Below are 55,872 nucleotides of genomic sequence, written 5' to 3'. Positions count from 1 at the left end.
GTAATGAAAGATTCAATTCAAACCATTTCGTGTACCAGATGGAACAAAGTATGGCCAAGACTTTGTTCTATACAAACAGAAGTATGACGTATATCTGGGAAAAGGAAAGGTGTGTGGAAATGAAACCATGAACAGAGAAGATAAGAAATCTGCAAAGGTGACAAGGATTGAGAAGAAAGCTGAAGTAACAACAAAGAAGCAAGTGGCTGAATTAGCAAAAAGAAGTAAATCTCCTAAGAAGCATGAGAAATTGACCAAAAAGAACTATCAGTCTTTGAGAATCAAACAAGATACTCAAACATTCAAATCTGATGGTTCTCAAGGATCATCAAGCAGTGAGAAGACAAGAAGAAAATATGCACATTCTAGAAATAAACCAACAGAACTCACTGGTGATGAGAATTTTCTATTAAAACATGGATATGAACCATATGGTTTCCTTTGGAAACCTAAGACTGAGAGTAAGGTTGAGCAAGTTGCTGATGTGAGAGACTACTCTGAGAAGAAGGACTATGTGATAAAGGAGTATGCCACTGACTCAGCTGAATACCAGTGTCCAACCTCACTTGTTAAAACTCCAAGAGAGTGTGGTTATGAAACTGATAATTCAGACAACTTAGAATTGACTCATGAAGATCCTAAACCAACAACACTCACTTCCCAAGCTGTGTCTGAAACTGAATCTGATGAGCTGCAAGTTGATAAGGCTTGCACTTCATCACTCAACTAATCAAACTTTCTTTGTATGTGCAGGAACAGTCCACTCCTCTAAATGACATATGGTATATGGATAGTGGTTGTTCTAGGCACATGACTTGTGACAAGAGATCTCTTGTCAATTATGAAGAAAAGTATGAAGGTCCAGTAGCTTTTGGGAGTGATGAGAATGGTGGAAAGATTGTTGGAAAAGGAATCTTAACAAATGAAAAAGTCTCATTTGATAATGTATTTCATGTTGAAGGTCTTCAGTACAATCTGCTGAGTATATCACAAATGTGTGATAAGGGTTACAAAGTCAGTTTTGATGATTCACACTGTTTAATTTTAAAACCTGAGTTTGTAATTCCACCTAAAATGATTATGATGATGGCACCAAGAAATGGTAACTTGTATGAATTGAATATGAAAGAAGCTATTTCAAGAGGAGGTGCATGTTTTGTTTCCAAAGCCACTGAAAATGAGTCAAAATTGTGGCATAGGAAACTGTGTCATGTGAACTTGAAGAACATGAATAGACTTGTCAAAGGTGAGCATGTCATAGGCTTACCTACAAGAGAATTCAAGTTGGAAGATCATTGTGATTCATGTCAAAAGGGAAAACAACACAAATATACTCATAAGTCAAAACTCATCAATTCAATTGATCAAGTACTTGAATTACTTCACATGGATCTCTTTGGTCCTGTGAGTGTACCAAGTATTGGGAAGAAAAGATATTGTCTGGTGATCATTGATGACTATTAAAGATACACTTGGGTTTATTTCCTAAGTACCAAGGATGAGACTGCAGAGTTGATTAAAGGTTGTGTAACAATGATTGAGAACAAGTTGAATAAGACAGTCAAGATGATGAGAAGTGACAATAGCACTGAGTTCAAGAATGGAGTTATGCAAGAATTCTGTGAAGCAAAAGGAATACAACAACAATTCTCAGCTCCTAGAACTCCTGAACAAAATGGTGTTGCAGAAAGAAGAAATAAAACTTTGATTGAAGATGCAAGAACCATATTAGCATATGCTAATCTGCCTGTCACTTTTTGGGCTGAAGCTATAAATACAGCCTGCTATGTTCAGAACAGGGTACTTGTGAACAAAAGGAATAACAAAACTCCTTATGAAATATTTCACAACCATTAGCCTTACATCAAGTTTTTCAAGCCCTTTGGATGCAAATGTTTTCTGTTAAATACAAGGGACTATCTGAACAAGTTTCAAACAAAATCCCTAGATTGCTTCTTTGTGGGATATTCTACACACTCAAAAGCCTGCAGAGTTTATGTGAAAGATCACTTGAGTGTTATAGAATCATCTGACATCATCTTTAATGAGAATCAATTCAATACAGTTAATGGTGCAGCATGGCTGTTTGATCATGAGAAGTTAATAAGGTCTTTCAAGATTTATCCTGAAGACTTTGATGAATCTTTCTACAAGACCAATGAAATTGAAGAGAAAAAGAAGAAATCATTGGACTTGGAAGAATTATGGAAGAAAGTTGCTAGAAAAGAAAAGGAGTATACTTTTGTGAAGAATCTCTCATATGACAATGGTCAACATGATCGAGAAAATAATCACAATCCTGAACATGATCATACTAAGAACAATCAAGAAAATCAAGATGTACAGGATGATCAAATTCAGAATGAGAGTGACACAAGCAACCAAGCAAGTGGAGAAGAAGTTGCATCTACAACAAGATTTCAAGATCTATTTCAAAGATTGAACTTAGAAAACAATGGTGCATCTACTTCAGGACAACATAATGATGATGCACCAGAATTTCATGATGCAGAAGCTGATTTAATCATTAAAGAACCAGAGTTCAATGAAATAAATCTTGACACAAATTTGTCTACAGATACGATTGTACAAACTCCTTATGTGGAAAAGAATCATCCGTCTGAAAACATCATTGGTGATTTGCATGAAAGAGTTACAAGAAGTCATTCTGAAATTGCAAACATTTGTCTTTACTCTTGTTTTCTGTCCCAAATAGAACCAAAGAACATAGCACAAGCATTAAAAGATAATAGTTGGGTGGAAGCAATGCAAGAGGAATTGGCACAATTTAGAGACATGCATGTGTGGGATCTTGTTTATAAGCCATTTGACAGATATGCAATTGGAACCAAATGGGTTTTTAGAAACAAAAGGGATGAAAGGGGTTTGGTGATTAAGAATAAAGCTAGACTTGTAGCACTGGGATGTCTTCAAGAAGAAGGAATAGACTTTGAGGAAGTCATTGCACCGGTTGCAAGACTTGAAGCTATCAGGATTTTTCTTGCATATGCTGCCTCAAAGAACATTAGAGTGTTCCAGCTTGATGTTAAGTCTGCATTTCTAAATGGAAAGATTGATGAAGAGGTGTATGTTGCTCAACCTCCAGGTTTTGAGGATCCAATGTATCCAAACAGGGTGTATAAGTTAAACAAAGCCCTTTATGGATTGCATCAGGCTCCTAGAGCATGGTATGATGAGCTGTCAAGTCATCTTCTTGAACATGGTTTCAAAAGAGGAGCCATTGACAAGACACTCTTATAGAAAAGAAAGGGATCAGACTTGCTTATGTTACAAGTATATGTGGATGATATCATCTTTGGTTCTACAAATGAACAAATGTGTATAGAGTTTGAAGGGGTAATGAAGTCCAAATACAACATGAGTTCTATGGGATAAATAAACTTCTTTCTAGGACTGCAAGTTCAACAGAAGGCTGAGGGGATTTACATTCATCAAAACAAATATGTGCAGGACATCTTGAACAAGTTCAACTGTCAAGAGTACAAGACTGCTTCAATTCCAATGGACACCAAAGAAAAGATGATTGCAGATGAAAGGGGGAGCCTATAGATGAACATGAATATAGAGCCAAAATTGGATCTCTGATGTATCTGACTGCAACAAGACCAGATATCATGTTTGCTGTATGTGTGTGTGCAAGATTCAATCAAGTCCAGAAGTCTCCCACATGAATGCTGTTAAAAGAATATTCAGATATTTGAAGGGAAGACCAGACTTAGGGATTTGGTATCCAAAGAACCAAGCTTTTGATCTGATTGCATATACAGACAGTGATTATGATGGCTGCAACATGAGCAGAAAGTCAACCTCAGGAGGATGTTAATTTTTGGGTGAAAGGCTAGTGTCATGGCAATGTAAAAAGCAGACTACAGTCTCAATCTCTACTGCAGAAGCTGAATATGTTGCTGCATCCGCCTGCTGTGCACAAGTTCTATGGATTCAAAATCAGATGCTGGACTATGGTTTGAATTTCTTGAACACCCCTATTCTTATTGACAATACTGCTGCATATTTTAATGTTAAAAATCCAGTTCAACATTCCAAAACTAAGCACATTGAAATCAGACATCATTTCGTCAGAGACTGCAGTGAAAAAGGTTTGATTGAAATGCAAAGAGTTGATACAAGTGACAATTTGGCTGACCTTTTCACCAAACCACTTGAAAGAACCAGGTTCAACTTTCTTCTGAAAGCCCTGGGAATGATCAACTCTGATGAAATCTGATTAAGGATGTGTGCCTGGTTATGTGTCTCTCTGTGATAAGTGATTTTTTTGTTTTACACATATTGAATGTTTAGTGAATATGCTTGATTATGTTACTTAAGTATGATATTTGAATATGCTACTGAATATGTTAATTGTTATGTGCTTTAACTGTGTATGAATGCAAAATTTGACATGTTTGATCTGATTGATAAGTTTGCATAATTATCAGTTGATGTGCATTTGTGATGTCAGGATAAGAGTTCTTGTTATGAATTACTTGTTGATGTAAACTTATCTGATATCATTGCTTAATTGCTTGAATATGTGCTTTATCTGATCTTTTGATGTTATTAAGATAAGTTAGAATTTGATTGTCTACTTGTCTTGATGATTTCATGTTTGATTAAGATTTGAATATGTTACAACTGTTTATGTCAAAATGTATTTATGTCAAAATTAAGTGATGAAATGAAGATTTTCCAATGAATTTTAAATAAATACTCTATTTTGATCAAAACATGAGCATGTTGTTAATGGTGCAGAGATATGATAAGATTATTCAGTTCAAGCTTTAAAAGAAGCTCAAAAGAAGGATTTTTTTAGGAAAAGTCTCAAGTAGTTGTTTTTGCTGAAAATTATGTCATTTTCCCAGTTGTAAGGACATGCACCCGTGTATGTTTGGTCCTTAAATCTCTACAGATTCAAAGGATAGCCATTGACCTGAAAACTGAATGCTTTTGGGGCAATAATAACTTGCGTCTTACTCCTTCACTTAAAACTATGTCAATAGCTCTAACTTTGAAAGGACATATATTCACATGTATGTTTGGTCCAATTGACCACTTCTGGTCAAACATGATAGCCATTTACCTAACAATGAAGAGATATTGGGGTGATTGAATATTGAACTGTTAATTTGGGAAATGATAGTACATTGACTACTTAGCTGATCATATGGAATTAATAGGCTAAAAAGACCTTAGTATAGTCATTAACATGTATGGTTGCTTTCCCATGATGTAAAATCTAAGGTGATATAAACATAATGAATATGCTAATCTTTATGTGGAGATACATAGTTGTCTTTGCATGTCTCAAGATAAATCTCTCCAAATGATAGGCAGAAAAGTGATTACCCAGTCATACACGAGTCTGTTGTTATTTGGTCAACCAAAAATGAAACATCTTTAAATGTGACAAGGAACATGGTTTAAGAAAATTTGAGAAAATATCAAAAAACAAGGGGAAGAATGAATAAATCAACCAGAAGTTGATAAGTGTTTTTAAATATTTTATCAAACAAGAGGGTTACAACAAGAACTACAAAGATGTTGACAAAATCTGTCTCATCTTGAATGAAAGGCATGTTACTAACTGTAAGTCCAACGTTCAACCTCTATATATGTTTGAATCTCAAAAAATACAAAAATACAATAAGTTATGTCATACAAAAACAAGTTTTTGACCAAATACAGGAGGTTGGAGTCAAATTGGGGTGATCTGGGGAAAGCCAAATAAGCTTTGAGAAGAGATATGAGGCATCATAGCACAGTGTTGACCATTAATGCATTATGCGTAAATTGAACCTTAATCATATCACCAAAGAAATGAAATTTATGCTAAGTTTATACCTGCTGTTAACCTATCCATGTTGTCATAATAATGTTGAGAGTGAAGTATTGAGATAGCTACTTAGTCAATATGATCCCATTCTTGAGATCTTTTCAGAAAATGGAAGAAACTGTTTTGAAGAGAAATATAACTGAAATTTGATCTCTAAATGCACCATTTGCTCTTAAACTATGATCTGAAAAGAAAAATATATTTTGACAAAGTGGTTTAAGTCAAAAAGTGTTGCATTTTGCCTAAAATAGGTTGAATATGTAAGTTCGGGTAAGGTTTGATGCCTTATAACCTTCCCGGGCACAAACTGTTTGAATATGTATTTTCGGGTAAGGTTTAATGATTTACAACCTTTCCGGGTACAAAACAGTTGATTATATGTGAATATGTTGTTTCGGGTAAGGTTTGATATTTTTCAACCTTTCCGAGTAAGCTTAGTCATTTTTGACTAACTTTATGATTTTCGGGCATGCTTTGAAGTGTTTACACTTTCCGGGTAGAGTACACTGTTGTACTTATTTCCCGAACAAGCTTGAAGTCTTGAGATGATTATGTGTTGTTATAGCTAACTTTTAACAAGAAATTCTTTTTTCGGGCAAGCTATGCATGTTATATGCTGATTGTGATTCCAAGCGAACTTTATGAATTTAGTCAAGTACATCAAGTAAGCTTTGTGATTTGTGTGAATATGTTGTTAGGAAAGGTTTGTTAATCTTTCCGGGCATGCTTAGATATCACTATTTAAGTTTGTCATTTTTCGGGTATGGTTTGGCATGCTGAAATCCCTCGGGTAAGGGCATACCTGATGATTGAATGTGTTTATCCTAGCAAGCTTAGTGCTAACATAGGATTTTCGGGCAAGCTCTTTGAAATTTTAGACTATAGCACACTTAAATGTTTATGTGTTTTAATTTCATTCTGAGCATGCTCTGTGATATGTGTGTTTATGATTTCTTTGAAATTACAAGTGTTTTCGGGCAAACTTTGTTTTCCGGGCACACTTTATATTTCGGGTACACTTTTGTTCCCTCAATATACTTGGTAATTTCAAAACTTAACTTTCTGAGTACACTGTCTTTTAGAATTCCTTTTCCGGGCACACTTTGTACTATATGAAGGTTATTCGGATATACTTTGCATTAGAAGGTGTTCGGGAACACTATTCTCTTGAATGGTTGCTCGGGCACACTATGTTTTCAAGTATGCTTGATTGAATATGTTAGTTAGTATGATAAAATTGATTATGATTCTTATTAGGGTTTATGCTAGATAAGTTTTAATTTGAAATTGGGAAATCTATATGGGTGTCTTGATTGATTCCTAGTAAGGATGTTTATTTGATGATTATACTTGATTATTTGCCTTGTGATTAATTTATCAAGAAATCTAGTATTTCGGGTAAGCTTTCTTCATTATGTCTTAACTTTAAATTAATTTGCTTGATCGAGCAAGGTTTATAAATAGAAGAATTCGGGCAAACTTTGTATATTCAAAAATGAAAATTTTCCAAGCAAAGTTTGACCGGGTAAACTTTGTAAGTGGATGTATACCGAGTAGACTTTGAAAAGAATAATTCCAAGTAAGGTTTTATTAACTTAAAAGATAAATATTGTTTTTAATATCAAGTGGATAATGTTACTGTATGACAGCTAATAATTCACAAAAAGACAAAGAGCATTTAAAACTCACTTACAAAAGGTATATAAGAGGGAGTTAGGCAAAATTTTCAACATTATTTTTCCATCTCTCTCCTTCCACTGCAAACTGCTTACTCTCAAAGAAACCCAAACCGACTTATCACATTCTATTATTCCTAACCCTAACTTGAATTAGCCCTCTAATTCCGACTCGGTAAGCAACATTAATGTGTTTTTTTTCGACCACGATTAGACTATAATGGGCTTTGATTATGTATATGATTACTAACACTCTGTTTATGTGTTTAGGTTATAAATTTGTCGAAGAACGTGTTCTTGATGATTTTCTCTTTTTCTTTCTTCTTCATTTTTATACCTTGAAATTATCCAAAAGTACTGAACTTTATGACTAATTTCACTTTGAATATGTTTGTTTATGTGTCTCAGATATGGCAGATGATGAACCCAAGTATGTCTTTGAACCAAAACATAATATGTGTGCACTTCTACAAGTGACACCTGACAATGAGCCGATGGCGAGGATGATAACATGGATGGCACGGTCAAATGTCAGTTTTGCGTTCACCGAAATCCCTGTCATATACAGAAATCATTCTTTGGATTTCTGGAGATCTGCTGAACTGGTTGAGGACATAAATGGTAAAAGAATCGAGGCAACCGTGGCTAGACAAGAGATACATATTGCAGAGAGAATGATAAGAAGATGTCTCCAGTTGAATGATGGTGATCACAACTCAATAAACTTCAGCACACCCCACCTAATGAAAATATTTAAAGAGACAATGGGTTATCAAGGAAATGTTCATGATGGACAGTTTCAGAAGGGCATGTTTCCTATGTTATACAGATTTCTTATTCACCATGTTATACATGGATTTGCTCCAAGGAAGGGATCGTGGACCTTGATGAGTCACGACTTGGCAAATGCCACAGTTGGGATTATATATGATATGCCCTTCAATTTCTCTAAGATGATATTTGAAGGATTAGTAGGAAATCTGAAGAAGCCTGAAAGAAAAAGATTTTTACAATATCCAAGATTCCTACAGATAATCTTCAATAGTGAGCTTCAAGATCTACCCACTGTTGGAACTACACACCAACTGCAAGACCCTGACACATATAGAAGAATCAAAAATCCAGGTGTCTCAAATACATACAACTCAAATGTTCCATTTGAGATATGTCATGGTTATTGGACCATGACTTGCAAGTGATGCCAGTACCTGAGTTAAGCTCAGAGGAGGAAGAAGGAGAGGATGACAGTGATGATGATGAAAACTCTGATGATGGAGATGGTAATGGAGATGAAGGAGGAGACGAAGTGAATATTGAAGTTGTTGCACCTATTCAGGGGGAGCAACTTGAGCACATTGAACAGCCAATTATTCCATCACCACCACAAACTCCACCACACCAGATCACTCACACACAACCACAAATCCTAACCTTAAGCCAACCAGAAACATCTACACATACATCCCCACCACCACAACCAGAAACCTTAAACCAAGACCAACCTGATTATGAACATTTCACCACATCACCACCTACAACACCACCAACTGATAGTAACCTTCTGACCTTATTAAAAGAAAATGCTGAACTGAGAAGAAGGAATGAGGAAGTAACTGAGGAAAATGTTATGTTGTAGAAAAGACTAGCAGAAGCAAATTTGAGAATTCAAACCCTGGAGCAGGAGGTCAAGAAGACCTCAGCTGCCCCAAAACAGGGGGAGAATGAATCTAGGCCAACTGTCTCAAATGTGAATGTTGAAGAGACTGTAGCAGTTGTTGAGACTGCAGACAGTTTAAAGCTGATTATGAGTATGTATGATGATGGAGAGGAAAGCAGTGATGAAAGGAGGATTGATGATGATGAATATGAAGGAGATATGTCTGAGGGTGCAGAACAAGACTATGATTACATTAATGAAAGAAGTGATGAAGAGACTGTTGAGAAAGTAAATGAAATTGAAAAGATAAATGTTGAAGAGCAGGTTGAAACAGAGGAAAGGATTGAGGAAATAAATACAGAAGAGAATGTGGCTATCACTGATATGGCTACTGATATTCCTACTGATATTGCTACTGATGTCTTGACTGACATACTTACAGTAGTAGACACTGAAGTAATGAATGATGAAGATACTGCTACTGAGGAGATTGTGCTCACTGAACCATAAAATGAACAAGCAGAATGCTCCAAGACATCAGTTACAGAAAGTGAAGAAGATTTAAAGAAAAGGCTGGAAAAGGGAAAAGCCACAGTTACAGAAGAAGAGCCTATTAAGGCATATCCAGAAAATGATATTTTCTTTAGAGAAGATGATGAAGCTGCTGCTGCTGCTCTAAGGGAACAAGAAAACATTTTGAGAGAAACAAGGGACAGAGAAATACTGGCCCAAACTATGGACCCTGTAGAGTTGGCAGAGCAGGAAAACTTGATCAATCAAGCCAAATTTGCAAGGGAATTCATTGAAGAAGTGGCTGATCAAGAAGTGATAGAGGCCTTGATTGAGTTGAGAAGAGATGAGGAAGTTGATAACTCCCTAGCTATGGTGGTCAGCATGTTTCAAACTGAAAGTCAACAAGAAACAAAGTCAAATGAGATTGCTGAACCAGTAAATCTGAATACTGATATGATGGCTGAAGAAGAAATTGGTGAGTCCATGGCCTCAATGGCTGCACAGAAATGGGCTCAACAGATCAAAGATGACATTAGACAAAATCCTGATGAATGGGAGTATGTGGATGATCCTATGTATGGAAAGAAGTATTCAAGGAAAAGGGATCGACCAGAAACATTCATGTCAGATGAAGGTACTGAGTATGTAAAGAAAGGGAGATGGGATGAAAAGAGCAAATACTATGTTGAGACTCCTGATAATGATAATGAGAATGATGATAGCCCAATCAGAGCAATTCCTTTGCAGACTTTAAGGCCAGATGAACATGTGCAAGGAGTGCCAAATGTATCAATCCCTGAGAATCCACTTTCTGATGAACCACAGATTGATGCAATGAATGATCTAACTGAAGGTGAGGATGAGTCTGAAGACTCTGATGATGACCCTGAGAATGATCAGGAAATGAATGTGAAAGCTACTAATGTTGTGTCCCCTCAAGTCACAATGACTGAGGAACAAAGGACAAACATTGAGTTGAGTATGAGGGAGGCTAAAAAGAAAAATCCTTTGGTTGTAAAACTGAGAACATATGGCATAAGTTTTGATTCACTGGCTGATCTTGATGATGATCAGTTGCAGATGAGACTTGACAAAGAGAGAGATGCCCTGAAGGAAAAGATGGAAGAGAAAAATAGGGAAAGTCAGAAATTCAGGGAATATCTCAGGAGGCACAATCATTCAGAAAAAGATCTGTCTAACCTAAACTTTGACAAACTACAAGATCTGTATAACAGAGAGGAGAAGGTGATTGAGAAGTGTGTAAAAGAAAATTAGAAACTTGAAAAGATGGAAAATTTGAAGAAAAAGTTTGGAGGAATGTGTGGATACCTGTTGGAAAGAGGTATGAAGCCTGAGATTGTTGAATATTTATCCAGAGAATCAGTGTTGGACCAATACAACAAACTGAAAAGAAAAGAAAAATTGAAAAGGGTCCAAGCTGAGAGCTCTACTAAACAGGCTGAACCAACTGATGAACCTCAAGCAAAGAAGAGAAGAATCCAAACGTTGAGGGAGAAACAAAAGAAACAGGCTGAAAAGGAAAAACCAGATGAAATGCCTACTGTTGAAACACCCATCCTAGAGGAACCTAAGCCTGAACCTGAGGATGAACCATTTATTCCTTGGGAAAATGAAGAAATGATAAACATTCTAAGAAACATAATGATAAATCAGAGAGGAATGACTGAAGCAGACTTCAATGTCTTGGAAAAAGAGGATCTGAAATACCTCTTTTATATACAAAAGGCTGAATGGGAAAAGGCTTTAAGAGAATGAGAGAACCCAAAATACTACGTTGATGGTAGGTTTGTACCTGCTGGATTGGCAAGAACTCCTGGAATGGAAAAGATGTTAAGAGAACTTAAAGCAGCAGGACATGATGTTGTTGAATTAGCTAACCTTCCTACTGAAATGGTAGAGGCTGTCTATGTAAAAGTTTTCAACTTGGGACCTCAAAAGCCCAAGAAGTTTGTTCCCTTCAGATCTCCTAATCCAAGAAGATATCCAAGAAGTGGAAGAGGTGAAGGTGGAAGAGGTGAATCTAGTAGTTCAGCACAACAAAGAACAACAAGACCACAATCAAATGTGGATCTTTCAAGAGAACTATATTATGATTTTGTTTGTGAATGTTTTAGAGTAATCATGGAAAGTAGGCAATTGAGAGAGATAATTGTGAGGAGTGACTTCTATGAGTACACTCAAGAGCAACTGGAAAGGATGGTTAATCTTAATTTGTATGATTACAGAGACAGATTCAGGACTGCTGGAAGGCAGATGAACGATTTGACAAAATTTCTGCTAAATGAAGCTAAGAATGGATTCAAGTTCCTAAAAGAAAAGAGAACCTGGAGAAAAGTCCAATTTCACAAGTCAAAGAGGACTGGAAAGCTGAGAAGAATGGACATTGCTGAAAGAGATTATTCAATGAAGGTCAAAGACAAGAATCCATTGTCAAATCTGAATACTTGTATAAGTCTTGGAAGAAGAATGACACGCCCCAATTATACAGTGCAAAGAAATGGTGTTATTACAGAAGTTGAATACAAAGAAAGTAATGACCATTATTTGCTGAGGAACTCTGATGGCAAAATACTGGGGATTATCAAGAAGGATGAAGACTTAAACTGCCTGCATGATGAAGATCTAATGGATATAAGGGACTTGGTGATACCAGAAAGTCACACTCACTACCGAGCCCTTAAGATCTTTAAAAATGAAAGCTGCATCAGTCATAAACAACAGAAAGCAAGTAGCCTACAATGCATGGAAAAGACAGAATTCCTAGATTAGGCTTTGTTTTGTAATGTATTCGGACAACTTTCTGATTATGTAATTTGCTTATGTTATTTGCATATGTAATTTTGATTTTTGATTTGATGTGTATTTTTGCTAAGTGTAAGTAACCATAGAAATGTTTTGGGTCAGCTGAGGTGTTCCAATCTAGGGGGGAGATTGTTGAGTCAAGAAATTGACCTAAGGGGGAGATTGTTGAGTCAAATATTTGACCTAAATGAAGTACATGGAAGATTGGAATCTTCTCAACCTCCTCTGATTTCGCTAAGTAATGGATCCGAGCACACCTTAGACATCCGAGCAAGCTTTTACTTAGCCGGGTACGATATTTTGCCTACCAGGCAAGGTTTACTTCAAGTAGTCTTCTTTAGTGGATATCCGAGCAGGGTTTGCAAATTAGTGCATTGCCGGGTAAGGTACACTAGTTTATGTAAATCCGGGCAAGGTTCACTTTATCAAGCAAGTCTGTTCTTCAGAACCAAGTATTTTACTCTTCCGAGTAAGGTTTGGTTGACCAAGTCCAAGAAGTCAAGTGATTGGAAGTCCGGGCAAGGTATTCATTAATAAGTATAATCCAAGTATGCTTGATAATCTAAAGGAATATCTCTAAGTAATATCGGGCAAGGTTCAGCTCAAGCAAGGAACAGTACTCCCGAGTACACTTTGTTAATAAGTTATTTTATAGCAAAGAGCTGAAATGGATCATTGAAGAACAAGGTTGCTCGTAAGGAGTTGTCGGGCAAAGTCTGGCAAAGTCAAGAAGACTGAAGTCTACTCGATGAGTATTTTACTTGGTGAAATACTCTTCAAGCAAAGTCTACTCGGAAACTGATCCCGAGCACACTTCTATGTTACCAAGTTATGAAGGATGGCAGAGTACACAACGTACTCGGAAAATGAAGATTTATGAAAAGCCTACCCGGAAGACTTGTTTTACACTTAGTTTATTTTGAATATATAATTTGAATATGTATGATTGTATTTAGGGTTTCTAGAAGGAATGACAGCTGTCCTAGGTTGGCAGGCTTATAAATAGAATGTTTAGGGCACGCCGCCAAGACAGAGAGAGGACACGGATTTTGAGCCTTTACGCTTTTCGGATAAGAAAGAATATTTCTTGAGGTGACGGCTGTCCTAGGATTCCTAGAACCCTAAATCGATTATCCACTTTGTATGATGAAAATTATATAGAAGGAAATCTTTTGAGTGAATCCTGTGTATGCTTTCTACCTTTGATTATTCTTTGCAACCGTATGTTTGTTATTGATTCCGCCTTTAACAAACAGATATCTTTCTAAATATAGAAACCTGTCATTAACTCTCTTGTCAACACATTAATCTGTGTGAGTTATGATATGATTAATTAAGATCCAGCTGAAGTCGAGGGGGCCTGACATTATTTTTCCTAACTATACCAATGGGCAGACACGAGGCGAAAGGTATCCAACTAATTGTCAAGAAAATTTCCAACATACTGAATCCTAATAAGGACCTTATAGGTTTACAGACTCGATTGAGAGACATGCAATATGGAGGTGGTGGTATGATTACAGTCCCACCATCTTCCCATGAAGACTTGAAGCACTTGAAGATTCCTCTCCACGAAATAATTCGGGCAACAAATAACTTTTCTAAAGATAACATCATCGCGAAAGGTGGGTTTGGGATTGTGTACCGAGGCGAATCTGAAAAGCTTGGCAAGGTTGCTGTAAAGAAATTAGATCGTAGGCACAACCAAGGAGACCGTGAATTCATGATGGAGATTGCATTGCTTTCAGCTTATAAACATGAAAACCTTGTATCTCTTGTTGGGTATTGCGACCAAGATGAGCACAAGATACTTGTTTTGAAGTATGAAATGAACGGAAGTCTTGACAAACACATACCTAGTAAGGATCTAACCTGGATTCAACGTCTTCGGATTTGTTTAGATGCTGCCAATGGGTTGAAGTACTTACATGAAGGTGTTGGAGTTCAACATAGAATACTTCACCGTGACGTCAAGAGCTACAACCTCTTATTGGATGAGACCTGGAAGGCCAAGATTTCAGATCTTGGTTTGTCCAGATTAGCTCTTGCAAATGTGCCATATAGTGTCATTGTTTTTAGTACTGTTTGTGGCACAATGGGGTATATTGATCCACGGTACCAAGCTGATAAAACTTACACCCAAAAATCTGATGTTTACTCTTTCGGGGTTGTACTGTTTGAAGTTTTGTGTAGTAAATTAGTAGATGGTGAGGGGTTACATTTTACAGCCCAACTGGCCCAAACCGATGACCGGTTTAGACGGTTTCGAACCGAACCATATACACACCTGAAAGAAACTCACACATGACATATTATCAAAGAGCTAGACCATGAATTCACTTCACAAATATATATTTTATATAAAAAAGACAAGGAAAATTACGTATTTTATTGCACCAAACTTTTGAATTATACTAATTAGATAATACGACGAATAAACCACGACAGTTGAAGGACGAGTGGTTTAAATTAATAATCTGATTTTTGAATTAATTCTATGACAAGTGGGTGATTTTCTTTAATGGGGCAAGTGGTAATTTCTTGATAAACAAAAAAGAAATAGTTAATGAATAAGCTAAAGAAAACTTGTCCAGTTGTTTGTGTCGTTTGTTACAAAGATATAAGAATATTAAATTAATTGATTTTTTAATCTAACTCTAATAAGTACAAAATATTATAAAAAATGTTATATACGTAATTTGAAAACCCTGACCCATTGAAAAACGAGCGATCAATGGATTCAAACTACTTGTTTAATTCGATCTAAATCTTTACCTAAGCGTTTCATTATTTGTTGTATGTTTTCATTTTCTATGGATGTGTTCATCTCCGATGGTGTTGACTATTGAGGAAGACCTCACTACTGCCACCAAAAGCCGGCCTGGTCCGATCTCAACAATCAATGGCGTCTTCAAGCTCCACTTCTGCTTCTTCTAGTCATCAGTGGAATTACAATTACGATGTTTATATATCTTTTAGAGGTGAAGACACCAGAAAGACCTTCGTGGATCATCTGTACCCAGCACTTCACAAACGAGGAATCATAACTTACCTTGACACAGAAACACTTCAACATGGTGAACCGATTGATCAGGCACTCTTCAAAGCTATCCAAGAATTACGGATCACCATCATCGTGTTCTCGGAAAACTTTTCCGATTCTTCATGGTGCTTAGAAGAAGTTGGATTTGTCTTAGAATGTAAGAAAGTGACGGGGCAAATTGTTATGCCCATATTCTATCATGTTGAGCCCAATGAGGTGCGGCATCAAAAAGGTACATTCGCGGAAGGGATCGCTAGACATGAACAGAAGAATCCTATGAAAGTTCAATTTTGGAGAGAAGCACTAAAGGAAGCGGGCGGCCTTAAAGGATTGGACATAAGGCACATTGTCGACGGGTATTTACTTTATTACTTTCTTTAATTTAATTTTGATGTTTTAAATGTCTATACTCGAGAAAGCTTTAACTGTATTTACATTACGAAGAAATAAATAAATATGTAAATAATCTCAATCATTCAAATCTAAAATGAGTGGACTAGATTACTTCTTATCTTTACTTTTAATTTTAACCTAAGTGGACTAGATTATTGAAGAATGACCCAAACCCTTCTAGCAAAGATGAATTAATTTGTCATGCACGTTTATTTTATTTCTGCACATGTTAATTGTTTTTGAATAAGAGGCCATTGGCCCAGTCTGTTTCAAAGTCCTAGTCCTTAGGAAGTTTACGTTAGTTTCCTAAGACGAGTTCTAGGGTTCTTTTCTTTATATTGGAGTCTACGTGCTATGTATGTGATATCATTCAATTAATTCCAAAATCTTCATCTTTGAATTCCTTGTTTCAATTGTATTCTCTGACTTTAATCTGCTCTCCATACCAACATCTGTGGTATCAGAGCCAGGTTGAAGTGCCCTAATCTCTCATACTCATCGAAACCGTAATTCCCCATGGCTGATCAACCTAGTTCGAATTCTGCTATTCCGATTACGGTATTCAAAGGCGAAGGCTACGAGTACTGGAGCATAAGGGTGAAAACTATTTGAGATCCAGAGACTTATGGGAGCTGGTAGAAACTGGCATCGATGGAAAGGGGGATGTTCAAAATAAAAAAAAATACTCAAAGAAGAGATGCATTCGCTTTGGCCATAATTCAGCAGGCCGTACACGAGCAATTGTTCTCCCGTATTGCAGCCGCAAATACGTCAAAAGAAGCGTGGGAGACTCTCAGAATGGAGTTCCAAGGAGACACACAAGTTCAATCAATCAAACTTCAAGGTCTAAGACGTGACTTTAAGAACCTCTCAATGAAAGATGACGAACCAATAGGTGATTATTTTTCCAGAATTATGTGTATTGTTAGTCAAAGGCGGGCGTATGGTGAAGTCATTGAAGATCAGTCTATAGTTGAGAAAGTTTTACGTAGTCTAACCCCACGGTTCGATTATGTGGTGCCTTCAATAGAAGTTTCACACGACCTGTCAAAGTTAACCCCAGTTAAACTTATGGGGTCGCTTCAATCACATGAAGAAAGGTTGAACCGAAGGACTCCCGAGAAACAAAGCAAAACAGACGAACAAGCCCTGCAAGTGATGTTTGATTGGACTCAATCCGAGTCTGGATCAAGAGGAAGAGGCAGAAATTCCTCTCGAGGTCGAGGACGAGGACGAGGAAGAAACTTTAACAAAAATAAAGTTCCTCAATGCACCGTATGCATTAAATTCGGGCACCAAAAACGTGATTGTTGGTATAATGAAGAGCAGCATGTTAATGTGGCAAATGATGAAGATAACCTCACAGTCGAGAGTACCAAGGAAGAACCCCGATTATTCATGGCCATTGTTCCAGAACCACAACTGTCATTGATGACAAATACAACTACTACCGGTAACAAAACGTGTCTTTGGTTTCTTGATTCCGGTTGCTCTAATCATATGACAGGTCTCAAACATAGTTTTTCCAAGCTTGACGAATCATTTAAGTTAGTTGTTCATCTTGGTGACAAGAAAGAAATTCAAGTTTAAGGCAAAGGCACGGTCAAGATTGACATGCCGGATGGCAGCTACAAGCTACTAGGCGATGTTTACTTGGCTCCTGATCTAGAGTACAATCTCCTTAGTGTGGGTCAACTAATGAGGTAGGGGTACTCTCTCTTATTTGATGATGACCAATGTGTTGTCACATGCAAGGCTACCAAGTTTGTGCTCATGACGGTGAAACTTGCTAACAATAATATGTTTCTTGTTGATGCTTCAAAGTCGGATAATTCCAAATCTGCCAAATCCATAGCTGATCCTACCACCATCCAATGGCACTCAAGGTATGGTCACTATAACACCTCTGGGCTAAAACATCTGCACGACAAGGGTATGGTACTCGGTCTTCCAAGTATCAAACTCCTTGAATCGTGTGACGATTGTGTTGTCGGGAAACAATCGAGGGACTCATTCACTTCTAAATCATGGAGGGCCACTAAGAAGTGTGAACTTATCCGTACGGATTTATATGGCCATATGCAAGTTACAAGCTTGGGAGGTAGTCTTTACTACCTATTATTCATTGATGACTTAACACGTATGTGTTGGGTCTACTTCGTGACTAACAAGTTTGAAGCTTTCAGCAAGTTTAAAATATTCAAAGCTCTTATTGAAAACAAGAGTGGTAACTCAATCAAGGTCCTAAGAAGTGATAGAGGAGGTGAGTTTCTCTCCAATGAGTTTAATGCTTTCTGTGACTCACACGACATTAAACGAGAGCTCACTCCTCCTTACACTCCTCAACATAATGGAGTAGGTGACAAAAAGAATCGAACTATCATGGGTCTTACTAGAAGCATGCTTAAGCACAAAGGGTTACCTAATTATTTTTGGGCTGAAGGTGTAGCCACTGCGGTGTGTCTTATTAACATTGCTCCAACAAAAGCCGTAACTGATTGTACACCGTGGGGTGCGTGGAACAAATCAAGACCCTCGGTCCGTCACCTACGGATCTTTGGATGTGTTGCACACAGGTTGGTTCCGGCCCAGAACCGAAAGAAGCTTGATGACAGATCGGAGAAGTGCATATTCATTGGGTACTCTGGCCAATCTCATGGTTATAGACTCTACAAATCCTCTTACAAAAAAATCTTAACAAGCCGAGATGTGGTATTTAGCGAAGACTCTGGATGGGACTTCTCTAAGGATCCATCTACAAAACTCTATGATACAAACTACATTGACCCATTTCCTATTGATACCGAACCAACAAATATGCCCTCATCCGAGTCATTAGATCCTCCCTTATCTTACCCTCCACAATCACCCCAAAATCCTCATACTACTGCCTCAAACTCAGCCATTCCATCTGCCCAATCAGGGACCTCTCAACAAACCGAGCCTTCTAACATCACCACACCTTCTACACAAGCATCCCGCTCAAATACACCTAAAACCCCGTCCGAACCCATTCTGCCCAGAATACACTCTTTAAACCGAGTCTATGACCGTGCAGCTGAAGTTGAAGATCCCGTCTATGATGATTTGATTTTGATACCTTTCAGTTCGCTCTTACAGCTGCAGACCCGACTTGTTTCAAAGAAGCCGCTGATAAAGAAGTTTGGAAAAATGCTATGAAAGAAGAAATCAATGCCATTGAACGGAATGATACGTGGGATCTTGTTCACCTACCTGATGGAAAAAATCTGGTGGGCTTGAAATGGTTGTACAAAACGAAAATTGGGCCTAAAGGTGAAGTGTTAAAATATAAGGCTCGTTTGGTGGCCAAAGGGTACTCACAACAACATGGAATTGACTATCAAGAAACGTTTGCACCAGTTGCTAGATTTGAAACTATACGAGTTGTTCTATCGGTGGCAGCTCAATTGGGTTGGTTCATTCATCAACTAGACGTTAAGTCGGCATTCCTTAACGGTGACTTAAACGAAGAAATTTATGTTGAACAACCACAAGGGTTTGAAGTATCTGGTCAAGAAAAGAAAGTCTACGTTGAAGAAGGCTTTGTATGGCTTGAAACAAGCTCCTAGAGCTTGGTACTAAAAAATTGATGGATATTTCATCAAAAACGGGTATATTAGAAGCCAAAATGAACCAACCTTGTACGTAAAGAATGAAGAAGGTAATCGGCTGATGTATGTGTGCTTATATGTGGATGACATCATTTGCACGAGTCAATCTCCCAAACTGATTGTTGAATTTAAGAGTGGTATGAAAAAGGAATTTGAGATGACCGATCTTGGTCTCCTCAAATATTTCTTGGGCTTAGAAGTAAGACAAACCAGGCATGGTGTATTTCTGTCACAGGAAAAGTATGCTAAGAATCTCTTAAAGAAGTTTCATGTGGAAGAATGTAATTTGGAGAATACAACAATAAATGCCAATGATAAATTTCAAGTAAATGATGAGGCAGACAAGACGAATGAAACAGTTTATCAAAGCTTGGTAGGGGGATTGATATACTTAACTCACACAAGGCCCGACATCAGTCACGCAGTGAGTATAGTGTCACGGTTCATGCAAACACCCTCTAAAGTACACCTTGGAACAGCAAAACGAATTTTAAAGTATGTTTCTGGAACCGTGGGCTATGGTATTTGGTACAAGAAAGGAACCAAGGTTGAATTATGCGGTTTTTCGGACAACGATTGGGCAAGTTGTTTGGATGATATGAAGAGTATATCCGCATATGTTTTCTCTGTTGGAAGCGGGGCTGTTAGTTGGAGTTCTAAGAAGCAAACAACTGTGGCTTTATCGAGTACTGAGGCCGAATACATATCGGCCACTGTAGCGACGTGTCAAGCCATATGGCTAAGAAGGATGTTAGTTGATCTCGATCTACATCAGGGAGGAGCTACAACAATCTATTGTGACAATGTTTCAGCAATCAATCTGAGTAAGAATCCGGTTCTTAATGGTAGATCAAAACATATTGAATTAAAGCATCACTTTGTTCGAGATATGGTAGCACAAGATGTTGTGAAGTTAAAGTATTGCAACACAAACCAACAACTTGTTGATGTGCTGACTAAAGCTTTATCCAGAGAAAAGTTTGTGTATTTTCGGCATCAACTTGGAGTCATGGAGTTTGGCTCAAGGGAGGGTATTGAAGAATGACCCAAACCCTTCTAACAAAGATGAATTAATTTGTCATGCACGTTTATTTTATTTCTGCACATGTTAATTTTTTTTGAATAAGAGGCCATTGGCCCAGTCTGTTTCAAAGTCCTAGTCCTTAAGAAGTTTACGTTAGTTTCCTAAGACTAGTTCTAGGGTTCTTTTCTTTATATTGGAGTCTACGTGCTATGTATGTGATATCATTCAATTAATTCCAAAATCTTCATCTTTGAATTCCTTGTTTCAATTGTATTCTCTGACTTTAATCTGCTCTCCATACCAATTACTTCTTATCTTTACATTTTATTTTAACCTAACCCTTATTACTCTAGAACAATTAATATGACTTTAATTTAAGATAGTACTAACGTAATAATAGTTTATTCAAGTGTTTACATACTTAATTAATCTATTGTTCTCACGCTTAAAACCGACTTATGATGTTCGAAACTGTTTTTATATGACCGTAGCACTTAAAACTATCGTATAATCTTTGATATATTTGGTTCTCGATTACATAATCGCACCTGTGTGAATATGTGCATATGCTTATTTTCCTTACTATCCGAGTGCAGATATGAGGCAAAAGGTATACAACTAACTGTCAAGCATAAAAGGAGATTTACTTACAAAATTATAAATTAATGGATGGTGGTAAGAAGTTTCATCTACTTTTTCTGTTGTTGTTGTTGCTGCTGAGTTTTTGTCATTTATGTTCGTGTGGAAAACCCATAATTTAATTCACATATCTTTATATATTTTAGATGTGGATTCGGGTTATGATAATTCCAAGCAAATCAACACATCAGTGATATCTTCATTTTTGAAAACTCACCCTTCTAAATTGGCAAATCACGATGTGTTTTTGAGTTTTCGAGGAGAAGACACTGGTCGTAACTTTGTGTATCATCTATACTCAGCTCTTGAGGAACATGGGATTCTCACATATAAGAAAGACACGGAAAGCAATATCAATAGCACTCCATTACTTGATTCAGACACAATCAAGGCTATTGAAGAATCACGAATTTCCGTCGTGGTATTCTCCCAAAATTATGCAACCTCTTTCATATGCTTGGAAGAGCTTGTATATATAATGAAATGTATGAATGAGAGAGGACATGTAGTTATCCCCTTATTCTATCGTGTCGATCCACCAGATGTACACAACCAAAGAGCGCATTACGGGGAAGCATTTTTTAAACATGATTCATTGTATCCTTCCAAAGTTGACTTATGGAGAACAACACTAAAGGATGCTAGCAACCTTAGTGGCTGGGATATCTCGAGCCTTGCTGACAGGTAGATTTCTTTGCTACCTTTTTTTATAACTTTATTGCTTTAACTGTTTGTATTTTGTACTTTATAACTCAACTATAATTGTCTTACGATGATAATATATAAAAATGTTAGAACTAAGACCGTTTTTTAATTAAACAATACATATAGGGAATATAATCACAGTTCGACCCAAGAAATTAATAAAAGAGGCCTGGACTTTTAGCATTTCAAAACAAGACGTAGAGGGTGTTTGGGATTCCTTATTTTCATCAACTTATAACTTATAAACTTTTTGAAAAATTAATAAGGTGTATAGTTTGGCAAACAATAAGGCTTTATGTATTTTAACTTATGGAGAATGCAAAATAAAGAGGTTTTGAAATGTTATGAATATATAACTTATTAACTTAATGAGTTTGATTTATCTATTACAGTCCTCTAACCTTCAAATCACATTACACTCCTTTTTAAAAAGAGTGTCATTTTTTGTTTATTTTGGTTTTCCTCAATAGATAAGCTAATCCAATTTTTTTTTTTAAACTTCATTTAAAAATTTTAAAAGTTAATAAGTCTTTTTTCACTTAAATAAGCAATCCCAAACACACCCGACATAAGAAAACCAACAATCGAAAAACAGCAAATAAGGAAAATCGAGTGAGACTAGTTTTCAGCGGCCACTAAAAACATACAAAACTGCAATATAATAACTTCACATGTAAATTGATGGGTATATCTTAGTCGGAGGTTACCAACTATATTTTAATAGACGGCTAAATTCAGCAGATAAATTTAACTGTTTAGCAGCCTGCCAAGATATAACTGGCACCGTTAGCCAATATTGGCTAAGACATAGCCTCCACTCTACATGCAAATGTATTGATTTTATTGGTTTGCTTTGTGGATCAATGATTTTTTTTGTCGGCTATTTGTGGGCTAGCCCACTTGATAGAGATACCTGGTTTTTAGAGGAGATCCTAGGTTTAAACCTGATCAATAATGTAGTTTATATTTATTAGTGGACTAGAGTTATGAGTAATATTTACTCTTAGAATATATTTTTTTCCTTTTTGATTGGTTGATTTTTTTATTGATTTGTTTTAAAAAGTACAAAATGCTATTTGTTTTATTTTGGGCCACATATGGTGATTTTCCTTAAAAAATATATTATTATAATAAAATTGTAAATTTTAATGGTAAGTAATTTCGTTTCTAACTCAAACAAGAATTTATATAGGAGCTATGGGAGTATTAGAAGTAATGTAACTTTGTCGTTAGAATAAAAAGTTGTTGTTGACTGGAGTAGCTATTATAGCTCTTCACTTAAGAGATCTGTAATATATAAACAGAGATTTTCTTTTTTCATACACTTTAAAACAAATTTTAAAACCGGTGTATAATATTCGATATATTTGGTTCGAAATTACATATTTGTGTGTTTTGGAGCTAATTCCATGCTTTGTGAATAACGGAATACGGGGATATGCTTATTTTTCTTATATACCAATGGGCAGACACGAGGCGAGAGGTATCCAACTAATTGTCAAGAAAATTTCCAACATATTGAATCCTGATAAGGACCTTATAGGTTTACAGACTCGACTGGGAGACATGCAATATGGAGGTGGTGGTATGATTAGCATCCCGCCATTATCCCATGAAGACTTGAAGCACTTAGAGATTCCTCTCCACGAAATAATTTTGGCAACAAATAACTTTTCTAAAGATAACATCATTGCGAAAGGTGGGTTTGGGATTGTGTACCGAGGCGAATCTGAAAAGCTTGGTAAGGTTGCTGTAAAGAAACTAGATCGTAGGCACAACCAAGGAGACCGTGAATTCATGATGGAGATTGCATTGCTTTCAGCCTATAAACATGAAAACCTTGTATCTATTGTTGGCTACTGTTCTCATGATGAGGAGAGGATACTTGTTTTGAAGTATGCAATCAACGGAAGTCTTGACAGCCATATACGTATGAAGAATCTAACCTGGATTCAGTGTCTCCGGATTTGCTTGGATGCTGCCAACGTGCTGAAGTACTTACATGAAGGTGTTGGAGCTCAACATAGAATACTTCACCGTGATGTCAAGAGTTCCAACATCCTATTGGATGAGAACTTGAAGGCCAAAATTTCTGATTTTGGGTTGTTGAAAATAGCTCTTGCGAATGTGCCGTGTAGCGTTATTATTTCTCACCCTCTTGGCACTCCTGGATATGTTGATCCACAGTATGTAAAAGATAACCATCTCTCACAAAGATCTGATGTCTACTCTTTTGGGGTTGTACTGTTTGAAGTTCTGTGTAGTAGATTGGTAAATACGCTGTCTTATCAACACGAGTCTCACATTTCAGCACAATTTGCCCAAGACCATTACCAAAAAGAAACATTAGATGAGATTATTGAATCAAGTCTAAGAAGTCAAATGAATTCAGATTGCTTAAGTATTTATTCAACCATTGCCTATCAATGCTTGAAGAAACAAGATAAACGACCAACGATGGGCCAGGTTGTGGATCAGCTCGAGAAAGCATTAGATTATCAGCAAGTAAGTTGTTGCAATTCAGTGTCACAATTTTCTATTTTTAATGTTTGTATTTGACATAAAATATAATATATTTGTCTTTTTTAAAAAGGACTAATCTGTCTGCCTGATTCTTCGGAAAAAATCACCTGTGTGTTATGCAGGGGTTGAGTGGATTTTGTCACGATGTATACATTAGTTTTAGACACCAAGACCCCGAATGCCATGTTGTTGATGATATTTGTGCTGCTCTTCACCAAGGAAATGTTTCCACATATAAGGATGAGGTGACACTACCCCGTAACAAGTTAGTATTGTTAAAGGCCATTAAGCGTTCCCGAGTATTTGTCATTTTTTTCACCAAAAAGTTTGCTGCTAATCCTTGGTACTTGGATGAAGTTGCCAAGATTCTTGAACGCGTTAAAGAGAAAAGACAGTTAGTTTTGCCTGTATACCTCAGCGTGAGTCGTTCTGACGTGCAGACACAAAAAGGGTATTTCGGGGAAGTGATGTCCGAATTTGATAGACACCCAAAGATGGAAGTTTGGAGAAATGCTCTTGTTGAAGCAACTAATCAACCTGGCCTGGAATACTCCAAATTTCGGTGATTTCTTAATCTTTATTGCAACTTAATCACAATTTGTGAATCCGTTTCTTAAACTTTTCATATTTAAGGTTAATGGTAGGTAGATTAAATGAAGTAATCATCTGTCATCTGTTTTTGGGTATTCGAGAATTGAGAATTAAGAATGCTGATAATATATTACGTTGAACTATGCTGCAGGTCTATTTCGGATTTTGTCAACAAAATCGTTGAAGAAATACAATTTGGTTTATCTGCAGAATATTTGTCTACTTTACAAGTGTAATGGACAGTCAGTTGAAGACGATCCTTTTTTTTATATATAAATTGTAACATAAATTTGTAAAAAATAAAGGCCGGACGTTTAGGTGTTTGATAAATGATTGGATTAATAACAAATGGATTAATGTTATAATTTTTTTTATTTTTGCAAGAACAATATAGCTTGTATGTTGTTTGCCCATTGATGTTGAGTAGCTCATCTAGGAATCCGATGTTGAACGATCCGCAAGTGAACACATTGTTCTTGTTTGTCTGAGCTCCTATTGACTTATCTTAACAAAGCCGCAGAGGTTTCCTTTGATACTTCTCGTAACACGCGATCTCCGAGATTCACAATCATCACACTATGAGCCCGTTCCATGGTATTCTTTTCTCTTTGCCTAACATATTCTCAGGAAGGTATATTAAACGATCACCTTCTTTGAATCGGGCCATAGCTTGGCTCGGATACCACTTGTAGTCAAAACGAATTAAGAACGAAACTCGAACGATAATTATTGCGGAATATGAAACAAATGATTACACGAGAGTATTGCAACAAAAACTACGAAATCAAAATGAAAACTAAGCCCTAATCTGAACAGCTACTTATATATATCCTCAATTTGGTTGTTAACTACCAACTACTGATTAACAAACCATTTATCAATTAGGCCATGTGTAGTGGAGGGCCTACAATTGGGGGCGAATTGTGACACGTGGCGTCTAGTCAGCAAAGGGGGCAAATTTGTTTTTGGGGTGTAATGGTGTAGGGGCTACAAGTTAGGCCCACAGTATCTTTTTTTATTATTTTCTTTTTATAAATAAACTAATCAAATAAAAACTAATTCATTTAAATAATTAAATAAAAATGTATTAAAATTAAAAAGAAATACAAAAAAATTCATAACTAAAAAAATACATAACTAAAAATATAAAAAAACATATAGCTCGGTTGGCGTACATGTTTATGTTCGGGTCGGGAAATTGAAACGGATAGCTCGGTTGGTTTAGGTTCATCGGGTTCCATTGTAAGTTCACGTTCGGTTGGTTTTGCGAACCATGATGTTGACCGAAAGGAGGGAATGGATGGTTCGGTTAGTTTGGGTTGTTTCTAGGATTCATTTGCATATACATATATACACACACACACAACATATATACGTATACATATAATTTCTTATTATAACATTGCTCTACATATATACACACGCACACACAACATATATACATATACATATATATATCACACACACAACATATATACATACACACATATACATATAGGATTGATTTCTTTTGAGAACCGCTTTGAGCTTTAAGAGCTCGAAAGAACTCAGCGTAACAATTTTTTTTTAATTTTTTTTACACATGTGTAATACGTAAGTGTAAGTAATGTACAAAAAATTACCGTAATTTTTTACACACCGAATCGACTTATTACATATGTGTAACTAACATTTAAACTTGTGTAATTATCAAAAATATTTATTCTCTCTCCTGATTCATTTTTTAATCAAATTTAATCTCAGCCACATATTCAGACTCATTTAATTAAATGTGTGGTCCAAAATGGAGTTCTTAAAGTTCTTACAACTCATCAAGTTCTCAAAATATCTCTCCCCTATATATATATATATATATATATATATATATATATATATATATATCACACAACATATATACATATACATATATATACACACACAACATATAATATAATAATAATATTATTTTCTTCACCTAGGCGATAATAAGACCCCGCCCTCGCCCCAAATCGCCCATTTATCGCTGGGGGCGGTGTTCGCGCCCATTGTCGCCCCATTTCGCCTAAACCGGAGCCCCACTACACATGGCCTTATACACAAACAGTCCTTCAACTAAGAAAGAGTTCCCAAAGTCTCCCCCAATATTATTTAGAAATGACACTTTCATCGCTAAATGTTTAACTGTTATTGACTTTAACCAACTATTAACATGTATTGACTTTAACACCCTACAATAATGTTAGTTGAGATACTTAAAGGCACAAACATTAATAACGGGATTCACGATAGCCAAGATATCAAATATTAGTTTGTCCAGAAAAGCTAGCTATTACATATCTTGGTGTTCCCACAGCCACAAGTATGTACGTAATCTATGCTAGCAATTACATATCAACTATGAACTCCAGAGAGAGCCGTAGGCCCGTAGGTATAGAAAGAGGGATGTCAGATGTGGGATGGACTAGGCCTAATGGGCTAAGCCCCATTTGAGGCTCGACCCAAACATTAAGCCCAATTTGTGATATCTGTCATTAAATATGTTGTAGAGCTTCCTTAAAGTCCTTTTCAGTCAAACCGAAAGAAATCAATATCACAAAAATATTCTCCCAACTTTGAAACCTATGGGTGACAAATGCATTATTGCTATATTTATGGTAGTAACTTTTAAAAAAAATGACATAAAATGACATGCTTAAGCTTAATAACTTCAAATTTAAAAATGTAATAACTCTCAAGTTATTTATTTATTTATTATTAATATTATTATTATGACTCAAGTCAGATCGATCAACAACTTGCATAAACAGTTGTCTAGAAAGTTTGCCAACAGTTTGATCTAATTGCCATGGTTCACCTCATGTGGTAGACTGGTTGTTGGGTCTATAGAATGTCAATGGTTACTAACAAAAATTGATTAATGCAAAACAAACACGTAAGCCCAATTTTGTATTGTTATTTGGATTGTGTATATATATATCAACTTGACGAAATCCTAAACGTACTGTAAACAATCACTCTCGTTTTCTAATCTATAAATTATAAAAATTTTAAGTAAAAATAGTAATCAAATTTATCTATTATCTATCTAGTGTCACCAAGAAATTGTCACCTTATTCAGAAAGAGAGTGCACATAAAACTAGATATTTTGATATTTATGTCACCTTATTCAAGACGAGAGAGCACCCACAAAACTGGATATTTAGGAATCACATAATCACACGAACCCATAAATCTAACCCGTGAAATGTGGGTTTCTTTGAGACTTACGGGCAAAAACATAGATTTATAGGGAGACCTAATTACCATGGTTCTCTTTTGTGCCTTGTTTGAAAAATGCTTTAGTCGGATTGTTTATAAACGAGCCGAGCTGCATAGTATGTATACAAGCCAAGCTCGAGCTATCATAACATGAAACATAAGCGCACTAGAGACCATCCTATTACTACTTTTACTTTAATACTTAAGTTCAATTATAATTTAAACGATTTGACTCTGAGCTTTAACCAGCCAAGCTTGAGCACAGTTTTGAGCTCTTTAAGAATAAATCAGGCGGGCTAGACAGACTTGATAACTTGCTTGTTAAGTTGCCCTATAGATCGAGTGAAAGACAGGGCGGTACACATGTTTGAAATCTGAAGATTAAGAGTGATATTTTTTATTTTTTGTTTTAACTAATTAATAATAAGAAATAACTAATAACTAATGATAACAACTAATAAGATTCATTCTTATATAATGACCTGGATGTCATTCGTTGCTCTTGTTAAGAAATCTTTTATGCATTTAGTTTTATGTAACATATAAAAACGAGGAAATCAAATTTAAACTAATTTATAAATTATAATTCGTTGAGTGCTTTAAAAGTATCTTTTAACACTAAATATATACATGTCTTGCTACCCTCTCTCAAGGAACCATTCAAGGAATACAAAGTGAGTTTGTTGGTATACTATTTTTCTAATCTGAGTAACAAATTTGAAACTTCAAGTTTAAGACGTAAATGTTTGTTTCTATTTTGTTCAATATTTGATGTGGGGAGATCAAAGGTTTACCAAATAATGACGACATAGGTTATGGAATTACAAGAGTTTATAATTAATATTTTATATCTTTTGGTTTAATCATTAGAAGCCCAATGGTTTATAGTTTCTTTTAAATACTTGAGATTTTGTCATGTAAGAAAATAAGGTTTGGAATATATAAAAAAAATCATTTCCTCTCTATCACAGTGTGTGTTAGTGTGTGAAGGATCTAATTATCGGCATTCTTTGTAATAGTTGGAAGAATTGATCCTGGTATTCGTGTGAATCAACAGATTCAATTATTTATCTTATTTACGATCTGCGTCTTTTCTGAGAGTTTTGGGAAGTTCTTCACAGGTATTCTTAGAATCAACGTATTTGACTTTCAATTTTATCATCATGCTACGTCAATATTAAAGCTATACCTTCTGTCCTAATTAAATCTATGAAATTTCATTATCGGGAATATAAGATAATAAGGAAAATAAGTAAGATGAGAGTTGCAGTGGTTGGTGGAGGTATAAGCGGGTTGGTATCCGCATACGTGATGGCTAAAGCAGGGGTGGAGGTGGTGTTATATGAGAAGGAGGACCACCTTGGTGATCATGCCAAGACCATGTCCGTGGATGGCATCAATTTGGACCTGGGATTCGTGGTCTTTAATCGGGTAAGTATGTCCTCCGCACACTATATGCTTATTATTATTCTTTGAACCAAAAAGTTCATCATCTCTCTCTGTATATATATCGAGGAGAGATCATGAGAACACGCTATTTGTGAGAAAACTAAAAAAATTCATACTGTATGTATATAGATGGTATTTATATATGATACATTGTATATAGATGGTATGAAGTTTTTTGGTTATCTTATGAATTACGAGTTTTTTTCGTGATCACGTCCTACGTACATGAATGCCTAACTCTTACCTATTTGTCATAGTCAGATGGATGGATTAATTAATGTTCTTGAACTATTTTCTTTAAAATTTAACAACGGATCAATTTGCATGTGACATATCCCAACATGGTGGAGCTGTTTGAAACACTTGGAGTTGACATGGAGGTTTCCGATATGTCGTTCTCAGTGAGTTTAGATGACGGCCATGGCTGCGAATGGGGTACTAGACATGGATTGTCAAGTTTGTTTTCACAAAATAAGAATCTACTAAATCCTCACTTTTGGTACATGATTTGGGAAGTAAGAAAGTTTAAAGATGATGTTTTGAGGTACACATGTTGCAAAATAAATCAAGGGATTTAAGACCCTTAATTAGATATTAAAGGCGGCCTACATATATTTTTTACAGTCAAGTGTTATTGTACATGTATCATAATTAGCAAGCGGTTAACTTATAATATTATAACTAACATAGGTACCTGGAACACAACCAAGACATCAGAGACCATGAAACATTGCAAGGCTTCATCAAGTCATATGGTTACTCCAAATTATTTCAAAAAGCTTATCTTGTGAGATAACTTCAAAATCTTAGAGTCAAAATACAATTTTAGTTCTTATGGTTTGACCAAAGGTCTTCTTACACAAATTTAATCTCTAGAGTGACAATATATTTAACTCAAACTTTTACATTCAACATTCTTAAACACGCTTATATATTAATCTCTTGAGTGACAATATATTTATAATTAAATCACTCAGGTACCAGTGTGTACTTCAATATGGCCCTGTCCTATAGAACAAGTTCTGAGTTTCTCTGCTTACTCAGTTCTCTCATTCTTAAAGAACCATCATGACCTTCAGGTACAACTCTTCTAAAAACAACTTACATTCGAGGATTTAATGTCAAATTTTTTATCTTGAGCTATTTGTGCATCTTATATCAGCTTTTTGATCACCCTCAATGGCTTACGGTTAGAAGCGGTTCACATTCATATGTAAAAAAGGTGATTATTTTATCTTCCATCTAGTTGTTTCATAAACTTAACTATATATATGTTGGAATGAGTAACAGCTCAAAGAGGAACTCGAACGCAAAGGCTGCAAAATAAGAATGGGTTGTCCGGTCCAATCCGTGTCAAAACTTGATGATGGTAAATAATTGCTTTAGTTTATTATTTTAGTTGTTTTCTTTTAAATTTGTGCCCCAAATACGAACAGGCTGTTTGATAATCTGCGAAGACGGCTCTCAAGAAAGGTGTAATGGATGTGTAATAGCTACACATGCCCCTGATGCTCTTAGAATTATTGGAGAACAAGCTTCATATGAAGAAAAGAGAATACTCAGGGCTTTTAATTTCGTCTATAGGTATGCTCGCCCTCATGACTTGGAATGTATACTTTCCACATGTGCTTGCTAAAGCCATTAATTTATGGATCTCATGATATCCTTTCCATGATGAGTGGAAATGTAGATTTAATATTTAAACTCTAATTAATTATTGCAGTGATACTTTTCTACATCGTGATACGAAATTAATGCCACAAAACCAGAAAGCATGGAGTGCGTTGAATTTCCATGGAACGATGGATACGAAATTATGCTTAACATACTGGCTGAATTTGATTCAGGTACCTATATGACTACTTGTGTCTTACACTTAATAAGATTAGTTAATCTATTTAAGCAAAGCACTAGCATGAAACTTGAAAAAGATACCAAGACGGTGTAAAACCTATGTGAATGCCGGCCTACTTCATTTTTAAGCGCATAAGATCATATGTGAACACATTAATCTACTTTGAGACCAAGTTTTTTATTTATATCAAAATGCAGAACATTGATGACACGAGACAACCTTTTCTTGTTACAATTAACCCACCTGGAACCCCGGAGGGTACGTTGCTTAAGTGGTCAACTGGATGGTTGGTTCCATCGATTGCTGCATCAAAGGCTTCACTTGAGCTTCATACCATTCAAGGAAAGAGAAACATTGTGTTTTGTGGAACATACCAAGGTATTATTATTCATTTATAAAATAAACTAACATTTATTATTGTCTTCTTGATATGTAAATTAAAGTTACTTATGGTCTACTAATTCATATTATATCAAAATAGGTTATGGGTTATATGAGGATGGAGTGAAGGTAAGTTCATTCCTAAATAAAACCTTATTCAACAATTAGAGTAACTTGTGGATTATTTGTTTGATAAATTTTTGGCACATTATTGAGTAAAAAGAATCAGAATGTGTCTCACAAGGATTTTTAATGTGTTGTAGGCAGGCATTGTTGCAGCAAACACCATGCTTAATAGGAGTTATAAAATTCTAAACAACCCTAAACAAATGGTACCTTCTTTTATGGAAGCGGGTGCGCGGTCGCTTTTTGTGAAGTTTCTTAAAGATTATATTGCAACTGGAACTTTAATGTGAGACACTTTATCGATCACTTGCCATTTTCTTTTAAATGCATATTTCCTGACACATTAGATCCCCAAACATTAGTCTTTTGTCTAAATATTCATTTCTCCGAGTTTACGAAGCTTGTACCTGATGTAGTTTACTTGAAGAAGGGGGTACAATGTTCACCTTTGAAGGAACCAAAGGGAAAAACTCCATAAAAGTTTATGTAAAAGTTCACAATCCCCAATTTTATTGGAAGGTGAATTCTCTGTCGCGTTTTTTTAACAATGTTAATACCTTTTTAAATGTTTTTGTATAAATGTTTTGTCATCCTAAAAACTTCTTGTAGATTATCACAAAAGCTGATATAGGTCTTGCTGATGCGTATATAAACGGAGACTTCTCATTCATAGATAAACATGAAGGCCTTTTTAATATGTTTATGGTACTTTTTAATTAATATCCAAGTAGTTAATTCCTTTACATGATTCCCGGCCTAGTACTGACTCTTCCTTGTTGTAGCTTTTTATAGTTAATAGTGATTTACAACGTGCCTCAAGGTCTAGAAAAAGGTAATTAGAGCTTCCATATGGTGCCACATATTGAAATTTAATATTTGTTAATTTACATTATTAATAAATTATATTGTTTGTGGCTTTAGAGGATGGTGGACACCATTATTTCTAACTGCAGGAATATCATCTGCAAAGTATTTCTTTCATCATGTCATGAGGAAAAATACGGTTACTCAAGCGCGCTCTAACATATCTCGACACTATGATCTGGCATGTGAAAGTTTCTTATCATCTTTAATACTTTATTTTCACTTTTACAAACATTTGTCAAATCTGGACTCTTATTTCATATAATATATGGTCTTCTCATGTTTTTGTAGAGTAATGAAGTCTTCTCTCTCTTCCTAGATGAAACCATGACATACTCGTGTGCGATATTTAAGGTTATAATACAAAGATTACATTTATCCCATTTTTTGGTGTTCGAGTAGTTAGTATAACACTTTCTATATGCACACTTCTAATAGAGTGAAAATGAAGACTTGAAAACGGCGCAGATGAGAAAAATATCTTCCTTGATTGAGAAAGTGAGTGTTTGTATGTTTTAAATTTCCATTATCTAGAAAGAAATTTCACTAAAATGTATCATAAAACATGTCTGCATACAATATTGTCATGTTTTCTCTTAAGGAAACTTTGTGCCGAAATGTTTCTTTAAAACCTGTGTAGGCAAGAGTTGATAAAAACCATGAAGTTCTTGACATAGGATGTGGTTGGGGGGCTTTCGCAATTGAACTAGTTAAACAAACTGGATGCAAATACACTGGCATCACCCTCTCCAAAGAGCAAATTCAGTATGGAGAATGTAAAGTGAAGGAGCTTAATCTACAAGTAAGTGCTTAAAATCGGAATACTCGCCTTCATAATTATATAAAATCTGAAAAATACCTTTGGTTGATGCATTTCCGACGACAATTAAAAAATATAGAAAAGCTAAACATTATGTCGATATTTGATAACTAAAACATGGTGTTTTTTGCTGTGTTGATATTGTATCAGAATTTATGTTGGAATTTTCGATGCAATAATTTCCTCAAATATTTTCGTAGGAAAGACCAACGTATAAATATGGAATCAAGTAAAACTTTAAGATTCCTCGTGTTCCTTTTATGTGTTCTCTAATGCCATTAATTGTTCAGGACTGAAGAAACACTAACCGGACCCCGGGCAGATTACGGGTAACCTGAGGGTTAGATAGATGTTTCCCACGAGGGGTTAGACCCAGAGAAGATGGTTCTTCTGATAACCTGCAAAACAGACACCGTGAGCTTGTCACTGAGAAGGGGGGGTTCCTCCTTGTGACCACCCTCCGGCGTGAGAATCAGACTAGATTGCTCTTTAAATATAAATGTATATTAAGAGATTGCTAGAGCAGATATCAGGTATAATATGATGATAATGTGATAAGATATGATGGTCATACCATTTGTGGTATTTATAGCCGAAGGTAGGTTTCCAAGGAGGTGTGGCCGGCTGCAACAGTGTTCCTGTTCCACCAACAGTGGCCTACGCACGTGCCCTGCTGGTAGTTGGTGGGTAGGCAGCGGCTGATAGTGACCAGGCCTGCTGTGTACTATTCCTTTTCCACCAACTGCCGGCTATGCACGTGGTATGGCAGTAGTTGGTGAGTAGGCAGCGGCTAATAGTGACATACAGTACAGGAGCATGCTGTTCGCCATACTGTTGTCAATAAGCTGTCGTATCTTTAGTCAGATCTTTTTCCCATACCTCGTCAGGTACAGTACAGAAGATCTTCTCGTATCGTACGGACTGGCTTATTTGGGCGGGAGTATTCCCCCTCCCGCCCTTGTGCGGGATTGTTCCCGGCTTTGCTCATTCCTTCAGGTGACCCTGAGTGATTGAGAGCTAAGTGCCTTGTGCGTGTAGCCTTGCTGCGCGGGTGGCCTTCCCTGATGGCTTGTATCCGAGGCTGCGGGGACAGGCGGAGTCCTTCACCATTGGGAGGCATTTCCTGCGGGAACAGCTTGCGTACTGCGCGTAAGGACGTCACGTCTCTGAGCATGGTGGGTCCTGCGGATCCAGTTGGTTTCTGCGCAGACGTTCCTCTTCAAGGTAAGTCTTGCGGGTCCAACAGGGCTCTGCTGGGACCTACCTCTTCAAGTCCCCCCAGTCCAATGTTCTTCTCATGAGTGTTTAATAAAGTGAGGTGAACTTTTGGACTTAAGCAAAGGGTTTTGAAAAGGGTTTTTTAAGGTTTTCCATGGGGATTCTTCCCGCGGAAGTCCTTGTCACTTGCAGAAATTCCCGAGTTTCCTGCTTGATCTTTGGGTATGATGCGGGTAGGCTGTAACCTCCTCGCAAGTCAGGAGCGTTGAGTCCCACTTGTGTGGATTCTCCCTGAGGTTTTGGTAGTTTTGAACATAGTGATCAATTATGTTAAAACCACCAATTCCATCCTGGAGCCTCAAACAATGTAGTTCTCGACGTTCCCGCTATGCGGGGATGTTATTTCCGTTTCCGCAAGCATTGCCCAGAAGATCCTTCTTGGTTTCAATTCCCTGCGGAGCGCTAGGTATGTGAAGGGTTTTGCCTTAACACTGTACCCGCGCTCGTCTTACGGTTACTTTACTTCCAAGGTACCCCTGGCGTCAATTCCCTGCGGGTGCTAGGTATGTGAAGGGTTTTGCCTTAACACTGTACCCGCACCCGTCTTATAGTTACTTTTTGGCCGGGGTATTCTTGGCTTCAATTCCCTGCGGGTGCTAGGTATGTGAAGGGTTTTGCCTTAACACTGTACCCGCATCCGTCTTACGGTTACTTGGTTGCCAAGTTATTCTTGGCTTCAATTCCCTGCGGGTGCTAGGTATGTGAAGGGTTTTGCCTTAACACTGTACCCGCATCCGTCTTACGGTTACTTGGTTGCCAAGGTATTCTTGGCTTCAATTCTCTGCGGGTGCTAGGTATGTGAAGGGTTTTGCCTTAACACTGTACCCGCATCCGTCTTACGGTTACTTGGTTGCCAAGTTATTCTTGGCTTCAATTCCCTGCGGGTGCTAGGTATGTGAAGGGTTTTGCCTTAACACTGTACCCACATCCGTCTTACGGTTACTTGGTTGCCAAGTTATTCTTGGCTTCAATTCCCTGCGGGTGCTAGGTATGTGAAGGGTTTTGCCTTGACACTGTACCCGCATCCGTCTTACGGTTACTTGGTTGCCAAGTTAAGGGGTATTTTCCCGCTTACTTTTGAATATTTGAATTTTGAAATTCTAAGAGTTGGTGAAAGGATAAGAACAGTCCAACCCTCTGAAACGTCGTGCGACGGTTTCTTCTGACTGTGTCAGGACGTGCAGGAAGTTATGGTGACGTGACAGTACATGGTCATTCCAGACGCTTTTTCAGGCGCGTGGGCACGATTTTTCGGGCGCGTGGCCGCGAAATTAATGGTACGCGTCCTGTCAACAGCTGTTGCCAGCTTGCTTTTTGCCACGTGTCATAGTTTCATTGCACCTTCAATTTCTCTCTCTTCCGCATTAATTTCATCGCATTAATTGCGATTAGTATATAAAGGGGGAGAGGGTTCTTTGTAATCCACACTTTCACTCTTCTCTTCATCTTCTAAGCGATTTCCGGCGAATACTCACCTTTTCAGGCAAGCATTCTCCCGAAATCGTTTTCTTTCATCTTCAAGATGTCGTCTCGTGATTTCGAAGCTACAGCCGATGACAAGAGTACTGCTGGCAAGTGCCAGTGTGCTCTGCCTGGCGATCTGTATCGGTACGTCGTCAGGAAGTTCATGCTCGAGTCTCTCGAGCCTGAGTTTCCTGAACCCCATCAGACGGTGTACGACGCCCCCAGAGGCAAGATCGGGGTTTATGCTGCATTCTTTGTCTATGGGAATCTTAGGTTCCCATTGACAAAGTTTGTTTTCCGTGTCCTTGAGAGGCACGGTGTGCACCTGACCGAGGTGCATCCGATGGCGATTGCCAAGGTTCGCCACTTCGAGTGGGTATGCCGGATACTGGGCATTGAGCCCTATGTTGACCGCCTGATGACCTTCTACACTTGGAGGTGCATCCAGGGGTGGTACACGTTGATAACCCGGATCAAGGGTTTGAAGATTTGCGCGACCGAGCGCAGTCTTCGCTCGTGGAAGCGAGAGTTCTTCTACATCTCCGCTCGCGCCATCCCAATTGCCATGAAATTCAAAAACGGGCAAGCACTTCCCAGCCTTCACGCCTCCAACTACGAGGAGGCGGAATGGTTTTCGAAGATATCCTGAGTCCAATCTCCGGTTTACCGGTTTGCGGAGTCCGGGATGGTGATGCTGGGGATGATCCGGGTGTGGAAGGAGGCGGATGCGCATAAGATCCCAATCGTCCTCGAATACGGTTCGAACTCTGTTCCTTACGGTATGCTTTGTTTCTTTTTGTTGATTTAGAATCTCTTCTAACTTTTTTCCTGTTTATTTCAGAGGGGAACGACTTGCAGTCGCTCCTGAACCCGCGGGAGGCTGACGGTCCCGCTCGGATGGGTACTCGCGCTCTAGACGAGAACGAGTTGCCCATCCTAGAACAAACGGCGGATCGGTTCGTGGAGGTCTACCCGCTAGGCCACGAGATCCTTAGCGCCAGGCGGCCAGGTAAGGCGCTATTCGACCCTCGACCCCTCAATGTTGAAACCTCTGCTGGAATTCCTTTAATCGTATGTTCTGATGAGGAATCCGCAGATGGTCCTCCGTTGGTGCGGAAGAAGAAGGCTGCCGGCGGGAAGGGGAAGGAGAAGGTGGCCTCCACTGCCGATCCGGTGCCTCGGTCTGACTCGGAGACCGAGAGCGAAGAGGTGGCGGGGAATCCCGGTGGTGATAAGATCACCATTCCGGAGGCTGTGACAACTGTCACCGAAGAGCCTAGGATGACAACGGTGACCGGCGTGAAGAGGCCGGCTCCATCGGGTTCATCCCCGCCCGTCCGTACTTTCAGGCTCAAGAAAACCCGTAAGTACAAACTTTATCTTTTAACTTCATAGCTTTATCATTAACACTTTTCTTCTTTGTGCAGGCGTGGATGTTGACGCATTCCAGGGTGGAGCGCAGAGGAGTACCTCTCCGCCAATGACGGTAGGCTTGGTCAGCCTACCTGAGGCGACGACCCAGGCGCCTGCGCCTGCTTCCGCTGGTTCAGTTGCTCACTCCTTTGAGCCGACTGTTCCAGCTGTGATGACGTCACCGTCGGCTGTGAGTGCGATTTTTACTGCATCTTTCACCGAGCCGGCGGTTACTTTTGCTGCGGATTCCGCGGCGGCGGCTGCTACCATGCCCCCGTCATCGGCAACGACGGCCGATCCATCAGGTACGCATGGGGCTTCTCGCCAATCTCTGCCACCTTCCCATCTGCCTGACCTCTTGGATGGATTTCCCTTGGGTTCAGGTGATGGGTTTGGCGGCTATCGGCCTGTAATTGACCCTACAGGTGCGTAGGGTTCTTTTGGCCCATTTTATATATTTTTTTTCTTTATCATCTTTTCCTAACTGCTTTGTGTTTTTTGCAGTGTCGGATTCCAACGAAGTGTATGTTCCACGATGGAACATTCGCCGAGGAACAACCCTTCGCACCCCTGTGGAGTGCGTGGAGTGGGCTCGTCACGCTGCTCCTAGTGGTGCGTTGGGGGAAGCCATGGCTAGCTACCAGGAGGGTAGGCTAAGCAATGAGCTTCGGGTTCTCCTGGCCCGGATGCAGCCGCGCGTCGAGCTGCTTTGTCGTGAAAACGACAAGTTAAAAGCAGCTCGCGTTAAAGAAGTAGCTCAGGCGCGGGCTGTCCGGGAGGAGAACCAAAAACTTACCGCAGTGGCTGAGGAGAAGGAGAAGGCCTTCAAGGCCCTCGAGGTTGAAGTTCAGGCCCGGCTCGAGGCCCGTTCCAAGGCTGCCCAAGCTGTTAATGAACAGCTTCGGCTGGCTAAGGAAACTGCAAGGAACGCAACCGAGAGGGCCACCAATGCTGAAGCTGTTGCTGAGCCTCTACGCGTGGAGAATGAGGAGCTTAAAGCCAAATTAGAGGCTCTCCAGCAGGCTCATGATGCCTTGGCGATGGAAGACGCCAAAAAGCTCCAGGAGATCTTGGACCAGAGGGGGGTGCTTGACCATGCTGAGCGGAAGCTAAAGGGCGTCGAAGAGGCTGCGGCTAAAGAAGTGTTGCTTGCCAACCTCAACAAGAGTGAAGCCGAACGCGCCCGTAACGAAGCTCAAGCTGCCCTCCAAGAAGCTCTGGTTGCCAAGGAATGGCTTCTTCGAGAAGCGTTGTCTCAGGTATGCTTTTCATGTCTTTACGCTTTTCTTTGTAGATAGAAGAGGTTTTGATACTTGTATATTTTCTTTTGTAGGTTGTGCATCGAGTCTTCGCTGAGACGTCGTATGACGATGCTATGAGCGCAGCCCTCAACGCTTCTCACGAGGATGGGGAAAAGGTCGGCTTCCTGCTTGGTCTAGGGTTCGTTGAGAAAGGCATCCCGCCTTCCAACTTCCCTTTGTACAATGTTGATACTGAAGCTGTTTACGACCAAGCAGTGAATCAGTACGCCGCCTTCCCGCATCCGGTGGTGGAGAAGGTGAATGAAGTTGCTGCTGCTGATGATGGGCTAGCTATCCTTAAAGCTTTCCTTGAACTGCCACGCTCTACTGACGGTGCTGGTCCAAGTGGAAGTGGCCCTGAAGCCTGATCCTGAAGATCCCTTCCCACTGCTAGGATAGATTTAGCTTGTATAGATTTATTTTCTTGTAGGCGGGTAGTTACCCGGCCATTCTTGTCATGAATCATTGTGAAATATAAATCTTTGTGCGGGTAAGACCGCTTCTTTCTCTGGATTCCTTGCTTTATAAACGTTATATGACTTGCATACTTTAGTTTAAATTAGCAATTTTCCAAGTGTAGAATAAGTTAACCTTTGAACGTGGTAGATAATAGGTTGAAGTTTTGCTTCCTCTTTCGTGATTGTGCGGGTAGGACCGTCACTTGCACTTAGTAGGATGGCTAAACTTTACCTGCGTCTAACCTGCGTGTAGGTTTTCCTCATCTTTTCTGAGGATAAGTTAACCTTTGAACGTGGTAGATAATAGGTGTGAAGTTTTGCTTCCTCTTTCGTGATTGTGCGGGTAGGACCGTCACTTGCACTTAGTAGGATGGCTAAACTTTACCTGCGTCTAACCTGCGTGTAGGTTTTCCTCATCCTTTTGTTAGAAATTCTCTGTTTTGAATAACCGTTCGATGCGCGGTTGTTAATAGGTTAGTGTTCAGTTTCCTCTTATGATTCATGCGGATAGACCGGCACTTTCATTTAGTAGGATGACTGAACTTTTCCCCTTCAACTGACCTGCGTGAAGGTTTGCCGTTTTTTGGGTTTATGCGGGTTTTGCCGCCTTCCCCACGCAACGACTTCACGTAATTATGCATGCGGTGAAAACCGGCATATCCGTGTTGAATAAATTAACCGTTCGACGCGCGGTTGTTAATAGGTTAGTGTTCAGTTTCCTCTTATGATTCATGCGGATAGACCGGCACTTTCATTTAGTAGGATGATTGAACTTTTCCCCTTCAACTGACCTGCGTGAAGGTTTGTCGTTTTTTGGGTTTATGCGGGTTTTGCCGCCTTCCCCACGCAACGACTTCACGTAATTATGCATGCGGTGAAAACCGGCATCAGTGTTGAATAAATTAACCGTTCGACGCGCGGTTGTTAATAGGTTAGTGTTCAGTTTCCTCTCATGATTCATGCGGATAGACCGGCACTTTCATTTAATTTGATAACTGAACTTTTCCCCTTTAACTGACCTGCGTGAAGGTCTGCCGTTTTTTGGGTTTATGCGGGTTTTGCCGCCTTCCCCATGCAACGACTTTCACACTTATGTATGCGGTGAAAACCGGCATCAGTGTTGATAGTTAAAAGTATGTTCTAAGGAGAATCATTTCCATTAGAAGTGGCTCTTGGCCTTTTCTTTACAAATTTGGAATTGATTTACATGCAAACTGTGTAATTGAGCTCCCTTCCATGTTGTTGGGATGGGAGTGCCATCGAGCCGATACGCACCTGGTTCGGGATCTCGTTCTTTACGCAGCATGTAGTCTTCACATTGAAGCTGGAATTTTTATTCGTGTTTTCCCCAGCTGGGGTTATACACGCATCAGCCTGCTCAGCGTTTATTGCGCCACGAGGTGCGCGAGCGTCCCATCTCTGACAAATGCTTCGACCATGTCCTTTACGTCTATGCATTCTTCGGTGTTGTGGCTTTTTGTCCTGTGAAAGTCACAGTATTTGCTCCGATCAGCATTGTGACGATGTCGGATTATTTGAGGCTTTGGCCATGGGAGCTCCTCAGTAGCGAATATCTCGGTGACGCTTTTGATGAGCGGCGTCCATCTGGAGTTCTTGTTGGACTGTACGTTATCCCTTCCGCCTAACCGATGCTGCAAGCCGGATGAGGTGTCAAAGTTTACCCTTGACTGCCAAATGCCTAGCTTCCGCTTTTTGTTTAATCGGGCGGTAAGAACGTTGTCTTCTCTTGTTTTCTGGGTGTAGAGGTTTGTGCTCTGTGGGAGATCTCTACCCAGTTGCTTCTCCGTTTCCGCAAAGCGTTTAGCTGCTGTCATGATGGCATCCCATGTGGATGGCATGCCATCTTTACCCGTTAAGGTGCGGATGAGCTCTAGGTCGTTCACGCCCTGGATAAAGGCAGCGCGAACAAGATCTTCGCTAATGTTACCCAGACTTAGCTTCTTCGAGTTGAAGCGAGTGATGAAGTCTAGCAAAGATTCATCTTTTTCTCGAATGCACTTGAGGATTGTCCATTGCTCCTCGGTATACTTTCGTTGTTGGCTGAAGTGTTGGCTAAACTTCTGTTGGAAGTCAGCCCAGTCGTAGATGTGGTTGACCGGTAGACGATCGAACCACGCTCTAGCAGCCCCGACAAGCGTCATTTGGAACATGTAACACCACGTGGGTTCCGTCCAACTACTGACGGTTGCCCCCGCTATGAATCTGTTCAAATGATCATCTGGGTCGGATATACCATCATATGTGCCTATGCTGGACATTTATTTGACACTTTTTGGGGCAATTGCTTCTGCAATGTCCCTTGCAAATTTGGACGTTCCTGCATTTGCAACATTTGGTCTGAATGTTTTGGAGAAGTCACGTGGACTTCCACCTGTGTTTTTTGGTTTGAAGGCTTCTCCAAAATGCCTTCTCGGTTGGGAATCCGTTTCCTTACGCTTCCCTTTTGCCCTATGGCGAGGGTTCGCGTCGGAGTCGGATTCCTCCGAGTCATGGGTCAAGTATTCTTCGAATTCGTCAGCCTGTTGGACGGAACGCAAGCGTTCGTCCAACTCAGCTTGGAATTCCTTCTGACGTGCCTCCGCCCATGCCTTAACTTCATCGAGTGTTTGGCGGGGGAGTCTTGTTCGTTTCTCTAACTGGGTATCGGTGAATCCCAGTGAGCGATTATTTACTGCACTTGCCACAGCTTGGGTAGCTGGGGTAGTGTTCGTAAAATTTACTTCACTTGCCCCGGCTTGGGTAACCGGGGTAGTGTTTGTAAAAACTGTGTAGCCGGTATTCTCCCCAGTAGCTGGGGTTGTGGTTACCGGAATTTCTTTAACCATCTTTCCAAAAGTTTGAAAAAACTGGAGAAAAATGAAGTTCTAGCTTTTATGCACGGATGGCGCCAATGAAGAAACACTAACCGGACCCCGGGCAGATTACGGGTAACCTGAGGGTTAGATAGATGTTTCCCACGAGGGGTTAGATCCAGAGAAGATGGTTCTTCTGATAACCTGCAAAACAGACACCGTGAGCTTGTCACTGAGAAGGGGGGGGTTCCTCCTTGTGACCACCCTCCGGCGTGAGAATCAGACTAGATTGCTCTTTAAATATAAATGTATATTAAGAGATTACTAGAGCAGATATCAGGTATAATATGATGATAATGTGATAAGATATGATGGTCATACCATTTGTGGTATTTATAGCCGAAGGTAGGTTTCCAAGGAGGTGTGGCCGGCTGCAACAGTGTTCCTGTTCCACCAACAGTGGCCTACGCACGTGCCCTGCTGGTAGTTGGTGGGTAGGCAGCGGCTGATAGTGACCAGGCCTGCTGTGTACTATTCCTTTTCCACCAACTGCCGGCTATGCACGTGGTATGGCAGTAGTTGGTGAGTAGGCAGCGGCTAATAGTGACATACAGTACAGGAGCATGCTGTTCGCCATACTGTTGTCAATAAGCTGTCGTATCTTTAGTCAGATCTTTTTCCCATACCTCGTCAGGTACAGTACAGAAGATCTTCCCGTATCGTACGGACTGGCTTATTTGGGCGGGAGTATTCCCCCTCCCGCCCTTGTGCGGGATTGTTCCCGGCTTTGCTCATTCCTTCAGGTGACACTGAGTGATTGAGAGCTAAGTGCCTTGTGCGTGTAGCCTTGCTGCGCGGGTGGCCTTCCCTGATGGCTTGTATCCGAGGCTGCGGGGACAGGCGGAGTCCTTCACCATTGGGAGGCATTTCCTGCGGGAACAGCTTGCGTACTGCGCGTAAGGACGTCACGTCTCTGAGCATGGTGGGTCCTGCGGATCCAGTTGGTTTCTGCGCAGACGTTCCTCTTCAAGGTAAGTCTTGCGGGTCCAACTGGGCTCTGCTGGGACCTACCTCTTCAAGGACCGAATCAAATTTCTACTATGTGACTATCGGCAATTACCGGACAATGTCAAATACGATAGAATAATAAGCTGGTGAGTTAGAGCATTTTCTATTCAATACAACTTCATGATGTCGTTGTTTGTTACAACACATTTGGTTAGTGGGTACACATAATCTAACCAAGACACGTTTATTTTCAGTGAGGCGATAGAACATTTTGGCCACGAATTCTATGAGGAGTTTTTTGGATGCTGTGAATCCGCATTAGCGGAGGATGGGATTTTTGTCCTGCAGGTATCTCAAGTTCACCATATAGTACGTTATCAAAACAAACTAAGACTAAATTCCTTGGAATATCTTTAGTTCATATCAGTCCCAGATGGAAAGTATGACGAAATCAGGCGGACACCAGGCTTTGTTAGAGAATACATATTTCCGGGAGGCGACATACCTTCGCTTAACATATTAATATCAGCCATGGCTGCATCATCCAGATTATGGTAAGTGCGTTACTCGTGTCATGTATATACAGAGAATTTTGAGTAAACATTATACACGATACACACACACACACACACCTACACATCTATCTAAAATTTTGTCAAATGCTTCAAATTGCAGCGTGGATCATGTGGAAAAGATAGGAACACATTATCATCCGACACTTCGATATTGGAGGGCTAACTTCTTGAAAAACCAAAGGTAATTTATATAAAGATATTGTTATTTTTATCGACTGTTGTTTCAATTCATGAATTCCTATGACTTGATGGTTGGTTGGTTGTTTGTTTATAATACTCCTAGCAAAATCCTTGCTTTGGGCTTCAACCAGGAATTCATCCGTACTTGGGAATACTATTTTGATTATTGTGCTGCTGGCTTCAAGATAGGAGTACTTATGGATTATCAGGTACTCTTTGCATATTCTCTTCAAGGCAGCCACCAAAGTTATAATTAGTATTCTCACGTTTTCTAAGAAGTGGCGTTTTTAAATGCCGATACGTAGGGGTGCAAACGAGCCGAGCCGAGCCCGAGCTCGACCAGGCTCGAGCTCGACTCGTTTAACTTACATAGAGCTCGAGCTCGGCTCGTTTCGAGCTCTATTTCCAAAGCTCGAGCTCGGCTCGTGAGTAGATTTTCAAGCTCGAGCTCGACTCGGGCTGGGCTCGTTTACCATTTATAAGTTATTTTTTAAATGATAAAATAATTTCTATGTATTTTTTCTATTATAATTTCTGTATATAATAATATATGTTATTTAGTTATTTTTATTTATTTTTTATAACATGATATATATATATATATATATATATATATATATATATATTATTAAATGTATATTTTAAAATATTATATAAATGGCAGGCTCGTTTAGGCTCGCGATCCGGCTCGAGCTCTATAGGTGAAGCTCGGTCTCAGGTTCGTTTATTAAACGAGCTTACGTTTAGGCTCAAGCTCGGGCTCGGGCTCGGGCTCGATTAAGCTTGGCCCGTTCGAGCTTTTTAACGAGCCGATCTCGAGTAGCTCACAAGAAGCTCGGCTCGTTTGCACCCCTACTGATACCTACATAGTTTATTATAACGATTATTCTAACTAATTAAACCTATATGATACATATATCGGCCGTGTGTGTCTAAACAAATTAGGAATAGCGATGTCCAATTTTTCGATGCAAGAAAGAACTATGTCATTATAAATGATGTTTTCAAACCAAATTTACAACGCTATATTCAAAAGCAGTTGTAACTTGAATGTGTATACTTTCACCTTAAAATACGCATCCCATACTATGGTTGGTCCCATACTATGCTTAGGGCCTGGGGTGGCCCCGGCCCCCCTGTTTTTTAACGCAGTAGTGTAAATTTACCCGTTTTCGTCCGGAATTTTTTATACATAGTGTAAATTTAGCCGTATTCGGCCCAAAATTTTTATACGTAGTGTAAAATTTAGCCGTTTTCAACCGAAGTTTCTTATACGTAGTTTAAAATTTATACATAGTGTAAAATTTAGCTGTTTTCGGCCGAAATGTCTTATATGTGATGTAAAATTTAGCCGTTTTCGGCCTGACATTTTTTATACGTAGTGTAAACTTAGCCCCTTATGGCCGAAAATTTGAGCTCGGCCACCTTCGTTTGTGAAATTTTGTATACATTTTGAATCCGGCCCCCGGTGTCTTAGTCCAAGCTTCACCACTGGTTGGTTCATATGCTTTGCATGTAAATATCAATTAGAGCATGAACCAGCCGCTATACATATAAACAAAAAAATACACTTATTTCTAGTAAAATTGATTGTTGTGAATTTGTTGGTTTCTATAGAGTTACCATTTTTGCATTGGAACAACAATTATCATCCTCGCAAAACACACGAACATCACAATTATTTTTCATCTATATTTTATTGAAGGTTGTGTTCTCAAGGCCTGGAAACTTTAACGCCTCGCTTGGAGATCCTTACAAGCCAGTTGATCGTGGTTATTTATAGAAAATGTAATTTACTTAGATTGTATCGGCCGATGAGATTCTGTCGTGGTATCTTCTATATGGTTAATATGTTATTGCATGTAAACTAAACAAGTCATCACGGTGATGACCTGACATTAGTGAAGACTTTTGCCTATAGTTGTGCATCTTATATATGATAATTTGAGGTGAACTAGTACATCTGTAGATCCTTTGGACAGATCAAACAACAAAACACTAGGTTACTTGGACCAATCTTAACACTAGCTAGCGAAAATCACTAGTGATGAACCGAGATCTCGGATTTTGCTTGGTATATTATTAACCAAAGTGATAAGAAAGAAAGTAGGAGAGGGAGAGTTGGTGAGTATGGATAAGATTTGTTCAAAAGGTTGTGTACGCATGAATATGCTCCGCCTTATATATACAGGTGTGAGCATATCATGCATTATTTCCATATATGGTCCCAAGTGGGCTTTGATTATATGGCCTAAGGCCCAAACATACAAAGAAAATAAATCGACATGCTAACTAATATATAACGTTTACGGTACGAGTAAATACAAAAGACTAATATAAAAAACAGGACCCTACAACATATACTGATTAATTAAAAATCTAATTTTACTTGTTTAGTTATAAAACAGTTGCCTAGTGGCTAGTGACTGGAAAACTTTTCTATAAGTCATAATAACTAATAAGTGTAAGTTTATATTTCATTCATCGTGTATTTTACGTCAAAATGTAATTGGTGGAGATATTTATGCCATCGCAGTATAGTCAAAGTCGATAATAGAATCAATTCTCTTAATATCTTTTATGATTGATTGTCAGCAGGCCACCATTGTCTATAAATGTCAGTTTGTTAGGTGTGATGTCTTTTACATCCATCCCTGAATTTCGATTTTCGATTCGGGTCTTGTCGGTAAATAATGATAATTTGTCGTTGCAACTAATAGGTTCGTCGGTTTTGAGGTAATGATGACTACTAAAAGGTAATAAATACTTTGAAACTGGATTTTAGTCTAAACATTTGTAAATTAAAAAAAGTAAAGAATTTTTTAAGGATATCATTCTAAATTTTGTATTAGATTTTCAAATACTGCCGCGACTGGCGATGTGCCAATTATTATCTAAAGTAAATTTTATTGAAAACCTAGTTATACCTGATTATGTACAAGTTATCGAACCATAAATGTACAAGTTGTCAAAGCTTTTTCAAGGTTTCATTTTTTTCTTCTTGTGATGCAGCGGTAAAACGAAAATGAAGATCGAATCACGTTGATTCAACGAATACCTATGATGAACTTTCAAAACCCCAAAAATCCCACCCAAAGGTCATGAAAAGTGAAAAGAAAAAGTAATTATTATAAAATTCAAGTCTGACTTTTCCAATTACACATACTGAATATAAATAGATGTTCTAATACGAGTTGGGCCTAAAATGGTTATGGGCAAAACACAAACCCAAAAACAAAAACATAAAAAGTGCTGAAAAAACATAAAAAAACTTATAACTTTATTTAAAAGGCGTTTTTATGCTTCAGACAGGGGCCAAACCGCCGTAGGCGTTTGCCATAACATGCTCCTCGTCTCAAGCTTCGATTTGACTGGTAATGGGCCCGAGACAGAGCTTCGTGGGCCAAGTTATGCCCGTTTTTGTGGGCCACCTTTTGTAGCGCGATCTTGGGCCTCCATAAACATAATAGCCCGGTCTTCAATACTTGGGCCCACATCATCTTGAACTTCCAAAATGTTAATGTTCCATAAAATCATGAATTCTCTTGCTCTGTGTTTGTTATTATCAACGCTTTGACGTAAAATCATTTTCAAAACATTTCTAACTTAAATTTTAACTAAAACCACATATTGGATGCTAATGTATAGGTAGAAAGCATAAAGGAGGTCAAAACGCATAAACGGATGTCAAAACTTATAAAGGAGGTCAAAACGCATAAATTGAGGTCAAATCGCATAAACGGAGGTTAAAACGCACAAGCGGAAGTCAAAAACGCATAAACGGTGGTCAAAATGCGCAAGCGGACGTCAAAACACATAAAGGAGGTCAAAACACATAAACAGACATCAAAGCGCATAAAGGAGGTCAAAACGCACAAACGAAGGCCAAAACGCATAAACGGCGGTCAAAACGCATAAACGAAGGTCAAAACGCATAAACGTATATCAAAAAGGATAAAATGAGGTCAAACCGCATAAACGAAGGTCAAACCCCATAAAGGAGGTCAAAACGCATAAACATAGGTCAAAACGCATAAAGGAGGTCAAAATGCATAAACGGATGTCAAAACGCATAAAGGAGTTCAAAACACATAAACGGATGTCAAAACGCATAGAGGAGTTCAAAACGCATAAACGGATGTCAAAACGCATAAACAAAGGTTAAACAACATCATAACATATGTTTAAGTTGAAGTATGATAGCATAGAACTATGACAAGCAATTATTTATCATATGCATCAATTATGCATCTTATGAGAACAGAATGCTCATAAAATGCATCACGTGTTAGTCATTGTATTTTGTCAATTTTGATGGTTCATAAACAAGAAAAAAAAACAAGGAAAGTTAAATATATTTATTTTAGTTGGAAATCCACAAGTCAAGGAACAAATATATTAAACTATGATTGTCTGCTTAGTTAACAGGTTTCTTAATTAAACAGTAAATCAATTAGATTTAAGGAAAGTTAAATATATATATATATATATATTAAAAAAATGTTAATTGTAAATGATAATTTAATGGATGTTTACATTGTTTCTCTTGGTATTAGAAATGTTACACACTGAAAAAGTTTTGGTGGAAGCATACATGTACTTTGATTATAATTATGTGATAAGTTTTATTTAAAGTTATAAGTTACACGACATCGATATCTACAATTTTACATGAAAAATCAACTATGTTAATATTCTTTTAATCAGAATACTCACAAAGAAGGGAGATTTCTTGTCGTGAACTCGGCCTTGTAGACACTCCAGCTTTCAAGCAGTGTAAGTACCTTCAATACAAATTGTCAACGGTTTACAGCTCAATTTAAGTCTGCTTCAAGCAAAAGAAAAAAACATTGGACTCATTTTGGATTTTAAAAAAGAAATTTTGAAGTCAAAATGTGACCTTTTAAAGTCAAAAGTTAAACTTTTTAATTCAAAAGAGGATTTTTTTTTCTTCAAGATGGTAATTTACTAAATATATATAATTTTTCCCCATTTTAACCTTTTTTAAAAGTAATTCGAATTGTAGCAGCTAAGCAGATTCAAGAGATTCACGATACAAAGTTGATCAATCATTTCAAAGTTCATAATGTTTGAATAAAGGAGGCGAAGGTTGTAGATTATCAGTTTACTTGTAATTTCACCATATTGTTCTTTTGTATTATTATATTAAATATGTGTTAATATATATTGTTGGTTTAAATACTAGTCAGAATATTATGAATTTGAAACTATGACCTAGGTTTGAAAAATTTAAGTGTATTCTTTTACAAATTCTTTTGCATTGCTTTATATTTTCAACCGTGTGTAACATGGACTCTAACTTAGTTTGTAAATTAAAATAAGTAAATAATTTTGTAGGGATATCATTCTAAATGTTGGATTTAATTTTTAAAATATGATTGCTTTTTTAATAAATTACCGTTGCGACTTGCAACACCCCAATTTATATACACGTATCAAAGTAAATTTTATTGAAAACCTAGTTAAACCTGATAATGCACAACTTATCGAACCAAAAACGAACAAGTTGTCAAAGCTTTTTTAAGGTTTTTGTTTTTTCTTCTTGCAACTTCCAAGATATTAATGTTCTATAAAATCATGAATTCTCTTGCTCTGTGTTTATTATTATTATCAACGTTTTGACGTAATATCATTTTCAGAACATTTCTAACATAAATTTTATCTAAAACCACATATTGGATGCTAATGTACGAGTCTAACAAAATCGAGTCTTACAAATTTCTTCCACCGAATTTTGGGGTGTGTATTATTTAAAAATAAATAAATAAAATGGGATATGCGTAAACAAAGCAAAAACATTAGAAAACAATTCAATATCAATGAGTTAGTGGTGGAGTGGTAAAGAAGAGATTTAGTGTTTCATGTGACCTAGGTTCGATTCCTGCCCACAACATTTAGTTTTAAAGGCACCAGGGTGATGATGGGAGACTAGGCGAATATGTGACTTTCACTAGTTAGATCTCTTGGACTGAACGGGTTTTATCTCACTGAACTATCGTGTCTTTAGGCGAGTGTTCACGGGTGTTCGCCTTAGATGAGGGTTTTACCCTGATCAAAAGATGAGTGTATTCCGATGCAATGAATTTAACCAGTAGCTATTTTAAAAGATTCATTGACGGTTAAAAAAAAAGAAGCAGAAAACAGTCCCAATAATTAACATAAATTTCTACATTTTCTCACATGGAACAAAAGCAGGAAAAGTCAAGTGACAATGACATTAGTGGTAGAAGACATCTTATCGCTACTCTCTTGGCCCCATCTTTCTCTATATATTTACTTCATTTTATTCATCTAGATCCACATTTTCCTTTCGGGCCTTGTTTATACATTGTCCTTTTTTTCCTTTTACTTGTTCTAACCCGAAAAAAAATCCAGATAATGGCTTCTTCATCTCAATCTTGGATTTATGACGTTTTTCTAAGTTTTAGAGGAGAAGACACTAGAAAGACTTATGTGGATCACCTCTACGACGCGCTTGTACAAAATGGAATCCACACTTACAAGGACGACGAAGAACTTCCTCGCGGCGAGACCATCGGTCCAGCCCTCCTCAAGGCTATCGAAGAATCACGGATTGCCGTCATCGTATTCTCAGAGAACTATGCAAATTCTTCGTGGTGCTTGGATGAGGTTACATATATTATGAGATGCAAGAATGAGAGAGGGCAAATTGTTTTGCCTATATTCTATCATGTGGATCCATCAGAAGTGCGGAAACAAGAAGGGAAATATGGAAAAGCATTTGCACAACATGAGCTTGAGAACAACAACAAAGTTGAATTATGGAGAAAAGCACTTTGCCTTTCGGGTTCGGAAACAACGAACATAGCCAATGGGTAAGCTTCTTCTTAATGAACTTATGATTTAGTGTTTGATAAACGTTGTGTGCAATCCATTTTGTGCTCATGTACTTGTGTTATCGACTTCAGTACGTGTTTGATTTGAGTATGAAATTAAGATGTTTATAGGACTTTTTTCCTTCTAACAATGCGCAGCCATGAGTCGAAAGGCATTAAACAAATTGTTGATGATATTACAAAAAAGTTGTTTCCAGTCTTAAAAGTCAATGAAGGACTCATCGGAATAGACACCCGTTTGCAAGATTTGGAATCACAGTTAGATATTGGATCAGGTGCGTGCGCATGGTTGGAATATGGGGTGTTGGGGGTGGTGGTAAAACAACCCTTGCATCTTCTGTTTATTATAACCTCTCGGGTGAGTTTAACGGGTGTTGCTTTGTAGAAAATATACGAGAGGAATCGAGTAAGTATGGTTTAGGAAAAATGCAAGAAAAAGTTCTTTCCGGTGTTATGAAACAAAAACAAGTGAAAGTAGATAGAGTTGACGAAGGAAGACACATGATAAAGAATAGGTTATGCCATATGAAAGTTTTGATTGTTCTTGATGATGTCAGTCACCTTGACCAACTAAGGGCTCTAGCCGGATCCCATGATTGGTTTGGCGACGGAAGCAGAATAATAATTACAACAAGAGATGAACATACATTAAATGCTCATAAGGTAAATGTGATACATAATATTAGCTTGTTGAATGATGAAGAAGGTATGGCGCTCTTTAGCAAGCATGCGCCTCGGGATAGCCAACCTAGCAAAGAATACGACTTGCTTTCAAAAGATGTTGTTTTTTACGCTTCTGGGCTCCCTTTAGCACTTAAAGTTCTAGGTTCTTTTCTGTGTGACAAAGATATCAATGAGTGGAGAAGTGCATTAGCTAGATTGAATACGATTCCGGATACAGATATTGTCGAAAAGCTTAAGATTAGCTTTGATGGACTTCAACCCGTGGATAAAGAGTTGTTCCTTGATATTGCATGTTTTTTCAGGGGAGAAAAGAAGGATGAGGCAATGGATATCTTTGATGTTTGTGATTGTTACCCTCGTATAGGTTTAAAGGTGTTGGTACAAAAGGCTCTTATAACTATTTCAGATGGCAGGTTTGGTATGCATGATTTGATACAAGAAATGGGACACTACATTGTTAGAGGTGAACACCCACAAAATCCAGAAACACATACTAGAGTTTGGCAAGTGGAAGATGCACAAAATATATGTGCCATGGATGCAACAATGGTAATGCTTAAGCTAGCTTTTCATGACACAAACACACACGCGTGCACACACATATATAAATTCAACTTGATAAACAAATCATTTTTCCTCTATTTTAGGTACTTCACAAGATTGAAGCAATAAGAATTTTTTCTGATATGAGTGATCCACTACCACGTGATAATCACCATGTTGTTGCAAACATGAAAAATCTTCGGTGGGTGGATTGGAGAGGTCATCATGCGAATTCGTTACCAACAAATTTTCCTCAATGGAGCCTTCGTTGTGTAACATTAAGTAGCGGCCAGGAAAGACAACTTTGGAATGGTTATAAGGTAATTCTATTTGTTGATTAAAAGTTTATGATAACAAGTAAAATTTAAGTAGCTATACAAGTGCTTAATACACTCCTTAATCGGCATTTTTCTAGCTCTATTTCTTGTCTTCTGCGCCAAAAGGACACGCGTCCATATCAGATTAAGTGGTAATTTAACAAATTATGTGCCTATTTTGATAATTTCTATTTCAATAGCTTAAAAATATAATCATAGTAATTAGTTACTACAAAGCGATTACAATAAAGTAGCAGGCAAACGGCTATTATGGTGATTTTACCTTGAATACATTCTAGTACATGCACACCAAATTTCTCTCAACTCTTCATCCTATCTATGGATATGACCAAACTCCTGATAAATTTTCACTTTTGTGTACAGTCTCTACCAAATTTAAGGATGATCAAACTTCATGGTTTAAAAAACCTAATAGGGACACCAGATTTTGGTGGACTTAAAAACCTTCAAAGGTTCATGCTTTATCAGTGTCCACTTATTGAAGAGATTCATCCATCAATTGGCCGCTTGGAAAAGCTAGTTTTCTTACTAATAGCAAGTTGTGACAACTTTAAGGTGCTACCATCCATTACAGGGATAACGAAACTCGAGACTCTTTCGCTCTCAAAGTGCAGCCAACTTTCTAAGGGTGTGAAACAAGATACATCATATAAGCAGTATTTTACAAGCTTTTTATTTACTTCCATTGGATTACAATTTATTAACAAAGGCTTGAAGAAGTTAGTTCTTAGCAATTGTCACTTGGGAGATGAAGACATCGATTGGGATTCGTGGGACTTACCCAACTTACAAGAACTTGATCTAAGTTGGAACAAATTTTCGATACTAGATTTTAGCCGCTTGCAACTTCCTCGGCTCAAATGGCTAGATGTGTCATTGTGCAATAGCCTTGTAGAATTGTCCGAGCTCCCATCGGATATAGCTGTTCTTAGAGCGGATTATTGTTACTCGCTTGAAACAATCGGAGATATGTCACACTGTAAATGGTTGTGGAAAGTCTCATTTATGGGAAAGAATAAACTAGGTAGCGGTGGTGATCAGAAACTAATAGATTCAATGAGTCAGGTTAGGCCCTACCTTTTGAGTTTCAATAATAACATTAAGGGATAATGACCAAGATGTCCATTTGACCAGCAAAACTGTCTATTTGACCAACCTATTCTTAAAATGTTCACCCTAAAAATCAACTAGATCACTTTTTAATCACTACTCGACGGGATTTTAACCAACCATATTCTTTTATGTGTCATACAACTGTCGGGTCGCTAGTCTTTTTTTTTCTAAATTTTCGCAGCCGACGGGATTATTTAGGCGTCTGACAAGATTTTTTGAGCAAGTGGCATATGCTGGTTGGTTAAAAATCTTGTCAAATAATGATAAAAAAGTAATCAGGTCGACAATTTTTAGCATGGAAATTACATAAATTAATTGGTCAAATGGACATTTTGACGATAATAACCGGTCAAATGGACATTTTGGTCATTTGTATTCTTGTTGTATTGTTATTAATATTATTGTGAAGGGGAATGCTATTGAGCATCACTTTATGAGTCTCGCACTTGAACATCAGGTTCGACAAATGTCTGCGCCTAATCAAGTGTCAAGGAGTAAATTTGTATTGCGGCTTCCATGTGATTGGTACAATGACTTTTGTGGGTTCCTAATACACAATGTTATGGACTACCAAGAACCATATGTTACAATAATTATCGAGCAGGAGATAGACGAGGGTGAGTGTAATCATCGAAACGAGATATTCCCACATCCTCCTCCTCCTCCGACTTATATAGGATACGTTTCCTTTAGTTCGTTAAAGCAGACCACATGGCTAAATCCGGAATGCAATATGATTTCCTTTTACATGGGTGGTAAGTTTGAAGTTAAACTCGTTCCTAGACAAAGCGAAGGTGATCTTCGGGTCCAAACGGAAATTGAAGCATCAGATTGCTCGGACTTTTGGGATGAGGAACGCGAAGATCAAAAGACATTCACCATCCAACATAATTCAAACGACTCGATAAACATATTATGGCATCCATGCTGAATCCATGGCTAGTACCATTTTGTTCTTTTATTTCATATGTAATTTGAAGTGTAATTTAGTGCATGTTTCCTTTGGGTCATGTATTGTAATTTCAATTAAAGTGTTCTAATTTAAGCCCACACAATTGTTTAAGCTCCTAAGGGATATTTTGATGGCCCAAATTCCCAATGTAAGTCTAAAAGAAATTGGCTCAAAACCATTAATAAATTAAAAAAAATAATAATAGATTAAAAGATGGAATAAATTACCTAGAATTAAAATCCATTGTTGGTAATAAGCAACAATATGAAATGAAATAGATCAGTTATTTAAAAAAATATATAATGGATTGATGTAATAGGTTATAACTAATACAAAAGGAGCTAAACAATCATTTTATGTGATAGAGAGGAGAGGCATAGTATGTAGGGATGATAATGGGTTGGGTTTGGGTCGGATTTAGATATTCTTAAACCCATACTCGGTTATTAAAGTCCGTCTCAAACTCGTCCCAAACCCGTCGGGTTTTAATCGGGTAATTACCCGTCGGATTTCGGGTTTTCCCATCGGGTTGCGGGTTTCTTATCGGGTTTTGATAAAATACTAGTCAGGCATACCCGGCTCAAAACCCGCTAAGTTTCTATCGAGGTTTGACAAAATATAACTAATCGATTACAAATATGGTTACTATAAAGGTAACATATCTTAAATAGTTGACATAAACAAGTTTTGACAAATAATATATTTAGAATACAGTGTATATATAATAGAATAAGCTATATCGGGTACATCGGGTATATAATTGGGTTAATGAGTTTATATTATTGGATAATCGGGTCGGGTAATCGGATATATTTGAAATCCCAAACCCGTGAAAAATTTCAAAACTATTCCCAAACCCGTCCCGAACCCTAATGGGTTGGGTATTACCCATCCCATTTATGTCAGGGTTTCGGGTGTTTCTTTTAAGTTCGGGTTTCATTGTCATCCCTAATAGCATAGCAAACTTTTTTTTTATATTGAATGTAACAACTGCCACTAACGTTATTTTGATGTGACATTTGAAAAATAAATACATAAATTAAATTAATAAAGAAACCTCATTTTGTTTTT

The 55,872-nt window shown here is 38.0% G+C and overlaps 3 protein-coding genes and 2 pseudogenes across 5 annotated transcripts; all 5 read left to right on the top strand.

Annotated features, from left to right (window-relative positions):
- The first annotated feature begins 13,907 nt into the window (after nucleotides 1-13,907).
- LOC143627496 (putative receptor-like protein kinase At5g38990) lies at nucleotides 13,908-14,828 on the top strand. Its single transcript, XM_077097295.1, has one exon. It carries the CDS (start codon nucleotides 13,908-13,910, stop codon nucleotides 14,826-14,828), a length of 921 nt encoding a protein of 306 aa, XP_076953410.1.
- Nucleotides 14,829-15,422: 594 nt separating this feature from the next.
- On the top strand, nucleotides 15,423-15,944 carry LOC143627495 (toll/interleukin-1 receptor-like protein pseudogene; annotated as a pseudogene).
- Nucleotides 15,945-16,607: 663 nt separating this feature from the next.
- LOC143627494 (uncharacterized) lies at nucleotides 16,608-17,546 on the top strand. Its single transcript, XM_077097294.1, has one exon. It carries the CDS (start codon nucleotides 16,608-16,610, stop codon nucleotides 17,544-17,546), a length of 939 nt encoding a protein of 312 aa, XP_076953409.1.
- A 12,019-nt stretch (nucleotides 17,547-29,565) lies between these two features.
- LOC143627625 (uncharacterized) lies at nucleotides 29,566-46,230 on the top strand. Of its 2 annotated transcripts, none has more exons than XM_077097407.1 (24): nucleotides 29,566-29,738; nucleotides 30,083-30,301; nucleotides 30,448-30,544; nucleotides 30,735-30,836; nucleotides 30,920-30,979; nucleotides 31,048-31,105; nucleotides 31,194-31,341; nucleotides 31,481-31,604; nucleotides 31,810-31,990; nucleotides 32,094-32,122; nucleotides 32,257-32,405; nucleotides 32,536-32,638; nucleotides 32,729-32,824; nucleotides 32,902-32,951; nucleotides 33,041-33,164; nucleotides 33,275-33,337; nucleotides 33,422-33,481; nucleotides 33,624-33,785; nucleotides 43,611-43,684; nucleotides 43,793-43,886; nucleotides 43,956-44,092; nucleotides 44,214-44,294; nucleotides 44,397-44,502; nucleotides 45,999-46,230. In XM_077097407.1, exons 1-24 carry the CDS (start codon nucleotides 29,566-29,568, stop codon nucleotides 46,074-46,076), a joined length of 2,568 nt encoding a protein of 855 aa, XP_076953522.1. In that variant the 3' UTR covers nucleotides 46,077-46,230. The 2 variants fall into 2 exon arrangements, with proteins under 2 accessions (XP_076953522.1, XP_076953521.1); XM_077097406.1 differs by having other exon boundaries at nucleotides 31,048-31,126.
- A 4,316-nt stretch (nucleotides 46,231-50,546) lies between these two features.
- On the top strand, nucleotides 50,547-54,959 carry LOC143627628 (disease resistance protein Roq1-like; annotated as a pseudogene). Its single transcript, XR_013152626.1, has 5 exons — nucleotides 50,547-51,150; nucleotides 51,310-52,404; nucleotides 52,503-52,718; nucleotides 53,100-53,801; nucleotides 54,259-54,959. The product of XR_013152626.1 is annotated as a disease resistance protein Roq1-like (transcript).
- The last annotated feature ends 913 nt before the right edge of the window (nucleotides 54,960-55,872 follow it).

Source organism: Bidens hawaiensis, unplaced genomic scaffold, assembly GCF_021521415.1.
Source record: "Bidens hawaiensis isolate Kalapana, Puna unplaced genomic scaffold, B.hawaiensis_p1.1 tig00004685_1, whole genome shotgun sequence".
Lineage (NCBI taxonomy): Eukaryota > Viridiplantae > Streptophyta > Magnoliopsida > Asterales > Asteraceae > Bidens > Bidens hawaiensis.
This window is presented reverse-complemented; position numbering and strand designations above follow the sequence as displayed.

What these genes read in the sequence shown, in the direction of transcription:
- LOC143627494 (XM_077097294.1), top strand. Translation starts at nt 16,608, where the DNA reads ATGGAAAGGGGGATGTTCAAAATAAAAAAAAATACTCAAAGAAGAGAT.
- LOC143627496 (XM_077097295.1), top strand. Translation starts at nt 13,908, where the DNA reads ATGGGCAGACACGAGGCGAAAGGTATCCAACTAATTGTCAAGAAAATT.
- LOC143627625 (XM_077097406.1), top strand. Translation starts at nt 29,566, where the DNA reads ATGAGAGTTGCAGTGGTTGGTGGAGGTATAAGCGGGTTGGTATCCGCA. An exon ending in ACTGGCTGAATTTGATTCAG is followed by an intron (nt 31,605 to 31,809) that starts GTACCTATATGA and finishes ATCAAAATGCAG; the next exon opens with AACATTGATGACACGAGACA. An exon ending in AACTTCTTGAAAAACCAAAG is followed by an intron (nt 44,295 to 44,396) that starts GTAATTTATATA and finishes TAATACTCCTAG; the next exon opens with CAAAATCCTTGCTTTGGGCT.